Consider the following 55,471-nt stretch of genomic DNA (forward strand, 5'->3'; position numbering starts at 1 on the left):
GAAAGTGAAAAGTAGGCATCATGGAGGTCGCCTTTAGCTTCCTTGAGAGAACCTCTATGCAAAGGCCAAAAAGGAGGAGAGAGTGGATCACCTTGCCTTAGACCTCTTTTCCCACTAAAGAATCCATATACGCCACCATTCAATGATATAGAATAGGATACCGTGGAGACACATACCTTAATCCAATCACAAAATCGTTGGGGAAAACCAAAACCAACGAGACCGGCCATAAGAAAATCCCAATCAACCATATCAAAAGCCTTCCTCAAGTCTACCTTAACCATGCATCTATGGGAAATCCTCTTGCGAGCATACTTCCGAAGCAATTCCTGAGTTAAGTATATATTGTTCCCTATAGAACGCCCTTGAATAAACGCCACTTGAGCCGGATCCAATAAGAAATCCAAAACCTGTGATAACCGGCCAGCAAGCACCTTTGATATCACCTTATAGAAGACATTGCAATAAGATATTGGCCTATCCGAGACACCCACCGTGTGATCCCCCTTTGGCACTAGTGATATCAATGCATGGTTCCATTGTTTGAGTAGCTTGCCATGATGAAAGAATTCCTGCACTGCTGCCACAAAATTCTTACCAACAATATCCCATGCAGAAGTGAAGAATTTTGAGCTATAACCATCCGGACCCGGAGCCTTTCCACTTCCAATGTCATGTAGGGCAAGTTTGATCTCTTCTTCCTCAACTAACTTACATAAATTTTCAGATTGACCCCTTGTAAGTTTGCGCCCCATGAGGGAGCTGCTGTCCCATTCGTCACACAACCCCTTTTGGCCAAGTAACTCATGATAATAATCAACAAACTCCTCCGCAACTTCACCTATGCTTGTGGTTTGTTCCCCATCTCTTTTCTTGAGCATAATGATAGCATTTCTCTTTACCACATCATGGAAGAACTTTGTGCACTTATTCGAACTCCTCAAGTAAACATTCTTCGCCTGTTGTTGATAAAATTGTCTTTCCGCTTCTGCAAGTAGAGTGACTTTCTTCCTCACATGACTATACTCTAAGGGGGAAGGTCCACCATCAAGAATGCCTCTTTGCATCTCCTCAAGCTCATCTTTTGCTCTTCTTGCCTTCTCCGAAATATGACCAAAGAATTTTTTATTCAACTCCCTTAAACACTTCTTTAGTCTGAACAACTTTGTCTTTAGGATGAATTGTGCATTGCCCATCACCGGGGCTGCCCATGAATCCCCCACAACCTTCAAGAAGTCCCCGTGCAAAGTCCACATATTGAGAAATTTGAAAGCTCTATTTGGAGGGCGGTCCTTGGCTAGTGTATGGACAATAGTGCAAGAATGATCCGAGAGACATCCGGGGGCCGTAAACTCCGCATACACATCAAAATCTGCCATTAGCCAAAAAGAATTAACCAAAGCTCTATCCAACTTGCAAGAGACATTACCATTTGTCCATGTGAGGCGATATCCAATAGACCAGAGATCCACTAAACCACAAGCTTGTGCAAAAATCTGCATGTCTCTCATTTATCATGAATAGATAGGAATGAGTTGAAATCACCCATGATCATCCAAGCACCCGAGATAGTGCCTCCTAAATCCATAAGTGCTTCCCACAACGGCCTCCTTATGACAATAGAGTAAAACCCATAAACATAAGTCACCAAGAACCCCCTGTTAGAAATACGACAACAGACATGGCAATGTATGTATTGTTCGGTGGTCACAATAATATCCATATCTACCTTTTGCAAATCCCAAAGAAGAAGAATACGACTATGGTTAGAGCAATTAAAGTTATGCGCATAACCCATATAAAGAATCCTCCTTAAGCTTTGTCTCCATTAAAGCCATAACCTGTATATCTTTTTGCTGGAGGAGGTGCTGCACTCCATCATGCTTTAGGGACTTGTGGAAGCCCCTAACATTCCAAGAAGAAACCATTGTTGTATCCTGTGCTGTGCCATTACTGTGTTTAATCGGATTGGCTTTCTTGCTAGTTTTTATTGACTTAGAGGGGTTCATCAATGGTCTGCCATGGTGGTCACTCAACAGAGTTATGTTAGCATGTCCTGAAACCTGATCTTTCGAGTGCAAGTCACTACCCATGCTGCTGATCTGGTTGTCTTTAGCATTCTGAGAAGGAAACTGTATTGCAGTAGTGTCAGTTATTTCATGTGTGCCATTTCTTGTCCTGTTTGTGAATGTGGCTTCCATTAAAGTTGATCGACTGTGAGAAGTGGTGGATTCAGTCTCTAATTGCGCAGAGGTATGCATTGGTCCTTTGCCTTTCAGATCTAATAGAGTTTCCCCTGTCTTTCCAAAGTGTTCTGGCTGTGGTGGTTTTGATTGTGCAGTGTGTATCAGTATTCCTGGTAGCATTGCTTTCTGTGTTTTTGAGGGTGTGACCAGCAGCTGATGAGATCGGGTTTGATCATCTCTATGTTGGTTCGGTGCTCCCTTCCCAATATGAGGGACTGCAGTGCTGGTTAAGTCTGTGAATGTGGTGCAGGGTTGCTGTAACTATAAGTCAAAATGCATTTGGTCCGAGTTATGCTTCTGCTATTCCTTGCTATAGCTCCCAATGCTCCTCCTCTTCCTCATAGCCATGTCTGCACCTATATCCACAGAATGCTGTATTGTGCCACCCTCCCTTGCTAGCATGCCATTAGGCGTGCCAGTCCCCATTCCATGCGCAATATCAGAGGGAACAGGCAGTGTGTCATTGACATTGTCAGTAATCTGCTTCCTTGTCTTGGTATTCTGTGTTGGGGGATTCTGTGCCGCCTCACCCAGGGCAAGGTCTCTGCCTACTGTGGTCCCCGTCGGTGGGGGTGGGCCGGCGGCTTTCACTGCTGTACTCTTACAGAACTTTGTGTAGTGTCCCAACTGACGACATGTTGTGCAAAGCTTTAGTGCCGCCTCAAAACAGAGTTGAAGCTTCACTGTCCGGCCATCTGGGAGAGTCACCGGAAGCCTCTCTGGCGGTGCATCAGTGATGTCTACCTCCACCAGAACTCGTGCAAAATTAATCCTTTCGCGTTCTTTTGTAAAACGATCATTGTATAAAGGCGTCCCAATCGTAGATGCAACCTTGCTTAGCCTCGTGGTCGACCAGCAATCAATCGGAAGGCCATAAACCTGCATCCACAGCGGCAATTGATTATGAATTGTTGAATCAAATGTGAAACATGGGGGCATGGCTTTCAGGTACAGAGGGCATCCGAAACTTATGTATGGCCCGCCCTTAAGGACTGTATCATAGCTCTTTTTATCAGGAAATTTGAAGACCAGCCATGCGGAATCGTGCGTGAGCATCTTGTGTGGCTGCCCCCAACGCCGCGTGAGTGCGGCCACTGCTTTCCAGTCGGGGAACTTGCCTAGGAAGCGCCCAATTAAGCAAAAGCCGACTTTGTCTTCCAACAATTCCTTGTCCTCAGCAGTTAGCGTGGTTGTATCCCCCGTTTGCGGGAGGAATTGTAGTTTGGTGCCATCCGTGAAGACACGGTTTTTCTTGAATAGGGAGGACCATCGGGCTGGCGCTTGTGGTTGTTCTGTCCGGCAATTCAGCATCGCAGCTGCGCATGCAGGCTCTGGGTTACTAGGTGTCTGCGTCTGCACACTCTGTGTCTGTGCACTCCGCAGAGGAGTAGGCGCCGTTGCTCTGCTTGTTTGCTCTGTTCCTTGGTTGACTCCTCCCTCTCTCGCTGATACTTCTCCTTGCTGAGCTTCCTCACGTCTCATGGTGGCATGACGTGCTGCCTCGCCTGTATCTGAGGGGAGGCCTACTCCATATGGCAGCTTCAGCTAGCGTCGGCCACGTCCCCCCCTAAGTGGGGCATCACGAGCCATTAGTGAACGGAGACGAAGCTGAAACAGTGTCAAAACCTAGGCCCTATCTCGCCGTCGAGCATTAGTGCGTCCACATGTCAATGTTGGGCTGCAGACGCGTCTGCGCAGTCAATCATGGCAAAAGTGCGGATCCTGACTTAATACAGCAAATCAGATCCCAACTCCATAACGAATCTTCGTTTAATCTCAGCGCAGAAGTTTTGAATTCAAAAAGCAGTCATCCTCGGTATCAGTTCTCCAGCGTGGCCCTTTTCCCGTCTATGATTCGTTGATGGCGACGCTTGCATGTCCACCCCTAACGGCACAAAGTCAATAGTCAACCCTCGGTCGTTGTTACTGTAGCTGATCTTCTCCACACGACCCTCCGCCGTCAACGCTGCTAATCCAGAGCCTCAGCCTTGCCGGCAGAGACCGTCAACTTCTACACCGTCTATTTAGAAGTCCTCGCCCTTTCTGTTGTCAGTGAGAACCCTCCGCCATAGCCCATATTTGTCGGCGTCTGATCTCATGTCTTTACTCTCTTTTCACACCAGATCCCTGGCAAATTCCCTTAGTTACAACTTTCCGATCATGACATAGGAACGCAAACCCTCCGCAGGCCTTGGGAGCCACCAAATCTGTAGGGGGATCAGCGTGCGTGCCCGTAACTAGAAGCGTCAACGTGGGGCCTCGCCTGCGGGACCGACCGTCACGTGTACCGTGAGAAATCGCAACCCCCACTGGGTAGGGGCGAAGCCACACTTCCCGCGATTCCTCTCTGGCGCACGCTGACGAAGTATGCTGGCCAAAGGCTACCAGTGCTTCCCAGTTACTTTGCCGGAGAGCTCTTTCACTTTTTTGATGAAAGGTAAATATGCATATCATCAAAGAAAACTGCATAACCATGACGAAGGCGATAAATCTTTATCTGCCAAGCAAGCTGGAGTCGACCTAGATAGGCATCTGAGTCGACTCAGGAGGACTATAAAAGGAGGTCATGAGCAGCAGCCGAAATACAACTCTTTTTCTCGCATTCAAACTCCGTTCTCGCGACTCCCGAGCTTCTGTTCTTCGACGTCGGTGCTGCACTCGATCCAAGCAACTCAGAATCACACTGAGACGCCGAGATCTTCATCCGGGGAGCGACTGCGCAAACAAAAAGTCAATAAAAGTTCATTATTGTTATTTTTCATTAAAACTGAACTTTTTGTAAACTCTTGATTTTGTAATTGTCGATACACTTGCTGCCTTAGTGGAGCAAGTGCCTTAGTGGATTTGCCCAAAGGAAACGGTCAAGGACCGTGGGCCTTGGAGTAGCAACCTTGGACTGTGAACCAAGTAAAAAAATCAACCGAGTCTTTACTTTTTGCATTAGTCTCTTTCTGCTTATAATCGCTTTCGCATTCAAGTTTATCTATTGCTTCCGTTCGCACTCGTGATTTACGAAAAAATCGAAAAGCGTGCAACACGCTATTCACCCCCCTCTAGCGTGTTTTCGATCCTACATGTCACTCCTTATTTTTTTATATTGCATATTTCTACTCTTTTGATCAGAGATCTACTCTTTATATATTTTTCTTGACAGGATGCGATTTAGAGCCAAAATGATGCATTATTGATGGTGGAGCAAGAAGTGGAGAGAAGAGACTCACACTGGCCATGCTCGCTGTCACGGGTGAGTCTCTTATGTAGCAAACACAAAGAGATGGAGGAGAAGGAGCAACAAAGCAGAACACGGCCATGCCTCACATACCCACGACCTAGACACGGTCATGTCCCTCCAACAGAGAAGTAACAGTCCAGGGCCGTGCCTTCATTCAGAGAGCCAGCTGCTAATGGCCGTGCCTTTCAGGCACGACCGTGTCTCCATCCCAGCGTTGAGCCAAGGCATGGTTGTGCCTACTAGGCATGGCCGTGCCTGATTTTCAGAGGAGCGACTGTTCTCGACCGTGCCCTAAAGGCACGGCCGTGCCTTTAGGGCACGACCGTGCCCATTTTCTAGAGAAGCGGCAGCACACGGCCGTGCCTCCCAAGCATGGCCGTGTCCATTTTCCAGAGGAACGACAGGCCATGACCATACCTCCCAGGCACGACCGTGTGATGGGGCGTGCCTGGACCCTATAAATATCACTTTTTGCACCATTTTTAGGGTATCTTGGGTCATTCTCCAAAATCCTAGGTCTTGGCTAGGGGGAAGGCATCTCCCTACTCTTGGGGAGGCCCTAAACACTTCATCTCCATCGATCCATCCTGCACCGGAGCGAGAAGATCTTCAACGGATGCCCACGCTTCAAAGATAAGTCTTCCCCTTTCTTGTGGATGACTATTTTCATGTATTCTTCTTGTAATCTTCTTGTAATGAAGTAGATCCTTGAGTTTAGGTTGTAGGATGAACCACTACAAAAAAAATAGCATTCTGCGACGAAATTTGCGACGAATTTTGCCAAAAAATTTATCGCAAAAAGATTTCCAACGAAATTTGCGACGAATAATTTTCGTTGCTATAAAATCGTCGCCAAAAATCTGCGTCGAAAAATCCACATTTATTGCAAAAATTTACGACGAAAATAAAATTTCGTTGCCAAATTCGTCGCCAATTGGCGACGAATTTATTCGTCGCCGTCGCCAATTGGCGACGAATCCAAAAATTCGTTGTAAATTGGCGACGAAAATGGATTCATCGCCAATTGGCGACGAAAATAAATTCGTCGCCAATCGGCGACGAAAATAAATTCGTCGCCAATCGGCGACGAATTGTTGGATTCGTCGCCAATTGGCGACGAATTTGGCAACGAATCTAAAATTCGTTGTAAATTTCGATAAATAGTAAACTGACGATATATTTGTGATGAACTAGTTTTCGTTGCTAATTTCGTCGCCAATTGGCGACGAATCCTATATTTGTCACAGATTTCGTTGCAAAAATAAAAAAAAAATTCAATGCAATATTTATTTTGGTGATTATCCTGTATATACAAACAATATCGATCCAATCGGATCGATTCATAAATACATGTAACCTGTAACAAACAAGCATATCAAATCCAATACAAATAAAGCAATAACATCCATTCATTTCATCCAAATATCCATAACATACATGAATCCATAACATCCAAATCATCCATATCCATAACATCCAAATATCCATAACATCTACAATCCATAAAACTCACAATACAATCCAGCAAATAACTACATTAGACATGTATGTACATGTCTATAAGTCTAACCAAGTCACATCATCATAATACAGGAAAGAAGCTACAAAGTACTGGTACAAACAAATCAGAAGATATATGAAGACAAGATAGAAGAGATCATCGTGGTCCGCCGGAAACTCTGCTTGAGTCTTTGTCACTATCTTGTCTTCGCCTGCATAGAAAAATAAGATAAAGAGAAAGTATCATTCTTAAAATTAAAACTAATACTAAAACCTATCAATTAAATATGTAAAGACTAACCTTTTTTTTTTATTTGTTTATCAAAACCTGTTTAACAAAAAACAAACAGTATTATTAACAATATATAAATTATTAACTTGCAGCTGTAATAAAATGCATATTAAATAAATAAAATAATGCTTAAAAAATTGCATACACAAAAAAACTCATGAAGGATCACCACCATCGTCCCAAAGAACTTGAATGATTGTGTTGATGTGGTATGAAAAGCAAACATGTGAAGCTCAAATTCAAGGAGAAAAATCATACGGATCCGTCATTGCTAATACACTCTTCCAATGATGGAAATAGGAAAAAAAAAAGAAGAGAAGATCATTGAGCTAGACCTGTACTTTTCCCAAGAATGGAATCAAATCTTAAGAGAGTTATGGAATATAAGATCCTTATGCTATAAAGAGTTACCCAATGGATTTAAGTTTTGGTCTTCATGGACTTTCCAGATATATATACACTATAAAGCATTTAAATAAGATACAAGTAATTTCAATATAAGTCAACACTCACGCAAAGACCTGCTATATGAAAGGCTGATGATAAAAATCTCAAAATTGCCATTAAGTTAGACAAGGATAACTGTAATGATCCATGCCAAAATTACAACACTTCAGCTTATATGCTTCTCAAATAATAGTTTCTGTATGCAGAATTTATCACATTCCAACCTAATCTTAGACGTTAGGTTGTCCCAGAGAAATTATATGTAAATCTAATAGCTAGTCTTTACTTGAACTCTGTCTCAACATAGCAAATGAGGACTATCCTAATTGAACATGTTGCAATTGTTCTTGAGTTTCTAGCCTTCTTTTAGTAGAATAGATAATTCTCAATGTTAATCCACCAATTTCTAATGGGCTTCTCAAACACAACAGGAATTTGAAAGAGTAGAATAATTAAAATTTCACAACAGCACACCAGATCATTGTCTTCTTAAGTTATCTACGATTTTGTCGAGCTAAAGGCGATTCTAGAACCAATTATTCAAAAGCAAAACAATAGAAAGTCACACCATATCGATCTCACCCAATATAGAAAAATAACAGGATACTAAGCACTTTCAATTATAAACAACCCCAACCAATCATGAACAAAACATACACGCACCGAATTCTAGTTTTCAGGTGAAGAAAAAAAAGGAAAAATATGCGGAAGAGAAACGGAAACGTGAGGAGCCTTCTCCACCAACTCTTGAACATAGTTCTCACCGAAGCGCCGGCCAAGGGCGGCTAGCGACGGCCGACGGCGGCCAAGGACAGGCCAGCGACGGCCGACGGCGGCCATCTCTTTCCACCGGCGCCGGCGCCGAAAAACACAAAAAAAAATAGGAAAAAGGAAGGAGCAACCTTACGGAGGAATCTGGCGCCGAGGGAGAGAGATCTGGCGACCAGGGAGAGAGATCCGGCGAGAGATCGGTGAGAGAGAGATCCGGCGGCGAGGGAGAGAGAGGGAGAGAGATCCGGCGGTGAGAGAGAGAGATCCGCCGGCGAGGGAGAGAAATCCGGCGAGAGATCGGCGAGAGAGAGGGTTGTTCGCGTGCGAGAGATCGGCGAGAGAGAGAGGGCTGTTCGCGTGCGAGAAGAAAAGAGGAGACGACAGCTAGGGTTTTACTTAAGTTTTTTTGCGACGAATCACTTTCGTCCCCAATTTCGTCGCCAATTTGGCGACGAACAGGGTATTCGTCGCCGATTTGGCGACGAAACAAGATTTCGTCGCCAAGTTTTGTCAAAATTATGGGCAAGGAGCGGGAATCGGGGAAATTTGGGGACGAAACTCGGTTTCGTTGCAAATTTCGTCGTAAAATTTGGCGACGAATTTGTATTTCATCGCCAATTCAGCGACGAATTTATCGTTCATCGCCAAATTGGCGACGAAAATACTATTCGTTGCTAAATTGGCGACGAATTTGTATCTCGTCGCTAATTTGGCGACGAACAGCGAGTTTCGTCGCCAATTTGGCGACGAATTCTCCGTTCGTCGCAAAATTTCATCCCTATAAACTAATTTTTTAAATTATAATTTAGCGACCGAATCGGAGTTCGGTCGCTAATTTAGCGATCGACTGGAATTCGATCGCTAATTTAGCGACCGACTGGAATTCGGTCGCTAATTTTTGCGACGAATTCTAGATTCGTCCCTAAATTTGTCCCAAAATTGGGACGAATTCTGGATTCGTCCCAAAATTAGGGACGAATCCAGAATTCGTCCCAAAATTTCACGACGAAATCTGGATTCGTCCCTAATTTTGGGACGAATCCAGAATTCGTCCCTAAGTTTGGGATGAATCCAGCATTTGTTACAAAATTGGCGACGAACAATAAATTTTCATCGCCAAATTGGCGACGAAAAATATTGTTCGTCGCCAAATTGGCGACGAAAATCTTGATTCGTCGCCAAATTGGCGACGAACAATCAAATTCGTCGCCAAAATTGGCGACGAACAGGATTTTCGTCGCCAAATTGGCGACGAACCAGATTTTCGTCGCCAAATTGGCGACGAACAATCATATTCGTCGCCGATTTGGCGACGAACAAGATTTTCATCGCCAATTGGGCGACGAAAATCTGGTTCGTCGCCAAATTGCGACTAATTTAGCGACGATTAATTTTTTGCAACGAACTCAGCAACGAATTGATTGAGTTGCTAAATTAGCGACTAATATTGGATTCGTCGCAAAATTTGTTGCAGATTAGCAACGAAATATGGATTTGTCCCAAATTTCGTTGCTAATTGGCGACGAAATTTTTTCGTCCCAAAAGTTCGTCGCAAAATACCTGTTTTTTTGTAGTGAATTGTCATGCTTCCGTATTCTTAAATATTCTCGGCCTTAGACACTTACCTGCCACCAGCTAGGGTCATCCCTCTCAAAGGGTTCTTTGCACCGGTCTACACAAAGTCTCAAAGGAATACTTTGTATCAAGAGAAACATGATAGATATTTCCCCAGTAACCCTTACCGGTCTCAAATGGATATCTAGTCAGTTTTCACTCACGACAACTATTTTTTTATCCCTTTTTTTTAAGGAAGGTGTTGCGAATATGAAAAGGAGTTGCAACCATTGCAGAATTATTATTTTAGGATTTAGATTTTTTTCAAATGAGCTTTCATGATCCGAATTTATCCAGTAACCAAAATGCAGTTGAGAGGTCACCTTCGAAACACTAGTACTAGTCCGGTCTCATGAATCATGACTAATTTCAGAATTTATCCACCTCCTAGATTAGGCAAAAAGTGTAAAAAGATCCTTAGACTAGGCAATGTCTCAACTCTCTTAAGTTATAATGGCTCACTTCCTGTTCGTGGCAAATAGGAAAAAACATAGTACTTAGAATACTAGCCACAAGCATCAAAACAATCATCTAGAAAAATATTTTTACAAAAGGACAAACTCCTAAGATGATGTCGGTGATTATTCACATGCTATTTACCATGAATTACTAAAACAAAACTCAAAGTAAATTTCAAAGCAAATTGTAAAAATAAAATTCAAAACAAAATGCAAGTTATGCACAATGCATGCTCCCCCAAACTTAGCTTGTTTTATCTTCTTCCCTGATCTGGAGGAGGTGGATATCTAGGAGGGAATCTAGGGAGTTGAGGTAGGTTGCCTAAACGTTCGTGGTATTGATATAACGAGGCAACCTGTTGGCATGTAAGGTCCATTGATCTCTTAAATTCCTCCTCTCTGTTCCACTCCCTATATTGCTGTCCCATGAAACTATCCATTGAAGAATAGAACTCATCCGACCTTCTAAAATGGTTCTGCACTTCTCTAAATTGCTCCTGAGTCATATGTTAGTGCAGGAAGCACTAGCAGATCGAACCAGAGTTTTGATTATGGAACTAGGATCAAGTTAAGTATGTGGTTTGGCTAACCAAGTTGAACTGAGCTTACAGGAGACAGGTTAAGTCCTAGTGCTGCTAGGCATGAAGTCTTGGCAGAGTCAAAGTGCACCAGGTGAAGTCTGGGCTTGGTCAGGAGGACCAAGTTGCAGCAGAAGTCTGGGCTTGGTCAGGAGGACCAAGTTGCAGCGGAAGACTGGGCTGATCAGGAGGATCAGTTGCAGCACAAATCCTGGGGGGCAAAGACAGAGCCGAGCACAAGTCCAACGAGTCAGGAGGACTCAGTTGGCAATCAGGTAAATTCTCCCGAGGGGAGTGGGTGAGGACGCGTTCCCAAGAGGAACATTAGGCGTCGGTCTAACCCAGGGTCTCACTGGAGATCCGAAGTTAAGACTCGTAGTTGGTTCGATGAACCAACTTAATCCTTTACATGTTATTATTTTAGCTAACATCTTTTGCAGGAAGGAAAAGTCAGACGAATGCGAACTCCGGACAAAAAGTTGGATTTTCGGGTCTGGAGTCGACTCAGATGGGTTCTGGAGTCGACTCCAGCCGAGTCAGCTGGAATCCGGAAGTCTGCGCGTCGACTTTCCGCCAACTCAGCCTGGAGTCGACTCAGGTAAGGTTTTGAGTCGACTCAGGGTCAAAAGTTATCGCCGCTGATGCCACCGCGACTGGAGTCGACCCAGAAGTCAATCGGAGTCGACTCAGGAAGGATAACGGGCGAAGACGATAAAGGTTTATCTGCCACGCAAGCTGGAGTCGACCCAGATCTGCATCTGAGTCGACTCAGGAAGGTTATATAAGCAGCCGCGACCAGCAGCCGAGAACATCAACTTCCAAAGCCTCCGAACTCTGTTCTCGCGACTCCCGAGCCTTCCATTTTCGACGTCGGTGCTGTACCTGCTCCAAGCTACTCAACTTCACACCGAGGCGCCGAAATCTACTTCCGGGGAGCGACCGAGAAATCAGAAGTTCGGTAACAAAGCAAACTCTGTATTTCAATTATTTCAAAACTTGTAATCGATTTTTGTATTGTTTTTTCGATACACTTGCTGCCGAAAAGGGGCAAGTGACTTAGTGGATTGCCCAGAGTAAACGGTCAAGGACCGTGGGCCTTGGAGTAGCAGCGTTGCGCTGTGAACCAAGTAAAAACAAAAAGTGTCACCTCTTTACTTTATCTTTTTACGTTTCCGCATCGTTCTCTGTTTTCGCTTCCGTACGCGTTCGAAGTTTTACGAAAATCGAAAAGCGTGCAACACGCTATTCACCCCCCTCTAGCGTGTTCTAACGATCCTACAATTGGTATCAGAGCGGGGGTTTCTTGAAAACAGTGCAACCACTGATTCAAGACCGTTTTTCAATTTTTTTTTTTTTTTTTTTTCGCTTCTCCCACACTACTAATCCAAGACCAAGTCTTGGAACAGTTTTTTTTTCTTTTCTTTCTTGTGTGCTAGATCAATGGCCCACCAAGAAGGCTTCAGCACCGCAAGACCACCTCTCTTCTCAGGTGATGACTTTCCATACTGGAAAACCAGAATGGAATGCCACCTGAAGACTCAGGTGGAAATGTGGATTATCATCCAGACGGGATTCACAATCCCAACTGGTAGTGATAATCAACCACAATCTTGCGAGCTCTGGGATGCCGCCACGAGGAAGAAGATTGAGGCGGATGCAAAAGCAACCCAGACACTACAGTGCGGCTTAACCAAGGAAGAATTAAATCGAGTCGGACCCTTCAGCAGCGCCAAGGATCTTTGGACGAAACTAATTGAACTTCACGAAGGGACCTCCGACACCAAGGTAAGCAAAAGAGACTTATTAATTAATAAACTGTATAACATTCCTTACCCTCCTGTGGCCAAGCGGCACTGTTGCAGCTATGCGAAAATCCAGTGGGAAGAAGAAGTTCGCGGGGAAGAAGAAGTTCACGGGGAAGAAGAATTGGGACCTTCTGTTTTCGCGATTTCTTCTCCGTGAGAAGCTACAGGATTTTTCCTTTTAAACCTATCAAACCCAATTTATTTTTAAACTGATCAAACTAGGGTTATGTTTGGGCTGAACCAGTCTAAACGGGCTAAACCAGATGTGAACTCTAAATCAGATTAAACCAAATTGAGTCACTGTAGAAAACTGAACCGGACCAGATTTAAAACTAACTCACTTAGTTTACTAACCAAACAAACTCTGATTTAACCTAAACTAGTTTTGTTCGCTTCATCTTCACAAGATGAAGCTTCTCATCACATCCATCTTGCCAAAATCTATTCCATCATGAACCAAACCAAGTTGATTCAATTCGATCTAAAACTGAATCGTTTGGTTCAGTAACCAAACGGTCTCTGATTCAAACGAAATCAGTTTCGTTCTTTTCATCTTCGTAAGATGAATTCCATCATATTGTCCTTTGTCTGGTCCAACAAGACTTTATTTCTCTCATTTTGAGAATCCAATTTTCAAACTCGTTTTAAGTCCTTCGGAGAACTTGTAGTGTTTGTGACCCAATAGGTTTTCGGTTATGTTGGTCATCCGTAATTAACCATTAATTACAGAACGATCATGAGTGACACCTAGTAGTATATCATGATCCCCAATTGATCAGAAAATCAACGATTGATTCCAAAATAATTTTAAACCCTTCAGCAGCTCCACTGAATCATACCTCGTTCCTTTCACCGTCTTATACCCGATTGGTTCAAGACATAGTCTATGTGTCGGTCCCCACTAGGCTAACTATGTCATACCTAGCTCAAGTTACTTTCTTGTCCTGTAGATTCAAGTTATTTGTACATGTGTCCAAGAGTCTCATACTTTTGATATGTGATATTTTGGCGAAAGACTTTTAGTAACAATCCTGACAAGCGGTCACAAGGTATACGTCTCCTTTTCCAAGGAGCGGTGAATCCTCTGTGGGCTATTCAAATACCTTCGGACACTTCGACTTATACCCAATCATCTCGGGTCCACACCTCCTCGGAGATGATTGCTTAAGATGTCAAAGTATAAGCCTCCGTGACCAAGGTGACTTGAATACCGCAAGTCAAAGAAAACTCGCACTTAAGCTGCACTGAGATCTTCATTGACATATATATATCGAAACATATGAAGTCTCAAAGCAGGTCACTCCAATGAATGGGTTACCTTTAACCAGCATCCACATTTAACTCTCAATACCTAATGTCGACAGCAGTGAGATCAGCTGCTTGGCTAACCAAGGAGTTCAAAACGTGCTAGTCTCGACAGAATCGATGACGTCCGTGCTCATCAATTTCTCGACTAGGAATAATTCCAATACATTCATAATTACACGTATAGAGATGCTCACTAGTTGTGATCCAATCACAAATTCTCTCACGCTATGAATCGTATTGCGGACATTCAGTATTCAAGTTTAAGATCCACTCAAACACATACAGAATATGCACTCAAATAGTGAATTGTTATTTATCTAATAAATAGTATAATCGTAAGGTGATTGTCTTAGGACACCTCTCAAATCTAACAGTGTACATGACCGTGTCGCTTAGACACGGCCTTGGAGTAGGTCTGCGTATGCAGAGACACAACCGTGTCTAGTTGGCATGGCCTCAACTTGGTGTTGTTCTGTAGACGAGGCACGACCGTGTCTTGTAGACACGACATAGCTTTATTTGAGGTGCAACTCCAAGGTCTCCTACAGACAAAAAGGAAAAAATTAATAACTAAAATAAAAATGAACAAAAGGAAAAACATAAAAAGACCCTTGGGTTGCCTCCCAAGAAGCGTTTGTTTAAGGTCTTTAGCTTGACTCCTATTTCGCACATGTGAAACAGCGCCTATTGGTTGAGCCCTTGTAGTCAGGCCCTGGCCGGCACTATGTATTTCTGTTACTTTTTAAAAAGATTCTTTGTTACCCCGGTCGGTACGTATTCTTCCGTTGGCGATGATTTTTTTTTCCGGTTGTCATCCAACTCATAGTAGCGTTCTTTGTTTGGAAGATAAGTATTTGAATCCAATAAGAGGTTAAAATCTACTTTCTTGTTTTCTACTTCCAAGGACAGTCTATGATTTTTTATGTCGATTTTCACCCCTACAGTGGCTAAAAATGGTCTTCCCAAAATAATCGGGATTGACGGATCTTCTTTCATGTTAAGCACAACGAAATCAGTAAGAACAGTGAATCCTCCAACTTCTACTGGGACATCCGCCACTATACCCGTCGGGTGTCTACAAGAATGATCTGCTAGTTGGATGGCCATAGTGGTGAGTTTGAGATTCGTATATCCACATTTTATACTCGTTGTATAGAGAATTATGCTGACGCTTGCTCCTAAGTCACAGAATGCCCTACCAATAGTCATCTTACCAATTTTGCACAGGAGGGTAAAGCTTCCTAAATCTTTGAGTTTGGGAGGAGATTTGTTGTTGAGAATTATTGTGCTGACCTCCTTCGTTAGAGCCACTGTATGCCTAACCTCTGTTATTTTTTTTGTTGACATTAACCCCTTGATGAATTTGGCGAACTGAGGCATCTCGACAAGAGCATCAAGGAGGGGAATGTCCAAGGTGATGTCTTTGATCATGTTATATAATTTATCAAACTCAGCATCTTTTTGTTTACATTTGAGCCTCTGGGGGAAAGGTATGTTGCGCATCGTAGTCTCCTTTGATGGTTCTTCAGTGGGTGGAGCAGTCTCAACTCCTTCCGATTTGTCTCCAACAGTGGGTATAGGGAAAGGAAGTCGTTTAGCGGCTGACGTGTTTGAAATATCCCCCAAAGGAGCAGTCTCTTGTGTCTTTCTGTCCTTCAAGATCCGTCCGCTCCTCAGTTCGATAACCTTACAGTGCTCTCCATAGGGTTGAAGTCTAGTTTTTCTGGAAGTGCACCCATTTGTCTTGATGAAAGAGAAGAACTGATCTGTGCTATTTGTGTTTCTTGCATCCTTAACCTCTTATCACAGTCATCAAATTTTTCGTTGAGCTTTGCTATATCACCTTGAAGTTGAGAAAATATTTGACGGTTTTCTGTCCTTTGTTCTTCCATCATCTTTAGATGTTTCTAGATGTCAGACATTTTTTCGTTTTGCTTTGGTGCAGGCAAAAAAAAATGCTCATTGGTTGTTGCGATATAAAAAATTTGGGTGATTCCTCTAACCTGGATTATAAGTATTAGAGTATGGGTTGTTTCTTTGATTGAATACACCAATAGCGTCACATTGTTCAAGTTGAGCGACTTGCGCTTGAAATAATCTCACTTGGCACACCTCCTTTGCATGGCTTGAATTACCGCAAAGTTCACATGATGTTGATACCGTATTAACTTTGTTGGCGTTCATATTATCAATTTTCTTATTGAGGGCTTTCATCTTTGCATTTAATAGAGTAATATTGTCCACTTCGTATTTTTCAGGAGTTTTAGAAGGATTACTTCTCCCAGTAGCCCATTGGTGATAGTTGAGGGCCACACTTTCAATTATGTTTTCGGCTTCTTCCAAGTTTTTGTTCATTAAAGCACCTCCCACAGCGGAATCCAAATATAACTTCGTTTAATAGTTGATCTCATTGTAGAATGTGTGAAGCATAAGCCATTTCTCTAAACCGTGGTGTGGGCACTGTCTCAACATCTCTTTGAATCGGTCCTAAGCTTCAAATAGAGACTCACCATCCAATTGTGTGAAGCTTGAAATCATGTTGCGCATGTAGGTTGTCTTACTTGGTGGATAGAATTTGTTCAGGAAAAGTTGTTCGCATTGTTTCCCAATAGTGATGTTGTTTGGTGGAAGAGAGTCAAGCCAAGATCTTGCCCTATCTCTGAGTGAGGTCTTGAACATCAATAGTTTGACTTTGTCAAAATCAATCCCGTTAAACTTCGTCGTGCTGCAATTATCTGAAAAATTTTCTAAATGTAAATTGAAGTCTTCATTCGGTCCGCCCCCGAATTGATTTTGCTGGATTAGTGAGATGAATCCTGGCTTAATCTCGAAATTGTCTGCTTATATGGTTGGGCGGACAATGCTATATAACCCTCCTTTCACATAAGGTGTAGCATAGTCCTTCAAAGGTTTGTTTGCCATCGTTTCTGGAGTATGTTCTAGTGTTTCCACCCTCTGAAATTGAAGTCTCCTTCGCAAGGTTCTCTCGATTTCTGGATTGAAAGGAAACTCCGCTTATTTCGACATACGCATGCACACCAAAAGAAAATACTTCTAGAAGAAAAATTAATCTGCAAAGAATTTTGTTAATAGAAAAGGAGTAAAAAATAAGAAAAGAAAAGCAAGTGAATAGAAAAGAGGATGTGGTGGAAAGACTCTCAATGTAAAAGTCCAATGAAAAATAGCGCACAATCCCCGACAACGGCGTCAAAAATTTGATAGCTCCCGCAAGAGTACGGGTGTCGTCAAGTAATAAAAGTATCGAATCCACAGGGACGGTAGAATTAATCACTAGACCGACACAAAAAGAGTTGCAAACGAGTTAGTTTTTGATGTCAGAGCAAGAAAGAGGGAAAACAGAAGGTCCTAATCCTCGAACAAAAGGGAATCAACTATATGACAGGTATGGGAAACTACCCTAGAATTTTAGATTCCTTGAGACTATGACTGATGGTATTTGTGAACACTTTGTTATTTCTCAATGTTTATACGTATGTAGAGATCCTAATCAAGCTACCCAATTAGACCTTGTAAGGCTTTATCGGAATTAAACATGATTTTCTAATGTTATGATTACTAGTTCGAGATGATACCTAGATAGCCCGGTTCTAATAGCTCTTTCGCTGTCATCGGGCGCCTCAGCAATACTATTGGTATCCTACCCCCTGTCACCGAGTACCCAATTAAGGACCTCTCCCTAGTAGTCAATAACCGTTAATTATCTGTCATGAGAATTTGTTACAGCTTAAGAATTTTTTTGAAAAGTCTGATTAAAGGTTCATCTCCTGTCACAAGGCACCCCGGTCATACGATTCTAAGATTTCCTATGAATAGTAATTCACTCCCATCAATATGAAATCACTTCTTTAAAATATCAAAAATACGCATGAGAAACAATTCCATAAAACATAGTATAAGCATGTCATAGAAGATAGTAAAGAAATCCATCAAGTACAATCATCCGTTATATTCCCAATTCCTCCTACATCCTAGAGTCAAAGAGATCTACTCAATAACGGAGGGGATACAATTCAAAAAAGAAGAAGAGGAATTCATCTTAGTTCCTAAATCCTAGAAAGACAGAAAAAAGGACTTATCAGTGTGTACAATTTTTCTCTGAATTGAGATCTCCTCCTCGGTGGTGGATGGAAACGATGGAGTAGCCTCTGGAAGATAGATGTGATGGCAGATTCCCCTCCAAGACTTGGTTACGACGCCTTCTTGTTGTCCTCACGGACCGCTCCCCTCAAAAGGGTTCCAAAAGAATATTTATATAGACTTCAAAAGGAGACATGACTGTGTTCCGTTAGCACGCCCGAGAAGATCGAGGAGGCATGATCGTGTCTCACAGCACAGTCGCAAAGATCGAGCGAATTTTATGCTGACATGACCGTGTTTGGTTGAACGACATGGCTATATCTTGCGGAACGACCGAAAAACTCAGTGCTGATTCCTCGCTGGCACGGCCGTGTCTGGTAGGCACGACCAGGGAAAGCAGGGCTTCTGTGTGGAAGGCACGACCGTGCCTGATAGACATGATTAGAGAAAGCAAAGCTTTTGTGTGACGGGCACGACCGTGCCTGGTAGGTACGACCAGGGGAAGCAAGGCTTCTGTGTGGAAGGCACGACTGTGTTTGATAGGCACGGCTCCTTCTTGGTTTGAGTTGTTCTTCGTTCATTTCGCCTCGTTTCACATCAATTTCCATTTGGAAAAAGCAAAAATACAAGAACAGACCTCCGGAATAGAAAATAGAGAAAATGTGCTTAGTGCATGGATAAAGAATGCGATAAATATAGAGTATCGACATGAAAATGCATAAAGATGTGCAATAAAAGTGGTAAAAATGTATGCATACCCTACGCTCATCAGCTGCTAAGTTTCTGCGTTAGTAATAAATAAACGAACGAAAATGACAAGCACTATTTACCCCTCTCTAATGTGCCCATCAGTCCTACATTATCAAGTTTTTTGCACCTGTACATTTGATAACGTCTATCAGTATGCACATATACTAATTTTAAACTTAGTCATGCATTAAAATATAAGTCAATGTTGTATCTTAGTACCAACAAAAATGCTTGATCTAGCCCAACACTATTATAGTAGCGCCAAAATTGCTACAACTACTCAATGTTATAACAATTTTAGTTAAAATTGCTACATTTTATAGTTTGAGTTAAAAGTGCAAATAGTGTTGTAGTAATTTTCATTAGAAGCCGTTTAAATAGAGTTGAAATAATTTGAACCAATATTAGAGGAATTTTGATTAGTATTAGAGAAATTTTGATTAGTGTTGTAGTAGTTTTATTTAAACTGTTTCACATTATAATAATTTTGATAAAAATACTACAACAATGATTGGGCCATTTTTGGATAAGTGTGAGCATTTTCAATTAACTTAGAGCAATTTTAATTAAGTTGAAATAGTTTTAACTAATGTTAGAGAATTTTAATCTGAGTAATTTTGATCAAGTTGAAGTAGTTTTGATCAAATTGAAATAATTTGAACTAGTGTTAGAGTAATTTTGATCGATTTTAGAGAAGTTTTGACTAACGTTGAACAATTTTAATTAAAATGGTTTTACATTGTAGCAATTTTAGTCAAAACTATTATAACAATGTTAAAACAATTTTTTTTTGATTTAGTTTAGTATTTCCAATTGAGTTGAAATAATTTTGACCCAGATGAAATAACTTTGATTGGAACATTTTTACTCGTGTTAAAGCAATTTTGATCAATATTAAATATCTTTGTCCAATGTTAGAGTAGTTTGATAATGTGAGAGCAATTTTGATCAATATTGAAATAATATTGAGTAGTATTTAGAGTAATTTTAATTAGTATTAAAGAAATTTTCATTAAAATTGTCACAATATTATTAGATTAATTTCTTTATTATATACTGTGTAAGTTTTATTGTGATAGACTATCCTAGAAATATTTAGTAAAAAAGAAGATTTTTTTAATGGAAAATTAGAATGGAACATTTTTATAATATAGACACTGTTTAAAATTTTACCTAATAATAAATATTAATAAAATTAAAAATTTATGTATTTTAAAATAATATTAAATTATCTCTAGTTCATGGAAAGATCTGATGGCTACTTGGACCAAACTTGTCCGAGGAGATGCAATCTTATTGAAATAGCAACGCAACCAAACACGATCCCATCGCAATACGTGTGGAGGCGCCGACATGTTTGACGAATTCGTGAGAATTTCATCGCCGCATCATGGGTCCCACCCTCTACCTCCGTCGTTATTGATTCAATCTGTGCGAAAGCACCTTTAGATCCTATTTTGCTTTTTAGATCCTATTTTCCTTTTTAGTTTGTTTTAAATAATCCAATAAACTTTTCACCATGAAAGTGCAGTTACCGATCAATTGGATGACACCACGTGTTCCCAACAATTATTACCGATACTCCTACAATCCTAAAGATGTTCTTTTTGGCGTTACTTCCTTAACCCATACATCAGTTCTATTCGCTTTCTCGATCTGATAGAGATTTTGGTGCTCTATCTCCGGAAAGGTAGGATTTTTGTTGCATCTTTGAGTTGATTCATCCGGCGGTGCCAACCCTCATAAAATGCTCAAGGGTATCTTGGAGGGTGCTCTGTGCTCTTTGGTCGTGTCGTCGGCGGGTGGAGTTATTGGGCGAATTTGGTCGGAGGGTAGTGAAGGAAGATTTATTTGTGTTCGGTGTTTGATAGTATTCGTTTCTTGATGTTTTTCTTTGGTATGCCTCGAACAATGGTCGGTGTGGCCAAAGTTTTGGTTTTGTTTGTTTCTCTGTAACTTCTTACAGGTTTCATTTTTTTTCTTTTTTTTGTTTTCTTCCTCGATTCATCATCGGCTTCTCTGACGAAGTTTTATCTTTTTCCCCTTTTGTGATTGCATTTTAAATAGTTTCTAAATTTGACATTCATGGAGCATTTCGTGATTATAGTGAAACGACTGGGAGATGCACATGGATCACCTTGACTTTGTTGCCTTGGTGCTTTTCTTCTTCTTGTTCTTTTTTTCTTTGGGGAAAATTTGACTTCTATTTCCCCCCACCATTTTGACCTGCCGAAGATAGTGGAGAAGAGGGTTTCTGATCCTTTCTACTCCCTTCTCCCTTGACTTGGCCATTTTGTGCTTGTCATTGGCCATTCACCCTAGGAAGATGATTCATTCTAGAGGAATCACCTTTCTTCCATTTCATCATTTTTTTTCTGTTCGTTTCCAGTTTGTAGTTCTCTCTGTAAGTGTCTTGGTTCATTTCGTCTCTCTATGCATATCTATTTTCAGACATTATTTTATTAAAGCTGTTTTTTTTTTCCTTTTTCTATTCTTTTCGCAAACTAAGAATGTATAGATCCTCTGCAAAAGAAAGGAGTCACCAGATATTATAGGTATTGAAGAGATGGAGGCAAGCAACCAATTGCAGCACAAAACTGTTGCAGTTGCTATCAGTAGGACAAGAAACAACAACTATGTATTATTACAGTGGGCTTTGAAGAACTTCATGTCAGAGGATGGAATTATGTTTAAACTTCTGCATGTTGTGCCGACAATTAAGATGGTTCCAACTCCAAGTGAGTCAAGAACTTACTCCTTTAGTCGGCCAAACTATCTTTGTTTTGTTAGTTTACTTTCTCTTAAAAATCACTTTTTCCAAGCAATGCATTTTATTTTCACACAACAAAGATGAACAAGCAACACTAGATATCTTATAATATGGTTAAGTACCTAAGATATTATCCTAGTTTTTCTTTGGAATGCTTATATGTTGCATGACTAAGCATTGGTTCCTTATAAAACAGTTCATAACATGAATACATAACATATTGTCTACTGGAGCTAATTATCATATTCCTTCAGAGTAAGCATTGTTCTGAATCTTAAAATTTTACATGACTAAGAACTACCCCTAATGTTAAACTAACACATTAACTTGCTAGAAGATGATCTCCCAGTTACTATCATAAACTGGTTGGATTTTTATCAAGTTTGGAGCTAATTATCATATTGATTATGGACGTGTAGCATGGCTTGTTGCATAGTCCTAGACCCATAAAAAGAATATGTAAGATCTATTTTATATAAATGAAACAAATAAAGAATAAAAATGAAACCGTGTATATATAGTAAAACAAAGGGAGCATCTTTCACAAATGGTCACAGGCATCTACCACATGATATTACCATATGGATACCATAAGATCAACAAAATCTAACGCATTGTGGGAAAATAAACATCACATTAATATTATCTTAAAAAAACAAGGTTGCACAAAGCATATATACAAGTGGTATCCAGTTGAGCCATGGATGTAATATGCTGGGGCATATGTAGGTAATATTGAAAATATTAAAAAAACATTATGATCGAAATGACCACAATATGTATAATTACCTACATAATAAATAAATCCAATTCATACTTCCACATAGGAAATACATGTCAATCACAAAAATCAATGTCAACAAACATTATAAAATAGATGAGATAACGACTTGATTGTTGTTGTTGTTGTAAATTTTTAAATCTAAGTTTCCTTCCCTCTTTCATTTACTCTAAGGAAACAATTAAAAGAAAAACTCTACTTGCCATTTGTCTAAGGAAATTCAAACTAGGGCAACATTTTGCTAACCTTCATTTGTGGATTCTTTAATACCCACTTTATTTTCTTAGCTATTTCCTTATCTCATAGAAAACATAGTATTGATGTGAGAGAAACTTATAAAAAAAATCACTATTAGACCTAATAGCTTAAACATACCCTCTCAAGCTAGAGTAGATACTATCTATCTCCAACTTATTATATAACTTAAAAAAATGTCTCGCATCAAGAAAAAGATAATATTAACTAAAACACAATAATTATGTAAATGAAAGTACAATAATAGTGCAATAGAGGTAAGGGTGATGATCTTCTTCCTTGACTCATTAAATTGAAGATATTGTAGATTTTAAAAATTACAACATATTACCAAGTGGAATAAATAGAGTAGGATTTTAACTATGGATTGAGGTGTCAAGCTGTGATAGTTGCCACTCGACAGACACATGAAATGCTTTAGTGCTAGAGCATTGGATTGTCGACAGAAAGAAGTAGAAATAGAGGGAGATATAGAGAGATGAGAGATAGTGGGAGAGAAAAGTACCTTTGGGTAGTAGGTGCACGAGTGGGCAATAGACACTAAGATGGATCAAAGGAGGAGAGGGGACATGGGAGAAAGGGAAGGGATGAATGCAAGTAGAGCAAAAGGAATTAAATATACTACTATCTAGTAATACATTTAACTAGACTATTATATATACAACAACAAGAACAAAGCCTTTATCCCATTAAGAGGGATCAATTATATTGATCCTCCTAAGCCATTGGTCTCAGTTCCCTACCATAACCTCATTTATATTTAAATGAAATTTATCCTTTTTTATCATTGCTCACCAAGTTTTCTTTGGTTTCCTTATTAATGTGTGTATTTATCATGATCTTACGTTGCCTAATTGGGGCATTTATTGGGCCATAAGATGTCCATACTATTTTAAGCACGTCTCTTGAAAGTTTCCTTCAATAGGCACAATCCTAACTTTCTCTTTAGTATTCTCGTTTTTATCCTATTCATTCTCGTATGCTCGCACATCCACTTTAACATTCTCATCTTTGCGACTCGTATCTTTTGCTCATATGCTCGCTTCATAGCCTAATATTTAGCTCCATGTATTATGATAGGTCTAATTATCATTTTGTAAAATTTCCCTTTAAGTTTTAGATATACCTTACAATTGTAAAGAATATTTGATATCCTCCTTCATTTCAACTACCCTACTTATATCCTATATAAAATATCTTTATAATCTATCCTTTTGCAAAAATGATCCTAAATACTTAAAGCTTTTAATTGTAGATAATTCGTGATCCTCTATCTCAACAATTGCCTTACTATATCTAATACTACTTGATTCTATATATTTAAATATCACTCAATTTAAACTAGTCAAAATAAATTCAAATTGAGTCCGTTAAACTTACTTAATCCTAATCACCATCACCATGTCTACTTGGTGGGCTTCATCTAATCCTAAATCCACTTCCATTCGACCTTAAAACTTAAAGAATGATTTATTTAACCTAATTAGTTATTTAAAAAAGATTTTAAAATAATTTTAAATATAAAAATCAAAATAAAATAAAATTTGATATCTAATATGTGAAGATTTGTGTTTTAACTTTTGTGGCATTGAAAGAAGTCTTGAGCGCAAACAATAAGAGGAAACTAAGTTTCGGCGAGACTATGTTGAACTTCTCTTCCTCCTCCTTTGTGTTTTATTTGACTTTTGGTTAGCATGACACTCTCAAAATGAAAATTTATTTGATTTAAGTAAAAAATTTATTTATTTATCTTTATTTTTAATTTATTTTATTAGAATATTATTGAAAATACATTATTGTAATAGGTTTCAATATTAATTTTCTTTAAAATTGTCTATCTAGCATACTTATCTATTATTAATTTTCTTTAATAATATAAGAGAATAGATAAGGGGACACTATCCACGCCCATGTCCTATACCAAAGTTTCAGTTTATGACTGAACAATATGGTTTTGATACCTATCATACCATGGCGATACGATTTCGAAACTTTTTAAAATATAAATATATTAATTAAAAAATATTTTTATTAATATATGATTGTTATAGATGCTTACTATTGAGTTGTATTTCAGATATTGAATGTTAAGTTAAATTTTGATATTATCTAGTAGAATATTTGATACTTATTGAGTACTAATTTTCGATTAGCTAAAGTCTACCCAGTAGACATGGTAGATTAAGTAGGTTTAATTTGGATTTATTTTGATCAGTTTAAAATTAATCCATAATATATATATATATATATAGAATAATTTAATTCATAGTAGTATATTATATAAAGTTAAAAATTATATTATATTTAATTTATTTTTCCTAATAATTTGTTTCCTTCATCTTAAAGTGTTTTTTTTTCTATTTATCTTGTGCACTAAAGAAGGAAAAAATTTACCCATCCTCAAAGAGGTTAAGAGAATTTTTTTCTCTCTGTTGTATCCTTGTGGATAGAAGAAGGGGAAAAAATTAACGATGGAGGGAAAAAATTAACGATGGAGGGAAAAAATTAACAGATGAAGGAGAAAAAAAATTAAGAGAGGGAAAGGAATGGGGAAATGAATTCGAATTAATTGTGTAAAAAAAATGTGATCTCGCAGAGGCCACTATGAGGTCGTGGAGGTTGTTGCGACTTACAGAGATTGTTGTGACTCGTGGAGACACTGAGAGGTTGCAGTGGTGCATCCCAGCTCCAAACCCGTGCCTGTGCTAGTCTGTAGGTAGAATGGTTAATTTAGCCCGTGCTGATCGGTATGACTTAACATTTTATACCATGGTTAAAATAACATAGTATATGATTTTTTAGTAATGTAAGAGAATAGATGAGGCTTAAGCTTTTGTGAGTTTGATCTAAATCTAATTTAAAAAATATGGGAAGTCTTTGTTATGAAAGATGCCCAACATAGCCAAATTGATTGTTTATGAGAAAGATGAGATCAGTGTTTTAAGGAAAATCAGATTTTTTTTTCTATAGAGTGAATCATCTGTCAGTTATTTTTCTAAACAAAATCTTACCAATATAATGTGGAAGAATGATGTCAATGCAATAATATCAGGGCCTACTTGATAAACATGACAAACTTTCATAATTTTAGTAAATTTCATATGCCTTTATATGATTGATTCTCTTAAACAATATGAGAAGATGTTAACCACTTTACTCGCACACAAGATGTTGGGAAATGTGTGTTGGGAAGGCGACACTTTTTTCCTTATGAATTGCAGTATACACTTGTGTATACGTGCTAGTAGTCAAACTGAGCAGTGCTTCCTGAAGTTCAATGCCTATACATGCAAGTCTGAGTCAAAGACTTAATTGATCTGATACCACCTTAACCTCATCTGAGTGCCTTGGACTCAAACCTAAATCTTTCTCTCATGCCAATTTTAATGTCAAACTGCTAACTAACAATCCCAAATGTCCGAACTGTACAATATTGTGAATTTTTTGGAGGTAACAATAAAATAGTCTCATGTCTCTGTGTAGTGGGAAACTTGAGAGGCTAGAATTATAGAAACTTGGCACCCATATGAATGAGGATATCAATCTTTATTATACTATGATGATGCATTTCTATGAGCAAAAAGGAACTGCTGGCTCCCTTTATGTCTAAGACGACAATAACAACAACAACCAAGCTTTATCCCACTTTGTGGGGTTGGTTTTATTGATCCTCCTACATGGCTCAATCCCCTATTATATGTCTAAGATTTTTCCCTTTATGTCTAATATAACTATCCTAATTAAACTAGAACCTTAAGATAGAAAAATTCATGGAACGTGCTTGAAAAATTATCTTATTTATAATTTTTAAATTTTTCTCGAGGAACTCAATGGAGTTACCACCGAAGCTAAGGATGAACCTTCTATTGGTTCCAATAAAAACGAATCTAAAATGATACTTGGTGAATAGAAAATCTCTTTATTGGACATATTATAAGCTTAAAAACTCATGTAAAAAAACTACAAGCCAAATTCATAGGTTATTATGAAACAGAATGATGTGCAATTGCTATTTGGTATATATATCCATCATTGCATTAATTATATTTCTTTTTAATGGGGAGCAATTACTATTTAAGTTTCCATCAATATGATCGATATTGAGCTTAACATCTTCAGCAGTGTGTGTGGCAAACCTTAAGTCACACCTGCAACTGATCTATTACTTGCATGCCTTATTGCAGTGGGGAATCGCCTCCCTATTGATCAAGTGCGAGATGATGTTGTTGCTGCATTTAGGAAAGAAGAAGAATGGAGAACACAAGATATGCTTCGGCCCTACAAGAAAATGTGCACCGAAAAGAAGGTGAAATCTATTGCATTAATGGAGCTATTACATTGTTAGGTTCTTATAATTATATAGTTTACATAGAAATAAATGGTTGTATATGATCCATGTAGCCCATCCCAAATGTTTGGGAGTCAGATTATTACTGTTATTACATCCTTCAAAGTTGCCGAAGTGCATAGTTGATTTAATTAATCTATATTACATATATCTGTAAAGAAACTTTAACAGCTAGCTTAGCCTTGACAACTAATGCTTACCACTATAATTTTTTCTACATGAACATTCATTTTTTTGAAGATAAAATTATTTGTTTTTTCTTATATTAAAGGAACAATGTAAATTAAAATTTTTGCTAAAAACACACATTTTATTGATACGACATTAATCTTCTATTTATACTATTGATTTAAATAGAGAAGTTACTAGGGTTTATGCCTAGGTAGTCTCCTTTATTATATATATATATATATATATATATATATATATATATATATATATATATATATATATATATATATATATTATATGTATATATATCTCATCTTATTATAATCTTACATTTGCATCCATATAAGTTGTATATTTATAACTAGGCCCTCACATATTTAGAGTTAGTTTATTTTCTTCCCTTTTGAAATGGCTCAAAGTATTGAAAAAATCTAGCTTATTATTAGCATATTTAATTTTAGGACATTAGAAGGGCTTAACTAACAATTTGCCTGCTAAATGTAGCTCCCAAATAATGTGGTAATCTCCTTGAATTACAACTTTTTATGATAAAGTGACGATCATTCTTTGTATATTTAATCTTTGTGAAAAATATTGATTTAAGATAATTTACCTAATAACATAATTGTTGGAGAACAAGATTATTGGTTCAAATGAAGCATTACTCAACATAATCTTAATTGTTTAAGCTACATAAGCTCACATATGATAGGAGCTGTGGAAAACCAATCAAGGCAGAATTATTGCAGATTTACTGTAGATCTGATTTGATTGCAGATTTGATTTGATATTGTATAATTAGGAAGATTTGATTTGATACTAGCTGTAATTAATTAGGACATATTATATTATTTTAATTCCTTAAACAAGAATATGTAACTTGTATATAAAAGTGACAAGGTTATTGGAATAAAGACAAGATTTTCTGGTAAGGTTTCAGTCTTCATCAGTCATCGACGACTTTGATTTTCGAGGGTGACAATTTTCGGCCAAAATGTCTCTTCCACTTCTGTCTACTTATTGAGATTGCAGCCAATCAGTCAGACTTTGTGCAGATGTTGACGAACTCTTCCACAGTTTACTCTGCTCCAAATCACCCCATGATGCGACACTTCTTAACTCAACTAGAAACTATCTTTGGCTCAATTACCATTCACAAATTGAATAGTCACAATTATCTTCAATGGTCACAATCTGTAATGATGTTTATCAACGGATGAGGAAAAGATGATTATCTCACAGTTTTTCCAGAACTAGAAATAGGCAGTCCGGAGTATCGAGCCTGGAGGGATGTCATGGCTAATCAACTCTATGAATGTAGAAATTGGTGAAAATTTTCTATTGTTTACGACTGCCCACGATATATGAGAGGTAATTCATGATACTTTCTTCAACCAAGACAACATTGCTGAATTATTTTATGTTGAAAGCACTCTCCAAGACTTCAAGCAAGGTAATCATTCAATAACTACCTATTTCACAACTCTCACTCGCTATTAGCATCAAGTGGATCTCTTTGAAGCTTATAACTGGAAGTGTTCTAAAGACCAAACATATTTCAAGAGATTTGTAGAGACCAAGAGAGTGTTTAAGTTTCTGATGGGACTTGATTAGTCTTTGGATGCAGTAAGGGGCAGAATCCTTAGCACAAAACCACTGCCAAATCTTCGGGAGGTGTTTTTAGAAGTCCGAAGGGAAGAAAACCGTATGAGGGTAATGTTGTGACAACAAAACTCCGAAATTCAGCCTCTCAAGTCAACTGAAGCAAGTGCTCTAGCTGTTCGGAATTCTACTCACAACGCAAATGACAATCGACAAAGGAAGGGACGCCCATGGTGTGACTACTATCAAAAGCAAGGACACACTAAAGATACGTGTTGGAAGGTTCATGAGAAACTGACATATTGGAAGCCCTCCCGAGATCGCGAAGCAAAGGGAAATACTGTAGTCACACCCACGACACAGTGTGACAACTCGGTTCCTTTCTCTAAGAAACAACTTGATATTCTCCAACAACTCATCCAGAAGGCAAACATATCGTCTCACCAGTAATGCACACATCTACTCACTTCCTTTGGATTGTGAATTTTGGCACTTTAGAGCACATGACAGGTGATAGATCACTTTTCTCCACATTTTTATTATGTGATAAACCCCAATCGGTGTGTATAGCAAATGGGGCATCTGCTAAAGTAGTTGGGATATAAACCATTCATCTCTCAGACACACTAATTCTACATTCTGTGCTATTTGTTCCTGACCTTGATTGTAATCTTGTGTCTGTTAGTAGATTAAATAAAAATCTCAACTATGAGATTAAATTCTTTTCTAACTCTTGTGTGTTTCAAGACTTGCGCACCGGGAAGATGATTGACAGTGTTGAGTTTCATGAAGGCCTTTACTTCCTTAATGCCTATTCATCTTCAAGATGTTTAATTAGTCACAAATGTCAATTAAGTCTTGGTGGTAGTAGTCAGTCCAATAAAAAAAGTGATATTAGGATGTGGTACTTTTGATTTGGTCATATCAATTTTTCATACTTAAGGTATTTGTTTCCCTCACTCTTTATTAATAAAAATCTGAGTTTGTTTCAATGCAAAGTTTGTTAAATTGCAAAACATACTCGAAACACTTACTCTCTCAGATAATATAAGCCCACACATTCTTTTTCTTTCATCCACATTGACATGTAGGGACCATTTCGTACCTTAAGTCTCACAGGCTCAAGGTGATTCCTACTAATGGTTGATGATCACACTAGATTATGTTGGACATTCCTAATGAAAGACGAATCAGAAGCTAAGCATATCTTACAAAACTTCAATGTTAGGGTCAAAAATCAATTCATATGTGATATTCAAATACTCAAGATCGACAATGCCAAAGATTTTTTCAATTATGATCTTGGCTCATATCTCAAATCTTATAGAATTATCCAATAAAGCTCATGTGTTGACACACCGCAACAAAATGATGTGGTCGAACGAAAAAATTGCCACATTCTTGAGGTAGCCCGATTCCTAGTATTTCAAGCTAATGCCCCAATCACATTTTGGGGAGAATCAATCTTCACTGCTATATACCTCATAAATCATCTGCCCTCTCGAGTTCTCAAAACACCGCACTCCATTACAAACGCTACAAAAATTATTTCCCTAGTCTCGTCTTATCTCTGGCTTTTCTCTCAAACTTTTCGGTTGCATCACTTTTGTGTATATTCACTCTTAATACCGAAGCAAGTTTGATGCTCAGGCTCATAAATGTATCTTTCTTGGTTATTCCTCTAACCAAAAAAGATACAAATGTTATTCACCAGTCACCAAAAAGTTCTACAACACTATGGATGTTACATTCTTTGAGACTATCCCTTACTACTCTAATACTACAATTTAGGGGAAGAACAATACCAGTGAATTGCAGTATTGGGAGTGGACATCTTTTCTTGGGCCATCATCGTTTGAGTCTTCCATTCAGCCTTCCCCAAAATCTAGTGATCCACCGTCTCCAAATCTTGATAATCACCCTCATCCACCATCTTCAAATCTTGATAATCACCTTCCTCATCCTCCTACTCTACAGGTGTATGAAAGAAGGAAACATCGAGTGTTGGTACTATCTCAACATTGCCAAGAGAATTCCCCAAGCCAAGTTGAACTTGAATCACAACAAGAGACAATCGATTCTAGTCCACAGCTGGATTTTACATTAAATATACCAATTGCACACGGGAAAAGTATAAGATCATGCACTTAACACTCTCTTCACTGTTGCATCTCCTACGCGAAGCTATCACCATTGTTTCATGCATTTGTGACCTCTTTAGATAGAATCAATATTCCTAACTTTGTGGATGAAACTCTTAAAATTACTGAATGGAAGAAGGCAACTCTTGAGGAATATAATGCACTAGAAAAGAATGACACGTGAGTGATAATAAAGCTACCACTAGGAAAGAAAACTGTGGGGTGTAGGTGGTTGTTCTCAATTAAACAAAATGCAAATGGAAGAATAGACTAGTATAAAGCACGTCTAATGGCGAAATGATCTACTCAATCATTTGGAATTGATTATTAGGAGACTTTTGCACCAGTGGCTAAACTCAACATAGTTAGTGTTCTATTGTCCATTGTTGCCAACTTGGAATGACCACTCTATCAACTCGATGTTAAAAATGCATTCCTTAATGGAGACTTGATTGAAGAAGTATATATGGACATCCTAGTTGACTTTGAGAAAAGTGATAGACAAGGAAAAATATACAAACTCAGAAAGACATTGTATGGGCTGAAACAGTTATCAAGAGCATGGTTTGGCAGATTCACAAAAGTCTTAAAGAATGATTGTCACAAGCTGATCACACTTTGTTCACTAAGTACTTCCCAAATGGGAAAATTATAGTTTTGATTGTGTATGTTAATGACATCGTCCTTTTAGGAAATCATGGTGACAGAATTAGAAGACTCAAATCGCTCATGTCCAAAGAATTCGAGATCAAATACTTGGGGCACCTAAAGTATTTTTTGGGAATGGAAGTGAAACAAAGCAACAATGACATATCAGTTTCCCAATGAAAAATACATATTTGATTTGTTGCGAGAAACTGGAATGAGTGGATGCCAGCCGGGTGAAACTCCTATGGACCCCAATACTAGGCTTATGCCTAGAATTGATGAATTAGCGGTTGACAAGGGACAATACCAATGGTGAGTGGGTAAGTTGATCTACCTAAGTCATACACGTTCAGATATAAGTTTATCAGTGAGTCGGGTGAGTCAATTTCTAAGTAATCCATCTATGGATCACATGAAGGCAGTGAATCGTATATTGAGATACCTGAAGAAAGATCTAGGAAAAGGTCTTATCTTTAGGAAATGAGATACTATATCTTTAGAAGTATGTACTAATGATGATTGGGCAGGGTCTCCAAATGATAGGTCTACATCAGGATATTGCTTTTTCATATAGAGAAACCTGGTAACATGATGAAGTAAGAAGCAAACAGTGGTTGTTAGAAGTAGTGCAGAAGCTAAGTTTAGAGCACCAACCTTAGGGATTTGAGAGGGGATATGGCTAAAGCGGCTGTTAAACGATTTCAAAGATAAGACATCAGGCCCTACTCATATCCTATGTCAGCTATCGCAATTGCTAGGAATCCTGTCCTCCATGATTGTACCAAACATATGGAGATTGATTGACATTTCATCAGTGACAAAATTGAAGATAAGTTAATCACCCTCAACTATATTCCATCAAAGCATCAAGCAACTAACATCCTTACAAAGGCCTTGTTCAGACCTAATCTAAGTAAGATGAACACGATTCTTGGGTTGGAAAGTATCTATCGCCTAGATTGAGGGGAAGTGTAGAAAACTAATCAAGCCAGAATTATTGCATATTTATTGCAGAATTACTGCAGATCTAATTTGATTGCAGATTTGATTTGATATTGTATAATTAGGAAGATTTGATTTGATAATAGCTGTAATTAATTAGGAGATATTATATGATTTTAATTCCTTAAATAGGCATATGTAACTTGTATATATAAGGGGCAAGGTTATTGAAATAAAGACAAGATTTTCTAGAAAACTTTAGGAGCCATTGCTCTATGTTGTGTTCTTTCATTTGACTTGGCCACAATTTGCTTCTTACTTTCAAAGACACCAAGTTTCCTTCTAATGGTACACATCCAGGAGATTGTGATGATCATGAAAAATAGGACTGTAAACGAGCAAACTGAGGCAACCTATGTGTTGTTCAAGCTTCTTTGATAAGGTAACCGAGTCAAGCCTAAAATGAACTAAGCCTTTTAAGAGTTGAAAAAGGTTGTATCTGAGACATTTAATATCATAGAGGATTGTAACATACTTAAGTACACCAATGATGTAGTACTTGAAGGTTTGTTAAGGTTATCAACAAGAGATCTTAGCTTCTCAACCTTTACTTGGTTGAGTCCACCTAACTCCTTTGATGCTGCTTCATTTTATTATATCTAACAAATTGATTCTTGTTTGTTTTCTTTTATGTCCTAACTCTCTGCTGGGTGGTTTGCCATGAAGCTTCCAACACTTACAAGTATGATGTGGCTTTTTACAATAGGTGCATCATAAACTATCATGATTGGGAGCTTGGATATTTTACAATGTTGAGATCGAACAACCATTTCTGATTTTGTTTTAGCAATTGTTTTTATAATTTCTGACATTTTATAATTTAAAAGGGAGAAAAAGGAAAAATTGTCTAGCTATGGATGGTAACTGGTGTCATCCTTGAGCCTCATGCCTTATGCTGATCACCTTTGTTGTCTTCAAATCTTGAATGGAAAAAGATCAGTACTGAAGATATTGAGAAATTTAGTGATTTATCAGTTTGCTCACAAATTGTAATCGAAAAAAATTACGTATACAAAAGACAGAAGAGATGGGTAAAGATGGAATAGGATTGACCTATCAACACTCTTCACATGTATGAGTAACCCACTTGTTGAAGTTGCAGGCATTATAAGATGCGATGTAGTGTAAGACTAGATAAAAGGGAGATGTTAGTAGACACATGCTCAGAGGCTTTTGAATTTCAATTTTAGTTGCTTGATGCAGTGAACTGTGTCATTTAAGCAGTAGCATCGCCGTCATGAACTAATAATGATACAAAGTGATTTAATGTACTGAGAGGTCTACTTTTTAACAAACTGTAGATATTCCTTCAGCTGAAATATCAATAATAGAAGGTCTACTACCAAGAATACCATCCTTAGGAGTTTTTTGGGTTGTTTCATTCTTAGCTACTGAACTGAGTTTGACATTTAGAATTGCATAAGTGAAATCTGCAGAAACTTGTAAATCTCTAAGATCAGCTGATTGGATCACTAGAATAACCATTTAAGATGCCTTAGGATAAAAGATACCAATTGAAGCAGAAGAAAACAACAGAACTGCAGAAGACATCAAACGATTTGAAAGGACAGAGTGCCAACTTCTCTGTAAAAGACTAAAAACAGGAATTATAAGGCTGCAAAAGTCTGGAAACAGGAATTCTGCAACAGAAACTGAAAGCAACTACTGAAAACAGAAGTCTGTTGAAATTTTGAAAGAAATGCTGATCTTCTCAACAGTCATTTGTTGTGATCAGGTCAGATCAGATCAAGGCTTCTGATTCAAGCTGCTGTAATCTGGAACGAATGTCTGTAGATATAAATCTACGACCGAAGAAATCTACCACAAAAGGGAAGCAGAAGTCCACTGCAGCTGAAAAGAATCAGCAGAAATCTGGAGAAATCAAACATGCTTCATTCAAGACGGCAGCAATTCATGGAAGACCCTGCTTCTACTGGAGCATGAATACGACACAGGAAATTTTCAGCAGTACTAAAACAATCTATTGAAATCTGCTCTAGTAACCTGACATCTTCTCTTCAAGAGAGAGCTTGACTGTAAACAAAACTAAGAACTTGCATCAGCAAAGAACAGAACATTGGCTTGACAGAAGGGAAAGAATGTTGTGAGAGGAAAGAATGAGTGGGGGAGAAGATGATCACTAGTATAAGAGTTCTGATACCATGTTGATTTGAATGGAAAAATTGGCAAAAAATCATAAAAGTACTGCTATCTTTTATTATCAACAAAGAGGTATTTCCTTTTTTCAAAAATTATCAAAGGGGTGCCCTATTCATTGTTATCTATCCAATATGTCCTTCTTGAGCGGGTTTGGGCTAATTTCGGTTAAAACCCCAAAATCATCATCTTTTTCCTCGTGAGGTCAATTCATTCTCCTAAGTTGTAGGTTCTACTCAATACCATTTCCATCACTATTGCAGCGTCAAATCCTTCCGCCTCAAGTCATTCCTCACCAAGAAGTTACATCAAAATCTTCTTTTTATCAACATTCTCTTTGTTGCTTGAACTTCCTCTCTTTGAGGTAATCTTCTCCATCTTCGTGTTCCTACTCTTTCCTCCTCAAGGCTTCCCCTATTGATAAACCATGTTCTCTCCTCCTAAGGTCCTCTCCATTATCTAGTCCTCTTTAAGTGTGTCATTATAAATTCATAATCAAAGCGAACAATTTTGATGAATTCATTCACTTTTTTTTATTTATCATTATTAGAGGGAAAATACATAGTTTTAGGTTGATGTTTTCTTTGGTCCAATCATGCCCTAAGTGATTCAGTGAAACCTCGGGTTTTTACATTTTGGCAAAGGGTTTAAATCAGGCTTAGTAAAGCCTTGTGATTTGATCCGTGTGTTTGATTGTAAAGGAACTTGCAGGAACACACATGATGATTGGAGTAGCTTTAGAGCGATGACTTGGTGTGACCAAGTTTTCCAGCTTGGTGGCTAGAGGTCCAAAGAGATTGGAGAAGGCTGCACAAGGTGACCGAGGGACCATAGGACAAGGAACATTGAGAACGCCAATCAATGGAGGTAGACTATGTAGGTGAAGACATGAAGGATGACATGTGGAGGAGTCGAAGGGTCATGTACGTATGAGGTATCAAGTAATCTGACAGGAGGGAGATGGTCAAGGGGCAAAGTCAAGCTGTGAATGCTAAGACTTTGTTGGTGAGCTGTGAAAGTTGAGTGACCTGTACACATGGGGTGAGAGTTAAGAGATCAATGTGGGATCTAATCTACTAATGGAGTAGTCAACTGTGGCAAAAGAGGCAATGAACAAAATGTTGTATTCAATAGACCAGTCGAATGAGTAGTCGACTGCTGACACATTAGTTGACTGATGGTAAGGCACTAATCAACTTGATGCCAAGGATAAAAATAGATAAGAGCCATTGCTGCTCGATAATAGTCAGTTCGGGCAAAGCAATCAAATGATTGTGGTCAGTAGTCGATAGATTATAGTAGGGGGTTTCTAAGGATATAAAAGGACTCGATGGAGGCTTCAAGGTTGGCTAAATATAGTTGTTCAAACCCTATTAAAAACCTTGTTCTTTATGTTTATATCCTTCTTCTAATGCCTTGTAGTGTTTGATCTTGTAAGATGTTTCTCTACCTCTAGTAGTTGACTGAGAGAAGAAAGTTAGTTGTGTTTTGGGAGTAATCCATTGACGGATCATAGGCCATGGAGTAGGAGTCCAAGGGATTGCTAAACCATGCAAAAGGTCCACATCTTAATTGGTTTGATTCTTGTTCTTGTTGTTTTTACTTGTTTATATATCCGTTGCGTAATAAGTCTTGTAGGAATGAAGAAGCTATGAAAGAACAATATTCACCTCCTCCCACTCTAGCGTATCTATCACATTCATGATCGAATAATTATTTTTCTAAATGCCTTATTTTTTAAAAGGATAGTTGTTTGTAATCCAATTTGGGGTCCGTTTGACCCTTGAAATGAACAAGTGAATAACTTTATTGAAACTGTCCACTTTTAATTGTTTGTCATTATCCAAGAGAAAATATATTACTTTAAGATGAATTTTTCTGCTAAATGTCGTTTCATATCATTTAAACTGTTCATTTTGGCAGGGTTCTCTATGAAAATTTCATAGACTAAATGCATGCATTATCCTTCTTTCTTATGTTCAAAGTTAAAAATATGTTCGTCATTATTGGTGATTGAGGAATGAGTGCCTTTGGCCACTAACATGAAAATTTTAGGTCGATCCCTAGATAGCTCCCCCTACTGTTGTAGTATTGTAATCTTACATTATTGCAGTATTACAATCTTTCATTTACTTCCGTGTAGATTATATATTTACAGCTAGGTCCTCATGTATTTACAATTAAGTCCCTAACATATATACCATTGTCATCAATCCATAAACCTATTATATTGTAGTATTTATACTGATATCAATTTAGTTTTAAGCTAAAGGCCATAATTACAATGACGACATCTTTGCAAGTCTTTTGAATTTGAAACCAGTAAATGCTAAAGTTAAATTTGGAGTGTCAAATATTGACATCAATATCTTTATAAAGATACATATGGATTTTTTCTGGCCTTAGTCAATATTGCTAACTTATTTCTCATGAAGATAATTTTGGACTTCCTACTCAGATTGAGGCGGAAGTTGTGGTTCTTGAAGGAGATGATGTAGTTGAAGCAATAGCTAGCGATATAACAGAAAGTTCCATCAGCAGGCTTGTCATAGGTGCTTCCTCCAGAAATCCATTGATGAGGTATTATGTTCCTTGCATTTTTTATAATCAGGAAAAGATAAATCTTTTAACTTGCATAACCAATAATCTAAGAAATTGAATTGAAATGTGACATATGATATAACCTTGTTTAGTTGCAAATTACTTCAGTTTTAGGTGGCCAGACTATTGAGAGGTGGTTTCAACTTATTCTTTGGCTTTTAAAATTGGAAAAAGTGAAAAAAAAGTATATGTAATATGTGGAAGATAGAGGTAAGGATCAGCACAGTGTAATAGCTTACTAGAATATTTTCAAAACCAGAATTGATCAGCAAAGCTGAATATTGTTAAATTGACAAACTGAAAAACTCCGTCTGTGATAAGTTTACCTTATCATTGCCGGTCCCAAGCCCGGATAAAGGAGGAGGGTTGCGTTAGGTTGCCAGCCAGCGTTAAACTAAGGCAAACACTCATGAATGGATCCATTAAACTATTGTGTTAATGCTAGGATGTTCCCCGGAAGGAACGCGTTGCAGGGTCCGACTGTAACGTCTCGGCAAGGACCGCTACATCTCCATGAGAACTTGGGTGTAGTGTTAAATGAGCAAAAGTTCTCACACCATAGGTTGGGTAAGAATAAAAATTATAGGAAAATTAATAGTCTAAGATTTGGAACATGGAATATAGGAACCCTTACTGGTAAAACAATGGAGGTAGTAGATACGATGATTAGGAGAAGAATTAGTATTTTGTGTGTACAAGAGACAAAATGGGTAGGCGAAAAGGCAAAGTTGATAGAGAACTCGGGTTATAAGTTATGGTACACAGGGAAGAGTAAAACAAGAAATGGAGTTGGTGTTATTGTAGATAGTTCGTTAAAGGATGAAGTTGTAGGAGTAAATAGAAAGGGGGATAGAATTATAGCTCTCAAAATAGTAGTGGAGAAAGACACTATAAATGTAATTAGTGTATATGCACCTCAAGCAGGATTAGATGAAAATACCAAATCAAGGTTTTGGGATGACCTAGATGAAGTATTACAAAATATTCCATCAAATGAAATGATTTTAATAGGAGGTGATCTAAATGGACATGTTGGAGTGAAAAATGAGGAATATGAGAGGGTGCATGGGGATTATGGGTTTGGAACAAGAAATGAGGAAGGTAAAACTATACTGGATTTTGCGATAGCATATGATCTTATACTAGCTAATACGTTTTTTAAGAAAAGAGAAGAACACTTGATCACATTTAAAAGCGGGAATAATAAATCGCAAATTGACTTTCTTATGGTTAGGAAGAGGGATAGAAAGATTTGTAAAGATTGTAAGGTCATTCCTGGAGAAAGTTTAACTACCCAACATAGGTTAGTAGTATTGGATATACGTCTTAAGCATAATATCCATAAAAAGAAAATATCCACTACTCCTAGAATTAAGTGGTGGAAGTTGAAGGATGAGAAACAAAACATATTTAAGGAGAAGGTAGAAGGACAAGTATCTTCTTGATACTCACTAGCGTTGGAGCGAACGATCTACTTAGCTTAGCGACCCAGGGACCCCGCCTCCCGTACAGTCAGTCTCATCCGAATCTCCCCCAAGCTCTATCTCCATGGATTGAATCCACTTGTCTTGGCTTTCTCGTCCCGCCTCAGAGAAGTCTCTCCAAACATCTTTCTATCACCTGCCTCGTTCGCGCACTGATTCTCGATCTATGCATCACTGGCGACCTATCAGAGTCTAAAGGCTCGTACCCCACACCCCGCTCGCTCCCTCTCGCTGGCTCCATAGTTGCGGGTCAGGTAGGCGGATCTCGCTCATGGGCCGACCCTTAAGAAGTGGTGCGCTGTCTCGAATAGGTAGGCTGCTCTCTAGGTGCGCTGTCTCGAATAGATAGGCGGTGGGCTGTCTCGAGGAGGTGGGCGAATAGAGACAAAATCGAAAATTTACTTTTATATTATATACAGGCTTAGTCGTAAATAGCCCCAAAGGCTATTTATCTGCTCTGCATAGCAGAGGAACTTATATTATAGTAAGGCGGATTAGTCTACTTAGTCGTAAATAGCCCCTTTGGCTAAGGAGATAAATAGCCCCGAGAAGATAAATAGCCCCAAAGGCGTAGACTAATCTGCCTTACTATAATATAAAGACCTCAGCTATGCACTTTTTGAGTCGAAAATAGACCCAAAGGCTATTTATATGCCCCAAAAATATAGTAAGTTGTGGCAGAGGTACTTATCTTATATTTAGTAGGATTAGTCTACTTAGTCGTAAATAGCCCCAAAGGCTATTTCTTCTACTCAGCATAGCTGAGGTCTTTATATTATATACAGGCAGATTAGAACTTAACTTAATGTTATGGGGGGCCTTTGGTGCTATTTACTTCTTGGGGCTATTTATCTCCTTAGCCAAAGGGGCTATTGTAGACTAAGTAGAATAAACCATCTTACTAAAATAGAAAGACCTCTGCTATGCCTCTTTGTGAGTCGAAAATAGACCCAAAGGCTAAGGAGATAAATAGCCCCAAAGGCGTAGAATAAACCATCTTACTAAAAAGGAAATACCTCTGCTATGCAGAGAAGATAAATAGCCTTTGGGTCTATTTTCGACTCTAAGGAGGCGTGGCAGAGGTACTTATCTTATATTATATACAGTTAGTCTACTTAGTCGTAAATAGCCCCTTTGGCTATTTATATGCCTCTGCGTAGCCGAGGTACAACTCTTATATTATATACAGTTAGTCTACGCCAAAGGGGCTATTTATCTTCTTGGGGCTATTTATCTCCTTAGCCAAAGGGTCTATTTTCGACTCAAAGAGGCGTAGCAGAGGTACTTATCTTATATTATATACAGTTAGAACTTAACTTAATATTATGGGGGGCCTTTGGGGCTATTTATCTTCTTGGGGCTATTTATCTCCTTTAGATTGATTTTAGGGCAACGAAGCTCATGAATTTCTCTTTTCACACGCATCCGCTCCTATCCTCTCTCTTTGGTTCCCGGCTTCGATCGGACCAGTCCTTACTATAGGATTCATAGCTCTCTAGTCCAGGCCCATTTTCTTCCCAATATATAGTAAGCTGGAACTCGCTAAGCCTGTCCCGGACGAGCTATTCTGATTGGACGGGAGACTTCGTAGCTCTAATATTTCCGCGTAACATCCTCACTCGCTAACAGCTCCGCTCCTCGCTACCTGTCCCATGAGCACTGATATGAATGCCTCGCCTGATCTCGCTGATCCAACTGTCTATACTATATATAATTGAAGTAATGAACTAATGAATCGGCTAAAGTACCGGGATGTCGACTTCAACTCAAGTCTCTCTACGTCGCCTAGCAGCAAATTACTGGTATTACGTGCCTGCAAAAGTAGTAGTTCCTAAAATATAGTAAATTGTATAAATTGCGTAATTTACTAGATTTTTGGGGAGATAAATAGCCCCAAGGGCTATTTACGACTAATCCGATCGCCAAATATATAGTGGGGCCGCCAAAGGAGATAAATAGCCCCTTTGGCGTAGACTAATCCGCCTTTGGGGCTATTTATCTCCTTTACTAGATTTTTGGGCAATTTCTTTATATTTATTTTAGGTCAATATCTCCTTTATATTGATTTTAGGCTTAGTCGTAAATAGCCCCTTTGGCTATTTATATGCCTCTGCGTAGCAGAGGTACTTATCTTATATTATATACAGTTAGTCTACGCCAAAGGGGCTATTTCTCTCCTTTAGTCGTAAATAGCCCCAAAGGCTATTTATCTGCTCTGCATAGCAGAGGTACTTATATTATAGTAAGGCGGATTAGAACTTAATTATAGTAAGTAGGGCCTTTGGGGCTATTTATCTCCTTTCGTAAATAGCCCCTTTGGCTATTTATCTGCCCAAAAATCTAGTAAGTTATAGCAGAGGAACTTATATTATATACAGGCGGATTAGAACTTAATATTATGAATGTAGGGCCTTTGGGGCTATTTCTCTCCTTTGGGAATTTATTTTTAGTATGGATGCCGAGGAGAAAGATTCATGCTTCTGCTCACTCGCGGAGTAGGACAGGTGGCAGCCCGAGCTCTCTTATGAATTGGGACTCCAGAGCTTGCCTTCGCAGAACTAGTCTTTCGTCTGCCTTGGCACTGCCTATCCTCTATCTCTTTTCCCGTCTATCAGCCTGGTCCTCGTGATAGGTCGATCAGAGGAGAAGAGCTTAGATTCAATGGTCGAACGCAGATGAGACTCCTCAAATAGCAAGCATGCCTTTCTGAAGCTCATTCCTTAACGGAAGTCTCGGAGAGGTACGTATCGACACCTAATTAAGGAACTAGACCTTTGAATTGAGATCTTTAAAGCCAGCCTATTCAATAGGGCGCGATTCACGGGCTTCCCACACACTACTACTGTGAGCTCCTTTTACTGAGAGCTCTTTCACTTTTTTTTTATGAAAGGTAAATATGCATATCATCAAAGAAACTACACAAACCTACAGGAGCTCCTATGGCGCCAACTCATATCATGTCTAACGAACTGTCAGATCTGAGTAGTCACCAAAGGTATGTTGTACATGTGCTCTCATGAGTACCATGCTCATCTGCCTCACACTCTAATCATGTGTACAAATAACCAACTCTGTGTCTGATGTCCTCCTCAGGTAGACCTCAGGTAGTCATATGCCATCTCGTGAAGGGAGAGGGTAGCCCTCCCCCATCGTCTCAACCATGTGCGCCCTCTGGACAGGTGCATCAGTGCTCCAGCATCCTCTGTGCTATACATGAAGCCTCCATCATCATCCATGTCTCTCGGAAGCCTCTACATCAACTACCATCGCCAGCAAGCACAGCAGCCTCTCATGAAGCAGCCCTATCAACTGCCTCCACCAGCAAGTGCAGCAGCAGTACATGAAACAACCCCATCAACTGCCTCCAGCAGTAAGTGTAGCAGAACTCCTCCATCTCAAGGTCTCCTCCATCAGCTCTCTATCTGCGCCAGCCTCCAAAAGTAGCCAACCACCCAAAAGATGCACACTTTTAGCAAGTGGCCAGCTATCAATGGATTTGACGTGTCTTTACCGTAGCCGTTTCTACGAACTAGATAGGTCATTGTCGGTGGACTTATTCACCATCATAGGCTTTTGGCAAAGCCTCAGCCATCAACGGATTTGGGACGTCTTTACCGCAAGCCGTTTGTTGCGGACTAGATGGATCTCGAGGGGTGGATCCATGCACCCAAAATCTTTTTTTTTTACAATGCACAATATGCGATATGCATGAATGTAGAGATTGCCCTATATGTAAGTACTAGAATAAATACAAATGCAAGAAATTTTCCTAATCTGCACCCTAATCTATGTTATGCACTATGTATGACTACCTTAATGAGGGTACAAAATGAGCTATGCAATAGATATAATAGTACATAATGATGCTATGCAACACATAGAAGGTACATAATGTTGTTATGCAAAAATGCGACATGGATCTAACCCTAAGACGTCCCGCATCACCATGTATTCGGACCGTTACGCTCTTAGCTACGGCGCCAGCTACGTTGCCATCGTGGACCACTCTTTGCGCTCCCCGTCGCTGACATAGCAAAACAATTTACGAGGCAAGTCGATGAACAGCAAGTTTGAATTTAACAGAAATGGGTCGAGTTGTAGGGTATCTGTCATTACACACAAAATTGTGATCCGGGACCCAAATACCTCAAATAGCGGACTGTGGGACTCAACTTTCCCACGGGAGACTAGTCAACTGCGCTCTGGACGCCTATAACTCTGGATCTATGGCACGAAATGGTCTTCATGGTCAATGCATACTGATCTACGGCTGGTGAAGATTCGGCCACTGCTTATCATCTTCGACAAAACTCATGAAGCGCGACACAGAGCTCTTTCAATTTTTTTTTTTTTGATGAAAGGTAAATATATATATCATCAAAGAAACTGCACAACCATACAGGAGCTCCTATGGCGTCGGCTCATATCATGTCTGACGAACTGTCAGATCTGAGCAGGTCACCACAGGTATGCTGTACATGTGCTCTCATGAATACCATGCTCATCTGCCTCACACTCTACTCATGTGTACAAATAACTAAAGCTATCTCTGATGTCCTCCTCAGGTAGTCGGGCCACCCTCAGGTAGTCCTCCCCCCGCCTGTCATGAAGTGTCCTCATGAGCCACATGATGAAGGGTGAGGGTAGCCCTCCCCCATTATCATCTGCTGAACCGCCATCCACTCCAGCGCCTAACAAGTGCATCAAGCGCCCCAACATCCATCATCATCCATGCTCTCATGAAGCCTCCATCGTCAGCCATCATCTCTCGTGAAGAATGCACATCAACTGCCATCACCATCAGGTGAAGCAGCAGAACTCCATCATCTGGTGCTCTCCTCCATCCGCTCTCCACATCATGCATCATGTCGCCCATCAATGTGCTCCAGCCATCAGCCAGCAAGTGTAGCAGCCAGCGCCCATCCATCCATCACGTCAGCCTCCATCATGCTCTCCAACATGCATGCCATCATCCCAGTGAGTATGCAGCCCAGCAGCTCTCCATCAGTCTCCAACCAGCAGTCCAGCTCCTCCATCCAAGGTCTCCTCCTCCTCCAGCATCCAGTGGCCACTCCAGCGTGTCTCCAATCCAACTCTATGGAGATGCACACTTTTAGCAAGTGGCCAGCTATCAACGGATTTGACGTGTCTTTACCGTAGCCGTTTCTACGGACTAGATAGGCCATTGTCGGTGGACCTATTCACCCTCATAGGCTTTTTGGCAAAGCCTCAGCCATCAACGGATTTGGGACGTCTTTACCGCGAGCCGTTTGCTGCGGACTAGATGGATCTAGAGGGGTGGATCCATGCACCCAAAATTTTTTTTTTTTTTTTTTTTACCGATATGAAATAATACATGTGCAACTGTACAATGACAATCCTGCTCTAGTATGCCCACTATCTAACTACATGATAAGGATGTATGCTATGTATGTGTAATGCTAATAATGTACAATGCCAACATGCTCTAACCTATGCACTAATGTAACTAAAGGTATGTATGTATGCAATGATATGAATGACCATATGATGCAATGCAATACCATGATGCAAAATAATGATGACTGTGACATGGATCCTAACCCAAGACGTCCCGCATCTCCATGGCCCGGTCCTGCTCGTAGCTCCTCGATCTGTATAAATCCCCATCGTACGGTAGACATGTGTCTGGACTCGCCGAATCAGTGCCTCCTCATCAAGTCTCCTCCCCTCATGCATGCTGCGGTTACGGGCCCTCCATATGTGATGCACCAGAGCTGCCAAGGCTATATGTCGTGCCCTGGAGGCTGTGGAAATCCTCCGATACTGTCGCCTGAATGTCCTCAGCATACTCCGGTATGTGGTCATCTCTGGTCGCATATGCAGCCATCCCCGTATCCGCCCCCATAACCGACATGTGGTCTCACATCTGAAAAAAACATGCTCCAGTGTCTCCTCCTCCTGTCTGCAGAAAGTGCATCTCCGGTCCGGTAGGTACTCCTGCGGGGCACGTACTGGTAATCTCCCTCGTGCAAGCAGCCACAGAGTGAAGGCGTGACTCGGCTGGATAGAGCTATGCCAGACTGTCCTCGTCCACGGCTGCCTCGGTCTGGCATCTCGGAAATGATCATACGCCCGTCTGACACCCCCCCCGGCGCTCCTGAAACCATGAGGATAGGAGCTGTGCTGCCGCTGCCGGGGCTCCCTGCTGTGCCCAGGATACGATCTCTGATAAGGAGTAGGTGCTTCAGGAGTGGGGAGTCACCATGACAAGCTGTCCACTCCCAAAGCCCTACTCGCTGTAAGTACCGATGATGTATCCATCGAATCCATAGGGCGTCCTGCCTGTCCTGAATGCGCCATAGAACCTTAGCCAACAAGGCAAGGTTCCAGGCCCGTAAGTCCCTCAGGCCAAGACCACCCTCATCCCTCGGCCTGCAAAGCTCTGACCATGCAATGAGCGGCCTCTGAGTAGTCCACATGAATGACCTGCAGATCCCATGTATGCGATCAATGACTCCACTGGGGATGGGCAAAGTAGACATCCAGTAACACTCCACCCCCTGAAGAACTGAGGTCACCAACTGTGCTTTCCCTGCATAAGATAATGTGGCCTTGGGCCACGACGTGACCCGCCTCGTCAGAGTGTCCAGCAGAGGTGTGTAATCAGAGATCCTGAGCTTCTGCGAAGCAATAGGAATCCCTAGGTATCTGAATGGCATCTCACCCTGCTGAAAACCAGTAATACTCAGTAACTGATCCCTGGTCGCACTATCAACCCCTGCCATATATATAGAGGATTTGGCCACATTGGCCGTGAGCCCTGCCATCTGTGAAAACTGCCGCAGACACTCCACTAGCCTCGTAACAGATGATGTGTCACCTCGTGAAAGCAATAGCAGGTCATCAGCATAGACAAGGTGTGCAATCCGCAAGGGGCTCACACATGGGGTGAAAGTGAAAGTCTGGTATCGTGTGCATCTCTCAAGGGATCGTGATAAATACTCCATGCAAATACCAAACAGGTATGGGGACAGTGGGTCCCCCTGTCTCAGTCCCCTCCCGCCACTAAAAAAACCATGCAGGTTCCCATTTATCACTACCGAGAAGGATGTCGTAGAGATACACTCACGGATCCATGTGATAAATCTGGTGGGAAACCGGAGGGCTATAAGTACATCCTGCAGGAAATCCCAATGAACTGAGTCAAACGCCTTCTGAAGATCCACCTTTAAAGTACAGCGTGGTGAGATGCGCTCCTGGTGTAACGTCGTAGAAGCTCCTGCGCAAGGTGGATATTATCTGTGATAAGGCGTCCTCTAACAAATGCTGTCTGGGCGGGGTGCAGTAATGTGTCAGTCACCTCTGCTAATCGGCTGGCAAGTAGCTTAGATATCACCTTATAGAATACTGTGCAGCACGATATAGGCCTGTAGTCATGAACAGTGGCTGCATGGTCAGTCTTAGGAATCAGGGCAATCAGCGTATGATTCCAAGCTCTAAGCAGTCTCCCACTCTGGAAAAACTCAAGTACTGCTGCTGTGAAATCCGGTCCAACTGTGTCCCATGAGTGCTTAAAGAACTTGGAACTGTACCCATCTGGCCCTGGTGCCTTAAGATCGCCAATGTCAAATAAAGCATGCTTTATCTCCTCTGCCGTCGGTAATCTGAGTAATCTGTCATGCTGGTCCTCTGGGAGAGTCCTACCAAATCTCATGCAATCCGGCATAAAATCAGTACGTGCCACCTGAGCCCCCAACTGTGCCTGAAAATGTGTGACAAACTCTCTGGCCACATCTGCCTGAGTGGTGGCTAAACTCCCATCACCTCGCTCTATGGCCACAATTTCCCTCCTCTTGTTGTTCCGCTTTACCATGGAGTGGAAAAAAGTAGTGCATCTATCAACCTCCCGAAAGTAAGTGTGCTTTGCACGCTGCTGGTAGAACAAATACTCAGCCTGTGCAAGCCTGTCTGCAGCCTTTCGGGCCTCCTGGAACTCCTCATCCACCCATCCCTGGTCTAGAGTCCGCTGCTGAACCTCCTCAAGATGCTGCTTTGCCACTCTGGCCCTCTCCTGTATGTGCTGGAAATCCTGCCTATTGAGTTGCTTAAGTGGCCCCTTTAGTTGGCTTAGCTTCTGCTTGAGGATGTACTGTGCCGCCCCTGTAGCTATCCCTCCCCTCAAGGATGTCCAACACTGCTGTACTGTCTGAAGGAAGCTAGGATGAGTGGCCCACATGTTGAAGAATTTGAAAGGCTTAGGTCGCCTTTCACAACTCTCCATGATGGAAACTATGCAAGGTGTGTGATCTGAGACAGCTCCTGGGGGTCTGAACTCTGCAAAACTGCTCCTATCCTGCTCCAGCCATAGGGGATTAACCATAGCCCGATCCAATTTGCTCACCACATGCCCATTTGTCCATGTAAACCTGCATCCTGTGGAGCGTAGGTCCTCAATACCTGCCTGAAGAACAAAATCCTGAAAATCAGCTGTCGCATGTGTGGTCACGTCCATCCCTCCCTGCTTATCTGCTGGGGACAAGGGGGAGTTGAAATCCCCTAAGAGAAGCCATGGCAAAGTCATGTGCTCTGCAATCTGCTGCAATCCCTCCCATAGCCTACGTCGACTAGTCAATGTGAGCTGGCCATACACAAAGGTCACTGCATAACAGGTCCCTGTAACTCTGTGCTGAATAATCGTGTGGACATACTGATCAGCCCACTCCTGTATCGTCAAGTAACACTCTGACTGTCCCATAGGAGGAGCATCCGGCTCCTATCAGATCCCCTATACGTTGCTCACTTTCCCATTGTCTGAAAACACCATTTTTGAGCTTCTGATAGACTGCAGTTGGTTAATTTAGCTTCCATGATGCACAATGCACTAAGTCTATCTCTTTGAAGAAGGTTCACAACCTCCTTTTGTTTGAGGCCCTTGTTGAGGCCTCGTATGTTCCATGCTCCGATCTTCATCCTGCTGTGAAGTTTAGCCTCGCTATCCTCTCTGCCATCCTGGTGCAGAGCATTGTTGTGTGTTTCTATGTTAGTATCTTGAGAATTAACTTCAGAATCTTTGCTATGCTCTGATTGCTGACATGTGAGGGATACTCTATCATCAGCTGTGCCTAAGGGGTTGCTTCCTTGTGAATCTGAATCTGTTATTAACTATTCAAGACTTGTGAGTGTAGGAAGTTTGCCTGCCTCATTGCTACTTGTTAGAACCTTCTGTGCATCCATTTTTTGTCCTCTGTCTGCCAAGTCCTGGCGTGGCCTTAATTTGTCTTGAAGTGCTGCCCTTGCCTCTTGATTCTGTGCAGTATTCTTAGTTTCAGATGACTGTGCCACTTTTGCCAAAGGTGCATCCAAGTTGGCACAATGGGTTGTGCCTACTGCTCTTAATAGAGAAGGCAGTCCTGCCACCTTACTGTTTGTGCTTAGGAGCTGTGATACAATAGGAGGCTGCAGCTTGATGTAGGGAGTTGCCAATGTATCAGTAGGCAGATCATATGCAGTGGCATTAGTAACCTGTGCCCCTCATGCTGTACCATTATCAGAACTAGTTGAGACTGCTGGGCCTGGCAATGTATCTGTTACTGTTGGAGGTATCTCAAACTTTGATGTTGTCACAGCAGCTAGTGTGCCAGGTAATATTACTGCCCTCAGAGTGTTGCAGTCCTGCTCCGGGTTGGCTGGTAAGACTGATACAGAACCAGGTCTCGATGCAAGTCTGCATGTGAGGGATTGATCAGGAGTCAATGCTGGCTGGCCTGATTTCGGGGTGGGTTGTATTGTTGTGCTGCATAATAAGTGAGCATGTGTATCACAGTCCTCTTCCATCTGGACCATAGTATCAGATTTGGCTAGCAGAAATCGATAAGTATCAGAAATGGTTGTGGTGTCTTTTGAGTGCACTACTTGCTGATGAATGGTATCAGAATTCCTAGCTGAAGGAGATATGTTAGCATAGACCCTATCTGCCACTGTCAGCTGCCGTAGGGTATCAGAATTTGTGGCTGAAATAGGTGTGTCTTCATAGCTCTGAGCAATCACTGATGCCTGTCTATATTTTCAGAAATCAAGGCTGAGTGAGGTGTGGCATCAGGGACCCTGGCCGGCTACTTTGATGTTTCCGAGAATACTACTCTTGTACCTGTCTTTGAGTAGTGCTTGGCACATATTGAGCTTGGAGTGTCCAAAGTGGCTGTGATAGCTGATTTTGTTGAGGTATCAGATTTTGCTGAGTTTCTAGTTTGTGCTGGGGTAGCAGATACCAGTGCTACCTGAGCCCAGGCATTGCTGACAGGTTTCATTGTTGGATGTGCTAAAGTGTCCTGTTGCACTAGTGGCTGATGTAGTGCCCCCTGAGTATTCCTCGCAGATAATGTGGTGAAAGCAGACTGTGAGGTATCAAGTGTGGTTGGTTTCACTGGAATTGCAGAACTGTGCACTGGTATTTCTGGGTTGGTGCCATTCAAGGGAGAATGATGGGGGTTTCTACTTGCTTCTTCCCTATGCTCTTTTGCCGTATAAGGGGTGGTCTCTACTAATACTTCCTTGTCTGCATGTGCTAACTTCTGATTTCTGTTGCTGGGTGCATCTTTAGAGTGTTTTCTGAAGCTAGTTGTGTGCAGGCTCTGAGTCTGTGCTACCTCTGCAGTTTGATTTCTGAGCAAGCTGGTGTCCTTCAGAATGGGAGATCCTTTGTGTTCCCTGCTTGACTTGTTTCACGGCAGGGCTGGGGAGGTGAGTACAGCAATCTCCTCATGTTCCTGTCTAATTGAGGGTGCTTGTGGCAGGTTTGGCAGAATGTGCAGGTTTCTAAGCCTTACAATCCCTTCCTTAAGTTGACCCCCTGATTCTCAGTTTCTGATTTCTGGGGTTGTGAGGCCCGAGAGTGTTCCTCCTTCCTTGCAGCTACTGATGGGGCTATCCCTCCAACCTGACCTGTAGTTAATGACTTGGAAACCAGTGGAGCAGTAGAGGCCACCAATGCCTCTGTGTTAGCAGGCACATTTACTGCAGTAGGTATTTGTGCAGTTTGTGCAGGTTTCTGCAGCTGGGACACAGTTGTGCCAATTCTGATGGCTGTTGATTTGCCCCCCTGCTTTTCCCCCTTGGTTCCTGAGGCAGTGTGCCCCTCATTGTGAATGTGGGTGAGCCTGTCCCCATATCCTTCCCTCGTGTTAAGCCCTTCGCATTCAATGTAACTGTAACTTTCCCATTCTCAGTTTCTGGGAGGGCTGGGTGGTGAGTGTCGATCATGCTGTTGGCCTCTATCTGATTCTCCCCATGCTGATGGTCAGTGCCCATGTCCCTGAAGGAGGCCAGGAAATCTAGTGGTGAGTTCTTTGCTTGGCATGTCTGATCTATCCCTGATGCTAATGTAACTGATGGTTCTATTGTTGGTCTTGGCAGTGTCGCTCGTGCCTCATTGCACGGGGGAAGCCTCTAAAATCCCAGCGTATCAGTTTCACTTTCTTCTTGGGCAATTTGCCAAGTAATGTCCCAGCTGCCTACATACAGTGCATAATTTCAAAACAGATTCAAATTTAAGACGCAATTGTACCTCTCTCCCATTTGGGAGTGTTACTTCGATTGTGCTTGGTGGTGCCGCAGTAACATCCACTTCCACCAGCACACGGGCAAAGTTGATCCGCTCTCGACTCTTCGTGAAGCGATCAGTGTACAGGGAACCCCTACAGCTGATGCGACTTTGCTCAATCCCGTCCGTGTCCAGCAATCAATGGGGAGTCCATGGATTTGCATCCATAATGGTAGCTGAGTTATGCACTGCCGACTCAAATGTGAAGAAGTGTGGCATGTTTTTCAGGTACAAGGGGCAGCCATAGATGATATACGACCCTCCTTTGAGCACAGTATCACAGGATTGCTTCTCCGAGAACTTGAACACAATCCACGTCGTGTCATGGGTTAGCATCTGATGCGGAGTAGCCCATTGCCCTGTTAACGCTTTCAAAGCTTTCCAGCCAGGGAACCGCCCCAAGAATCTGCCGACCAGACAGAATCCGAATTTCCCTTCCATAGCATCAACATCCGTGGGAGTGAGAGCAATTTTATTCCCCGGCGACCGCATCAGTGTGAGGGTGGTGTCATCAGAGCAAACCCTGTTCTTCGTGAATAATTCTGACCACCGTCCTCGCACTACAGGGGCGGCTGCTTGTCTCTGCGAAGGTGTTGCCGCTGCTGTCTGATTCATTTGGCGCCGTGGGGAGGTTGTCGCAGCGACTTCAGGTGTTGCGGTGGTCAGTGATGCTGGGATAGGCTCCCCCCTTACTTGTCTAGTCGTTCCGATAACAGAGCTTTCTTCCCTTGTCTCCACTGTCATCCCTGCCGCCGCAGTGGCTCTGTCATGGTCCAGTCGCCGCTGTATTGCGTGCTGTGCAACAATTCCCATGTCCAATGGGAGACCAAGTCCAAAGGGAAGCGGAAGGTAGCGTCGCCGGCGAGCCTTGCCGGCACGGTTGCGATCCATTAGCATGGGAGGAAGGTACAGTGATTAGACCTAAGTCAATGTGAGGCCATCTCTGCCGTCAATCATGCCACCTCATCAGCGAGGATGTTGCTACCACTGATCTAAACAGCCAAAGTATGGTTGACCAGGGGAAGCTGACTGCCTGGTTTGTTGACCACGAGCGATAGGCCTTGTTAAGAGTTGAAATCTATAAGTTAATCGGGTTCGCAGATCTCAGAGGAGCATTTCACATTTGACGATCCGATAGCCCGACCCACACGCTTTGAATTCAAATTGGTTCTCCACCTACCAGCCTTGGAAACCACACTTCCACGTCAGCCAAAGCAGGGGCTGAGATTGGTTGGTTATGCTTACGCGAAGTTCCCGTTCAACGGTCAATGAACGTTGACCTTATCGTCTTCATCTCCGGCGAACCTGATCTCTGCTGTTTTTATGTCTCACGGGCACTGCCCGGAGCCCGTGTTTACCACACCCACCCCACCACTTGCACTAGTTCTCCGGTTGTATGCAGTATCGTGTATCTGATTCCTTACTACTGCCACGGGATCACCCTAGGGGAAATAAGCCTACGCTGCCGGGAAGCACGACAGCATAGTGCTCCGGCCAACGACCGCAGCCTCCTGTCCCTTGGGAGACGCTCCTGTCCCAGTAATGGTTAGCAACGCCCCACTGAAAGCACTTGTCGCCTCACTGCATTAGGGGAGGGCGCACCTCCTAACAATGCTGATCGGCGAGGCCCGTCAGGGCAGGGACGAAGGAGGGTGCTCCAATGGGGCCACAGGAATCCATTACTGTTTACCCAACTGTTGTCCTTAATGTCCGCTGTTAGCCCTCCCTCAAACGCCAGTGTTGCTGCTTGTAGTCCGGTGTTGCTGCTGCTAAAGTCCATCACCGTACAGACGCAGGTATGGTACTCCGTCGAGTGTGGACTGGGTGTCGTCTGAGAGTTATACTCCTCACGATTCTGGTCTGATATCCGCTGGTGAAAGACGCTATCGAGAGGCTTCTGACGGTGTCCTATGCCATGTCCGTCAATCCCTCACTTCCGCTCCTCCCTCAGCTCACCGCCGATGGGACTCTCTCTCACTAGAATCCAGAGCTTCTCTCTACTAATTGATTGGCATGATTGACTACTGAGAGCTCTTTCACTTTTTTGATGAAAGGTAAATATGTATATCATCAAAGAAAGTGCACAACCATACAGGAGCTCCTTTGGCGTCGGCTCATATCATGTCTGACGAACTGTCAGATCTGAGCAGTCACCAAGGTATGCTGTACATGTGCTCTCATGGGTACCATGCTCATCTGCCTCACACTCTAATCATGTGTACAAATAACCAAGGCGGTGTTTGATGTCCTCCGCAGGTAGTCGTGCCACCCGCAGGTAGTCATGCCATCTCGTGAGGGGGAGGGTAGCCCTCTCCCATCTGCTCAACCGTGCACACCCTCTGCACAAGTGCATCAGCGCTCCAACATCCACGGTGCTGCACGTGAAGCCTCCATCGTCAACCATGTCTCGTGAAGCCTCTACAACAACTGCCATCACCAGCAAGTGTAGCAAAACTCCTCCATCTCAAAGTCTCCTCCGTCAGCTCTCCAACTACATGAATATGTCCCCGTCAACTGCCTCCACCAACAAGTGTATCAGAACTCCTCAATCTCAAGATCTCCTCCATCAGCACTCTACCTGCCTGAAGCAATCCCATCAACTACCTCCACCAGCAAGTGTAGCAGGGCTCCTCCATCGCAAGGTCTCCTCCATCAGCTCTCCAACTGCGCCAACCGCTAGAAGCATCCAACCGCCATGAAGATGCACACTTTTAGCAAGTGGCCAGCTATCAACGGATTTGACGTGTCTTTACCGTAGCCGTTTCTACGGACTAGATAGGTCATTGTCGATGGACCTATTCACCATCATAGGCTTTTTAGCAAAGCCTCAGCCATCAACGGATTTGGGACGTCTTTACCGCGAGTCGTTTGCTGCGGACTAGATGGATCTAGAGGGGTGGATCCATGCACCCAAAAATACTTTTTTTTACAATGCACAATATGCAATATGCGTGAATGTAGAAAGTGCCCTATATGTACATGCCAGAATGAATACAAATGCAAGGACTTTTCCTAATTTGTACCCTAATCTATGTTATGCACTGTGCATGTCTACCTTAATGGGGATACATAATGATGCTATGCAATAAATAGAATGATACATAATAATGCTATGCAATACATGAAAAGGTACATAAAATGTGACATGGATCCAACCCTAAGACGTCCCGCATCACCATGGCCTACTCCTGCCTCAGCCTGCCTCGTGTCTCAGCTCCCGATCTGTATAGATGCCCATCGCGGGATAAACATGTGTCTGCACCCATCTAATGATGGCCTCCTCGTCCACTCGTCGCCCCTCGTGCATGCTACGGTTACAGACCCCCCACATGATGGCCTACTGAGAGCTCTTTCACTTTTTTTTTTTGATGAAAGGTAAATATATAGATCATCAAAAGAAAGCTGCACAATCATACAGGAGCTCCAATGACATCGGCTCATATCATGTCTGACGAAGTGTCAGATCTGAGCAATCGCCAATGGTAAGCAGTACACGTGCTCTCATGAGTATGATGCTCATCTGTCTCACACTCTAATAATGAGTACAAATAACCAATTCAGTGTCTGATGTCCTTCGCAGGTAGTCCTCAGGTAGTCATGCCATCACGTGAGGGGGGAGGGTAGCCCTCTCCCATCTGCTCAACCATGCATACCGTCTGCACAAGTGCAACAGCGCCCCAACATCCACGGTGGTGCACATGAAGCCTCCATCATCAGTCATGTCTCTCGTGAAGCCTCTACATCAACTGTCATCACCAGCAAGTGTAGCATAACTCTATCAACTGCCATCATCAGTCATCTCAAGGCCTCCTCCATCAGCTCCCCAACTGCATGAAGTCGTCCCATCAACTGTCTCCACCAGCAAGTGTAGCAGGGCTCCTCCATCGCAAGGTCTCCTCCATCATCTCTCCAACTGCGCCAGCCGCTATAAGCATCCAACCGCCATGAAGTTACACACTTTAGCAAGTGGCCAGCTATCAACAGATTTAACGTGTCTTTACCGTAGCCATTTCTACAGACTAGATAGGTCATTATCGGTGGACCTATTCACTATCCTAGACTTTTTGGCAAAGCCTCAGCTATCAACGGGTTTGGGACGTCTTTACCGCGAGCCATTTGCTGCGGACTAGATGGGTCTAGAGGGGTCGATCCATGCACCCAAAATTTTTTTTCCTCGATTTAGGTCAGTCGACTGATTTTGGCACATCAATCGACTGTCCATCACCTTCAGTCGATTGATGTGAAGCCCCAGTCGAGTCGTTATACCTTCTGATTATCATCAGTCGACTGGCCTTCAAGGTCAATCGACTAATCTCTAGAAACGACTCGACTGGAGTTAAATCCAGTCGACTGATGAAGCGTATCAGGTGAAATATTTTAGTGCCAGTCGACTGGCCTTCAAGGTCAGTCGAGTCGTTCAGACCTTTTTTTTTTTACAATGCACAATATGCGATATGCGTGAATGTAGAGATTGCCCTATATGTAAGTGCAGAATGAATACAGATGTAAGAACTTTCCCTAATCTATATCCTAATCTATGTTATGCACTGTGCATGCCTACCCTAATGGGAATACATAATGATGCTATGCGATAAATGGAATGATACATAATGATGCTATGCAATAGATAAAATGTGACATGGATCTAACCCTAAGACGTCCCGCATCACCATGGCCTACTCCTGCCTCAGCCTGCCTCGTGTCTCAGCTCCCGATCTGTATAGACGTCCATCGCGCGATATACATGTGTCTGCACCCATCGAATGATGGCCTCCTCGTCCACTCGTCTACCCTCGTGCATGCTGTTGGGATGTATACAAGAATCCTAGCT

The 55,471-nt window shown here is 41.2% G+C and overlaps 1 protein-coding gene and 1 non-coding gene across 2 annotated transcripts; both read left to right on the forward strand.

Moving 5' to 3' along the window:
- The first annotated feature begins 16,694 nt into the window (after window positions 1-16,694).
- LOC141814611 (small nucleolar RNA R71) lies at window positions 16,695-16,798 on the forward strand. Its single transcript, XR_012600498.1, has one exon. It is a non-coding gene; the product is annotated as a small nucleolar RNA R71 (small nucleolar RNA).
- Window positions 16,799-20,823: 4,025 nt separating this feature from the next.
- LOC141838740 (U-box domain-containing protein 35-like) lies at window positions 20,824-42,503 on the forward strand. The gene is made up of 5 exons (XM_074726341.1): window positions 20,824-20,931; window positions 21,609-21,837; window positions 27,090-27,211; window positions 37,433-37,554; window positions 42,239-42,503. The coding sequence occupies exons 2-5, from the start codon at window positions 21,666-21,668 to the stop codon at window positions 42,501-42,503; spliced, it is 681 nt and encodes a 226-aa protein (XP_074582442.1). The 5' UTR covers window positions 20,824-20,931; window positions 21,609-21,665.
- The last annotated feature ends 12,968 nt before the right edge of the window (window positions 42,504-55,471 follow it).

Source organism: Curcuma longa, chromosome 1, assembly GCF_044706935.1.
Source record: "Curcuma longa cultivar G26 ecotype Majalengka, Jawa Barat chromosome 1, ITB_CL_G26_1.1, whole genome shotgun sequence".
NCBI classification, from domain to species: Eukaryota; Viridiplantae; Streptophyta; class Magnoliopsida; order Zingiberales; family Zingiberaceae; genus Curcuma; species Curcuma longa.

Coding starts and splice junctions, on each gene's coding strand:
- LOC141838740 (XM_074726341.1), top strand. CDS start 21,666: ATGGAGGCAAGCAACCAATTGCAGCACAAAACTGTTGCAGTTGCTATC. Junction 21,838..27,089: donor TAAGATGGTTCCAACTCCAA/GTGAGTCAAGAA, acceptor GCCTTATTGCAG/TGGGGAATCGCCTCCCTATT. Junction 27,212..37,432: donor AAATGTGCACCGAAAAGAAG/GTGAAATCTATT, acceptor CTTCCTACTCAG/ATTGAGGCGGAAGTTGTGGT.